Source organism: Oncorhynchus masou, chromosome 15 (genome assembly GCF_036934945.1).
Source record: "Oncorhynchus masou masou isolate Uvic2021 chromosome 15, UVic_Omas_1.1, whole genome shotgun sequence".
Lineage (NCBI taxonomy): Eukaryota > Metazoa > Chordata > Actinopteri > Salmoniformes > Salmonidae > Oncorhynchus > Oncorhynchus masou.
This window is the reverse complement of record NC_088226.1, coordinates 45,343,565-45,415,653: the sequence shown is the minus strand read 5'-3', so window position 1 is coordinate 45,415,653 and position 72,089 is coordinate 45,343,565. Positions and strand designations below refer to the sequence as shown.

Sequence of the window (72,089 nt, the reverse complement as noted above, 5' to 3'; positions counted from 1 at the left end):
AGATAGGCCCAATGGATTCTATTGTTTATATATAAGCTGTCTTTCTCAGTGGGGATGGTGCATATTTGATTGATATGTATCACATCTGTTGAAATCCATTAGGAGAAAAATCTGTTTGAATAGCTACAGTAAATCGATGGTTGGTGACATGAGCGCTCATCTGAGGGGATCTAAAGGGGGGTTAATTGTAAGAGATGGTCAGACTGAGTTGTAACAGGGGTCAGGTTTCATAGTTTGTTAGCCAACAGGGGTCTGCGCTCAAGTCATCTAAACTGAGCTGGCTTGGCTCGGGTGGCTGTGGCCCCTGATGATCTTCTTGGCCTTCCTGGTTGCTGTATGTAGGTGTCCTAGAGGGCAGGGTGTGTTCACCCAGTGGTGTAAAGTAATTAAGAAAAAATACTTGAAAGTACTACTTAAGTAGTTTTTTTGAGTATCTGTATTTTACTTTACTATTTATCTTTTTGACAACTTTTACTTCTACATTCCTAAAGAAAATAATGTTCTTTCTACTCCATACATTTTCCTTGACACCCAAAAGTATGTTACATTTCGAATGCTTAGCAGGACAGGAAAAGTGTCTAATTCACAGACTGGTCATCCCTACTGCCAATGATCTACGGACTCACTAAACACATGCTTAGTTAATAAATTATGTCTGAGTGTTGGAGCGTGCCCCTAGCTATCCGTAAAGGTAAAAAATCAAAAAATGGTGCGGTCTGGTTTGCTTCATGTAGGGAATTTGAAAATATTTATACTTTTACTTTTAGTTTTGATACAGAAGTATATTTAAAACCTAATACTTTTCGACTTTAGGATTTTACTGGGTGACTTTTACTTGAGTCATTTTCTATTAAGTTATCTTTACTTTTACTCGAGTAGTACAATTGTGTACTTTTTTAACCACTGCGCACACAAAGGGGCGTCCGGCTGCTCATATAACCCTCTGAAGCGCCATGTGGAGTTGGAGATGGAGTTGCCGTACCAGGCTTTGATGAAGCCCAACAGTATGCTCTCAAAGGTGCTCCTGTAGAACACTGTGAGGGCCAGGACAAATTTCTTCAGCAGCCTGAGGTTGAAGAGTCTCTGCCATGTCGTCTTCACCATGGTGTCCATGTGGTTTGACCATTTCAGCTTCTCTGAGATGTGTACACTGAGGAATTTGATGTTATTGACCATCTCCACAACGACCCTGTTGATGAGGATGGGGGCGTGTCCAGCCTTGTTCTTCCTGAATTCCACAATCGACTCCTTTGTTTTGTTGACGTTGAGAGAGAGTTTTTTTCCCTGGCACCATGCCGCCAGAGTGCCTACCTTCTCCCTGTAGGCCGTCTTGCCATTGTTGGTAATTAGGCCTACAACTTGTGTCATCAGTGAACTTGATGATGGAGTTGGACTTGTATGAGGCGTGGGTATACAGGGAATACAGGAAGGGACTGAGGATGCAACCTTGTGGGGCACCAGTGTTGAGAATCAGTGTCAAGGAGGTAATTTTGCCTTCCTTCACCACCTGGAGGTGGTCCGTCCCCGAAGTCCAGGACCCAGTTGCATGAGGAGGAGTTCAGACCCAAGGCCGTGAGCTGTGTAATGAGCTGATAGGGCACTATGGTATTGAAGGCCGAGCTGTAGTCGATGATCAGCATCCTCACATTTTCATTCCTTTTGTCCAGGTGGGTAAAGGCAGTGTGCAGTGCAATGGTGATTGCATCGTCCGTGGATCTGCCAGGGAGGTAGGCGAATTGGAGAGGGTTGAGTATGTTGCTGAGGGAGGAGGTGATATGGTCTCTCGAACCACTTCATGATGAAGGAAGCGAGTGCTACGGGTCGGTAGTCATTCAGTTCAGTTACTTTCCCTTTCTTGGGCGTGGGGATGATAGTGGACATCTTGAAGCAGGTGGGTATAGCGACCTAAGCTAGAGAGATTTAAAATATCAGAGAACACAACAGCCAGTTGGTCTGCACATGCTCTGGGGGCACAACTAGGGATGCTGTCTGGGCTGTCAGCCTTGAAAGGGTTTACATGTTTGAATGACTTACATATGTCCTGACTTACAAGACTGTGAGTACGTAGCCCACATTGTCATCAGGGGCTCTCCTCTGCAGTTCTTGGTCATTGTGCTCCAATCGTGAGAAAAAGGTGTTTAACTCGTCCGGTATGGTGGCGTTGGTGACCGTGATGTGGCTGGCTTTCTTTTTATAAGTTGTGATTATTAGGAGCCCCTGCCACATACACCTTGGGTCAGACCCACTGAATTGCTCCCTATACTTGTGTTTCACCATCTTGTATTTCACCATCTTGTGTTTCGCCACATACGTCGTATTTGTATTGTTTAACCAAACTGTTGTCCCTGGTCAACTTGCCTTGTTTATGAGCAGCATCTCTCTTTTTCAGTTTCCCTACAATGCTGCTATCAATCCACGGTTTTTGATTCAGGAAAGTCTTGAAAGACACTATAGGTATCACCTCATCTATGCATTTTTTGATGAATCCAGTATTTATTGATGTAATCTCCAGAGGCGACCTAGAACATATTCCAGTCCACGTGATCAGTAGGAATTCTGATCGGTTGGACCGACACTGTACCGATCTGACCACCAGAACGTCCCTCTTGAATCTTTGTTTGTAGGCGGGGTGCACTTGCAGTCGATCATCAAACATTTCTGTGGAAAAGCCAACGATAAAAGCCTGCGCCTTCATTTTATTTGTGTTGAGCTGTTGGCAGTAGGTGCACTTGATTCAGAAGCCCTGCACACCACGATGGCAAAGTGTTCCCATTTTGAACAATTTCATTTGTCTGAAAGACAAACTCAGCTCATCCTTTAGACTGAATATCTGTGGTTAAATTCAGTGTGCCTACTGTGCTTGTAACTAGGAATCTGGTGCTGGTGTGCTGATGGTGGAGGGGAGGAGCACAATAGTGCGTGCTGACCAATTCGATAGCTCAAAAGCCTGCAACTTCCACTACCCCGGCCACAGCAAAGTTTGATACTACTAGCCTATGTGAGATTTCAGAACTTTTAAAACCATGACCAGAGACTTTAAATAAGGGTTACCTGGAGAAACCTCTCTCTAAAATTAAAATGGATGGCCCTCCCGTCGGCAAAATATATTTCAACTAAACCATCCCTCGCTTGACCCTCCTCTGTAACCAAATAATTCAAATTTAAAGTGGATTGCAGAGAACATGCTTACTGTTTAACCCTCACTTCTAAGACAGACCAGAGACTTACATATACTGTTATTCGTCCTGTAAGCATTACATGGCAACGCAGGAATTTTGGTAGTGCACAGGGCTGCGGGCCAGAAGGTTGTGGGTTCGCAGACCACCTTGGACAAGACCAAGGGTGGAAAGATGTTCTTTATGATAAAAGCATTGCATGAATCTTTCAATGTAGCCTTTTATGAATATTGAATTCAATTCCACATCACTGGAGACCTTACACCGAACCCAAACCGGACGCGCTATCGTGAGCAAATTGATTTTGTCCCCCCACAATGATTGAATAACATGGATGTGTACATTTATTTTGCAACACTTGTGCACATGACGTGAGCGGTCGGGTCAGCATGTTAGCAGAATCTTTTTTAATACCACACAAATTATTGAAATTACAGGCTAAGATGGACAGAGAGATAGGCCGATGTGTTCATCTTATCATATTTCTCCAATGCCAAATCAGTGTGTATTTTTTGCAATGAAATTCAATCTGAGACATCACTATGAATCTAAGCATGGTAGGCTACTTTCAAAAGTTAGGCCTACATTTCCACTTCAGACAGAGTAAGCCTACTGACATAAAAATGTATTTTTTAAATGTAAGCTTTAGCTGCTGGCTACTCTTCTTCTGTGGCTTATCCCAACAAACGAAGCTCACAAGTTTTATTTTATTTTTTATTTCACCTTTATTTAACCAGGTAGGCTAGTTGAGAACTAGTTCTCATTTGCAACTGCGACCTGGCCAAGATAAAGCGTAGCAATTCGACACATACAACAACACAGAGTTACACATGGAATAAACAAAACATACAGTAGATAATACAGTAGAACAAAAGAAAACAAAAAGTCTGTATACAGTGAGTGCAAATGAGGTAAGTTAAGGAAATAAATAGGCCATGGTGGCGAAGTAACTACAATATAGCAATTAAACACTGGAATGGTAGATCAGCAGAAGATGAATGTGCAGGTAGAGATACTGGGGTGCAAAGGAGCTAAATAAATAAATACCAGTGTGGGGATGAGGTAGGTAGATAGATGTACTGTTTACAGATGGGCTATGTACAGGTGCAGTGATCTGTAAGCTGCTCTGACAGCTGGTGCTTAAAGCCGGGTGAGGGAGATGTGAGTCTCCAGCTTCAGAGATTTTTGCAATTCGTTCCAGTCATGGGCAGCAGAGAACTGGAAGGAAAGACGACCAAAGGAGGAATTGGCTTTGGGGGTGACCAGTGAGATATACCTACTGGAGCACGTGCTACGAGTGGGTGCTGCTATAGTGACCAGTGAGCTGAGATAAGGCGTGGCTTTACCTAGCAGAGACTTGTAGATAACCTGTAGCCAGTGGGTTTGGCGACGAGTATGAAGCGAGGGCTAACCAATGAGAGCCTACAGGTCGCAATGGTGGGTAGTGTATGGGGCTTTGGTGACAAAACGGATGGCACTGTGATAGACTGCATCCAGTTTGTTGAGTAGAGTGTTGGAGGCTATTTCATAGATGACATCACAGAAGTCGAGGATCGGTAGGATGGTTAGTTTTACGAGGGTATGTTTGGCAGCATGAGTGAAGGATGCTTTGTTGCGATATAGGAAGCCGATTCTAGATTTAATTTTGGATTGGAGATGCTTAATGTGAGTCTGGAAGGAGAGTTTACAGTCTAACCAGACACCCAGGTATTTGTAGTTGTCCACGTATTCTAAGTCAGAGCCGTCCAGAGTAGTGATGCTGGACGGGCGAGCAGGTGCGGGCAGTGATCGATTGAATAGCATGCATTTAGTTTTACTTGCGTTTAAGAGCAGTTGGAGGCCACGGAAGGAGAGTTGTATGGCATCGAAGCTTATCTGGAGGTTAGTTAACACAGTGTCCAAGGAGGGGCCAGAAGTATACAGAATGGTGTCGTCTGCGTGGAGGTGGATCAGAGAATCACCATCAGCAAGAGCAACATCATTAATGTATACAGAAAAGAGAGTCGTCCCGAGAATTGAACCCTGTGGAACCCCCATAGAGACTGTTAGAGGTCCGGACAAGAGGCCCCCCGAATTGACACACTGAACTCTATCAGAGAAGTAGTTGGTAAACCAGGTGAGGCAATCATTTGAGAAACCAAGGCTGTCGAGTCTGCCAATAAGAATGTTGTGATTGACAGAGGTCGATGAATACGGCTTCACAGTAATGTCTCTCATCGATGGCGGTTATGATGTCATTTAGAACCTTGAGCGTGGCTGAGGTGCACCCATGATCAGCTCTGAAACCAGATTTTATAGCGGAGAAAGTATGGTGGGATTCGAAATGGTCAGTAATCTGTTTGTTAACTTGGCTTTCGTAGACCTTAGAAAGACAGGGTAGGATAGATATTGATCTGTAGCAGTTTGGGTCTATAGTGTCACCCGCTTTGAAGAGGGGGATGACCGCGGCAGCTTTTCAATCTTTGGGAATCTCAGACGATATGAAAGAGAGGTTCAACAGGCTAGTAATAGGGGTTGCAACAATTTTAGAAAGAGAGGGTCCAGATTGTCTAGCCCGGCTGATTTGTAGGGGTCTAGATTTTGCAGCTCTTTCAGAACATCAGCTATTTGGATTTGGGTAAAGGAGAAATGGTGGGGGCTTTGGCGGGTTGCTGTGGAGGGTGCCGGGCAGTTGACCGGGGTAGCGGTAGCCATGTGGAAAGCATTGCCAGCCGTAGAGAAATTCTCAATTACAGTGGATTTATCGGTGGTGACAGTGTTTCCTAGCCTCAGAGCAGTGGGCAGCTGCAAGGAGGTACTCTTATTCTCCATGGACTTTACAGTGTCCCAGAACCTTTTTGAGTTATTACTACAGGATGCAAATTTCTGTTTGAAAAAGCTAGCCTTAGCTTTTCTAACTGCCTGTGTATATTTGTTCCTAACTTCCCTGAAAAGTTGCATATAACGGGGGCTATTCGATGCTAATGCAGAACGCAACAGGATGTTTTTGTGCTGGTCAAGGGCAGACAGGTCTGGAGTGAACCAAGGACTATATCTATTCCTATTTCTATTTTTTTTGAGAGGGGCACGCTTATTTAAGATGGTGAGGAAGGCACTTTTAAAGAATAGCCATGCATCATCCATCTACTGACGGGATGAGGTCAATGTCATTCCAGGATACCCCGGCCAGGTCGATTAGAAAGGCCTGCTCGCAGAAGTGTTTCAGGGAGCGTTTGACAGTGATGAGGGGTGGTCGTTTGGTCGCCCATTACGGATGCAGGCAATGAGACAGTGATCGCTGACATCTTGATTGAAAACAGCAGAGGTGTATTTGGAGGGCGAATTAGTTAGGATGACATCTATGAGGGTGCCCGTGTTTATTGATTTGTGGTTGTACATGGTAGGTTCATTGATAATTTGTGTGAGATTGAGGGCATCAAGCTTAATTTGTAGGATGGCCGGGGTGTTAAGCATGTCCCAATTTAGGTCACCTAGTAGCACGAGCTCAGAAGATAGATGGGGGGCAATCAATTCACATATGGTATCGAGGGCACAGCTGGGGGCAGAGGGAGGTCTATAGCAAGCAGCAACAGTGAGAGACTTGTTTCTGGAAAGGTGAATTTTTAGAAGTAGAAGCTCAAATTGTTTGGGTACAGACTTAGATAGCCTGCAGAGTTCTGTATTACTATCTTTGCAGTAGATTGCAACACCGCCCCCTTTGGCAGTTCTATCTTGGCGGAAAACGTTATTGTTAGCAATGGAGATTTCAGGGTTTTTGATGGTTTTCCTAAGCCAGGATTCAGACACGGCTAAGACATCTGGGTTTTCAGAGTGTGCTAAAGCAGTGAGTAAAACAAACTTAGAGAGTAGGCTTCTAATGTTAACATGCATGAAACCAAGGCTTTTACGTTTACAGAAGTCAACAAATGAGAGCACCTGGAGGGTGGGAGTAGAGCTAGGCACTGCAGGACCTGGATTAACCTCCACATCACCAGAGGAACAGAGGAGAAGTAGGATAAGGGTAAAGACTATACGAACTGGCCGTCTAGCACGTTCAGAACAGAGAGCAGGTTTCTGGGCACGATAGCATAGATTCAAGGCATAGTGTACAGACAAAGGTAAGGTAGGATGTGAGTACATTGGCGGTAAACCTAGGCATTGAGTAATGTAGAGAGGTATTGTCTCGAGAGATGTTTAAACTAGGTGATGTCATTGCATATGTAGAAGGTGGAACAACATGGTTGGTTAAGGCATATTGAGCAGGGCTAGAGGGTCTATAGTGCAATAAGACAGTAATCACTAACCAGGACAGTAATGGACAAGGCATATTGACATTAGAGAGAGGCATGCGTAGCCAAGTGAACATATGGGTCCAGTGAGTGGTTGGGCTGGCTGGGGACACGGCAATTCAGACAGTTAGCAGGCCGATGCTAACAAGCTAACAGTTAGTAGGCCGGGGGTAAACAAGCTAGGAGCTAGAAGACCGGGGCAAGCTAGCAGTTAGCAGGCCGGGTTAGCAAGCAAGCAGTTAGCATGGGCTAGCAGTTACAGACCGGGCAGGTAACCTAGCAGTTAGCAGGCCGGCAGCTTGCAGTTAGTAGACCGGGGCAAGCTAGCAGTTAGCAGGCCGGGTTAGCAAGCAGTAAGCAGGGGCTAGCAGTTAGCGAGACCGGGTTAGCAAGCAAGCAGTTAGCAAGGGCTAGCAGTTAGCTGACCAGGCAGGCAAGCAAGCAGATAGCAGGGGCTAGAAAGTTAGCCTTTGGGGGACGTCGCGATGGGGGTAAGTCTGTTTTTGCCTCTTCGTGCGGTGACGTCGATAGACCAGTCGTGGAATTAGTAGGGTTCCAAGTAGCTCTAGGTAGCTAGCAGTTGGTAGCTTCAGTTGAGGGATTAGGTAGCTTCAGTTGAGGGATTCCAGATCCGAAGTAAATATAAATACTTTAGGAAAAAAAGCAGATCCACGCCACATTGGGTGAGGCGGGTTGCAGGAGAGTATTTAGATGTTGAGGTTTAGCAAAATATTTTAAAGGATATGCGACGAAAAAGATGTAAAACTATATATACAAGGGACACGACAGGACAAAGACGTCTGACTGCTACACCATCTTGGATTCAGATTCATTCAAGTGCTTCCCTAAAAGCTGTCTGGGTTTAAACATAAAAGTGAATAGTTCAATAAATTGATAGCGACAGAATTAGATTACCTCCAAAGCAAAATACATTTTGTGTCTCCTCAGCTATAGAAAGTTGTAGCTCAGCAAATGAATGTCATAGAAACTAAACAAAGATATCCCCATATGCATTCGGAATCTTTCCTGGGTATTTTACAGCTGTTATATATCACTTTATAGAATTGGATCCGTTTTATTTTCTTCAAAATCTTAAGCTAATAAAGTGTAGGCCTATGCTTTTTGCCATTTTCTTTAACAAAGGGTAGGCCTATGGCATACCCTCTCATACCCCCACAATTAGAGTCCTGGTTTTAACTTCACTGACACGGAGGAAGGCATATACAATCCAAGATGGCGTAGCAGTCGGACGTGTGTTTTGTCTTGTCCCGTGTAAATAATTGTTTTCCTCGTTTTTTCAGATATATTTTAATCTCACTTTCCATTTACAGACTGAATATACTCTCCTGCAACCCGCAATACCCAATGTGGTACGGATCTGATATTTTTATACTTTAGAAACGGAACCCCCATCAGAAGCTAGCCAGCTAACTAACTACTAGCTAGTTGTCAGTTAGTCACTGCTAGCGGTCTTCACCGTTAACTCAGACACCAGCCAGCCTCAGCTTGGTCAATACCTGCCAGTCTGCACAGCGAAATATCAACCCAGAGAATAGCGGACTGCTTTTTCTGTACCACATCTCCAGATTACTACCGAAAGCTCTGGACCTTTCCAGAAATAAGTCTCTCATCGTTGCCGCTTGTTATAGACCCCCCTCAGCCCCCAGCTGTGCCCTGGACACCGTATGTGAATTGATTGCCCACCATCTATTTTCAGAGTTCATACTGTTAGGTGACCTAAACGGGGATATGCTTAACACCCCGGCCATTCTACAATCAAAGATAGATGCCCTCAATCTCACACAAATTATCTATGAACCTACCAGGTACAATCCTAAATCCGTAACCATGGGCACCCCATAGATATCATCCTGACCAACTTGCCCTCTGAAAACACCTCTGCTGTCTTCAACCAGGATCTCAGTGATCACTGTCTCACTGCCTGCGTCCGCGGTCAAACGACCACCCCTCATCACGGTCAAATGCTCCCTTAAACACTTCAGCGAACAGGCCTTTCTAATTGACCTGGCCCGGGTGTCCTGGAAGGATATTGACCTCATCCCATCAGTAGAGGATGCCTGGTTGCTCTTTAAAAGTGCTTTCCTCACCATCTTAAATAAGCAAGCCTCATTCAAAACATGTAGAACTAAGAACAGATATAGCCCTTGGATCACTCCAGACTTGATTGCCATTGACCAGCACAAAAACATTCTGTGGCATCCTGAATTAGCATCGAATAGTCCCCACGATATGCAACTTTTCAGGGGAGTCAGGAACCAATATACAGAGTCAGTTAGGAAAGCTGCGGTTATCTTTTTCAAACACAAATGTGAAGTCCATGGAGACTAAGAGCACCTCCTCCCAGTTGCCCACTGTGCTGAGAATAGGAAACACTGTCACCACCGATAAATCTACGATAATTGATCATTTCAATAAGCATTTTTCTATGGCTGGCCATGCTTTTCACCTTGCTACCACTACCCTGGCCAACAGCTCTGCACCTCCCGCAGAGACTTGCTCAAGCCCACCCGCGGTTCTCCTTCACCCAAATCCAGACAGCTGATGTTCTGAAAGAGCTGCAAAATCTGGATCCCTACAAATCAGCTGGGCTAGACAATCTGGACCCTCTCTTTCTAAAATGATCAGCCAAAATTGTTGCAGCCCTTATTACTAGACTGTTCAATCTCTCTTTCTTATCGTCTGAGATCCCCAAAGATTGGACAGCTGTCACAGCCATCCCCCTCTTCAAAGGGGGAGACACTCTAGAACCAAACTGTTATAGACCTATATCCATCCTGCCCTGCCTTTCTAAAATCTTCGAAACCCAAGTTAACAAACAGATTACCGACCATTTTGAATCCCACCGTACCGTCTCCACTATACAATCTGGTTTCCGAGCTGGTCATGGGTGCACCTTAGCCACACTCATTTTCCTAAACGATATCATAACCGGCTTTGATAAAAAAAACAGTACTGTGTAGCCATCTTCATCGACCTGGCCAAGGCTTTCGACTCTGTCAATCACCTCATTCTTATCGGCAGACTCAATAGCCTTGGTTTCTCAACTGACTGCCTCGTCTGGTTCACCAACTACTACTCAGATAGAGCTCAGTGTGTCAAAATGGAGGGCCTGTTGTCCGGACCTCTGGCAGTCTCTATGTGGGTGCCACAGAGTTCAATTGTCGGGCCGACTCTTTTCTCTGTATATATCAATGATGTCGCTCTTGCTGCCTGTGATTCTCTGATCCACCTCTACGCAGACTACACCATTCTGTATACATCTGGTCCTTCTTTGGACACTGTGTTAACAAATCTCCAAACGTCCTCCAATGCCATACAACACTCCTTCTGTGGCCTCCAACTGATTTTAAATGCTAATGAAACTAAATGCATGCTCTTCAACCAATTGCTGCCCGCACCTGTCCGTCCGACTAGCATTACTACTCTGGACGGGTCTGACTTAGAATATGTGGACAACTACAAATACCTAGGTGTCTGGTTAGACTGTAAACCCTCCTTGCAGACTCATATTAAGCATCTCCAATCCAAAATTAAATCTAGAATCGGCTTCCTATTTTGCAACAAAGCCTCCTTCACTCATGCTGCCAAACAAAGCCTCGTAAACTGACTATCCTACCGATCATTGACTTCGGCGATGTCATTTACAAAGTAGCCTCCAACACCCTACTTAGCAAATTTGATGTAGTCTATCACAGTGCCATCCGTTTTGTCTCCAATGCGCCATATACTACCCACCAGTGCGACCTGTTTGCTCTCATTGGCTGGCCCTCGCGACATATTCGTTGCCAAACCCACTGGCTCCAGGTCATCTATAAGTCTTTGCTAGGTAAAGTCCCACCTTATCTCAGCTCACTGGTCACCATAGCAACACCAACCCGTAGCACTATTTTTTCTTACTAATCCTAAATTATTTTCGGAACAAGTGTTTGACTCTTCGCCTGTACTGCCACCGTAGCCCTACACACCACAAGATTTTGTTCAGCAAGAGCAGAGTCGGCCGGTGCTCAGGGTTGGAATATCCATTGCAGAGTGTAATGCAGCATAGTTTTATTTACACCATCCCAGCAGCGAAAAATACTTGGTAAGAAAGTTAGTTTTCTTAGAAATATAACTTTGCTCTGTACTTCTTCGAGTATGCACTTCGTATTGTCTAGGCTATGGAATATTTGACAGAGACTACACTAAATAGCCTATAGGCGCACGTGATATTGCGTGCCCAGCGGAAAATCAGAGATGAGGTGCGGCATCGGGTACACATCGATATATAGCTTAGCCTAATAAGAAACGTATTCTTAAACACTGAGAAGTATTGAAATTACATAAATTACAAATTATATGACCCTCCCCTGGATTAAATAACAAAAATACTAAACCCTCCCCTTGACTGAAATTGAAAAAGCATGACCCTCCTCCATTTCCCTCCAGGTCCCCATTCTGTACATTTTGAGCCATCCATAATGCATTGTTGCAAACAACTGGATTCTCAGAATTCAGAAATCTCCGATTTCCGACCTCAGTGCGTTCAAGACATTCGGGAACTCGGAAAAACGAGATCCGACTGTGAAAAGTAATTTGAATGGTCATCCAACTCGGATTTCGAAGTCTGAAACTCATTCCGACCTAAAGATCGCTGATGTTTTTTTTTTCAAAGTTCCCAGTTGTCTTGAAGGCACCATGACCATCAGATGCAGGTACCATCAGTCAGCTGTGCCTCAAGTGCTACAACAACTGATCTATTTTCTAATCAAAGCTCAAGTTTTGGAAAATGATCTGGTCTCAGAAGAACAATATTGGCAGAACAGACATATTGCCAATGTGCTGTGATAATGTGTTAGGTCTAAAGCATAAACTTTATTCCTACAGAACTGTTTTTATTAGGTTCATGTTACATTTTTAAAGTCATGTTTTAAAAAAATGCTGAGCGGTTAGATCTCGGCTTGCTTTTTGACTGCGAAAGTGATCTTGACTCAGAAACGGTTGGTGACCAACCGTCACCACAAATTCTGGATTCTCACACATGCTCACTCTAATACACATGCTCACTCTAATACACATGCTCACTCACTCGAATCTACTTTGAATTGTTATTTCTTTCTTTTTATTATTTGTGTATTTGTATTGTATTTGCGAGACATTCTACTGCGCTGTTTATTAGTAACATAAGCATTTAGCTGACAAATCTGTGTATATGACCAATAAACGTATATATTTGATTTGATCACTCCTCTCATAACCAAAAGTGAAACTTGAAATGCTTTTCCTTGAAAGCGTAAGCAGAGAAAACACGTGACCTGTAACTAAAACTCTGCGGCAACAACATCAAAGCCACAAAATTGGTCTACAGTCACTAATCTTTTCTAGACTAGCTTTGTTTAAGATGTTAAATCCCTTACTGAAAAAATCACATTGTGCAAAAGGTTAGTGCATCTGGGCCATGTGTGTAACTGAACCTATAACAAAAATAATAAAATACATGATTAAAGATGCAGTCCGGGAGCTTAGGCACTTATAAATTCATAACATAGAGTAAGATTTGGAATTAGGAACATACCATACGAATTGCGAAAACAAAAATCTCTATATATTTTGTTTCTTTGCAAGACGTAACATACTGTTTCAAACTAAATGGATGACGTGAGGTACTAAATTGTGCATGATATTCGGGGATCCGTTTTGGCTCATGAGCACTACGTCAAAAATACTGGCTAAAATTATACAAACACTCTGGAAAATCACTTTAATATGACTGTGTCACGCCCTGACCTTAGAGAGACGTTTTATTTCTCTATTTGGTTAGGTCAGGGTGTGATTTTGGGGTGGGCATTCTATGTTGTGTATTTCTATGTTGGCCTGATATGGTCCCCAATCAGAGACAGCTGTTTATCGTTGTCTCTGATTGGGGATCATATTTAGGCAGCCCCTTTTCCCACTTTCTGGTGTGGGATCTTGTCTACATTTAGTTGCCTGAGTGCACAACAGTAGCTTCACGTTTCGTTTGGTTGGTTGTTTGTTGCTTTTGTTCAGTGAGTTTCGGTTTATTAAAATTATGTGGAACTCTACTCACGCTGCGCCTTGGTCTCATCATTATGACGAACGTGACAGAAGATCCCACCAAAAATGGACCAAGCAGCGTGTACAGGAGGAGTGGACTTGGGAGGAGATCCTGGATGGAAAAGGACCCTGGACGCAGGCCGGGGAGTTTCGCCGTCCTAAGGAGGAGATAGAGGCAGCGAAAGCAGAAAGGCGACATTACGAGGAGTTATACCAATGAGGCAAGCACGAGATGCAGCCCCAAAAAAGGGGGAGGCACACGGGGAGATTGGCAGAGTCAGGGTTTAGACCTGAGCCAACTCCCCGTGCTTACCATGGGGAGCGTGTGACAAGTCAGGCACTGTGTTATGTAGTGATGTGCACGGTGTCTCCAGTGCGCATTCATAGCCCGGTGCGCTCTGTTCCAGCTCCCCGCATTTGCCACGCTAGAGTGGGCATCCAGCCAGGACGTGCTCTGCCGGCTCAGTGCTCCTGGTCTCCAGTACACCTCTTCGGACCAGGATATCTTGTGCCGACTTTACGCGCTGTATCCCCGGTGAGTCTTCAGAGCCCAGGGCGTCCTGTGCCAGCGCCCCGCACTTATCGAGCTAAATTGAGCATCCAGCCAGGACGCATTGTGCCAGCTCTACGCTGCAGACGTCCAGTGCGCTTCCACAGTCTAGTACGTCCTGTGCCTCCTCTCTGCACTCACCCTGAGGTGCATGTCATCAGCCCAGAGCCACCTGTACGGGTCGCATGCATCAGGCCTCCAGTGCGCCTCCACAGTCCAGTACGCCCTGTGCCTCCTCTCCACACTCGCCCTGAGGTGCGTGTCATCAGTCCGGTACTGCCAGTGCCGGCACCACGCATCAGGCCTCCAGTACGCCTCCCCAGTCCAGAGCTTCCGGCGACAGTTCCCAGTCCAGAGCTTCCGGCGACAGTTCCCAGTCCAGAGCTTCCGGCGACGTTTCACAGTCCTGAGCTTCCGGCGACATTTAACAGTCCGGAGCCTCCGAAGGCGGTCCACAGTCCGGAACCTATGAAGACGGTCCACAGTCCTGAACCTACGAAGACGGTCCACAGTCCTGAACCTACAAAGACGGTCCCCAGTCCGGGGCCTCCGGCGACGGTCCCCAATCCGGGGCCTCTGGCGATGAGCTGCAGTCCAGAGTCTTCGGCGACGAGCTGCAGTCCAGAGCCTCCAGCGGGGGTTCCCAGTTCTGAGCCTCCGATGATGATCCACGGTCCGGTTCCTCTGGCAACGATCCATGGTCCGGTTCCACAGAAGCGGAGGGATCAGCGTAGGGAGCGGGGACTACGCCCCGAAACTACGCCCCAAATAGGTTCAGTTTTGCGGCCGGGAGTCCGCACCTTTGGGGGGGTACTGTCACGCCATGACCTTAGAGAGCCGTTTTATTTCTCTATTTGGTTAGGTCAGGGTGTGATTTTGGGGTGGGCATTCTATGTTGTGTATTTCTATGTTAGCCTGATATGGTTCCCAATCAGAGACAGCTGTTTATCGTTGTCTCTGATTGGGGATCATATTTAGGCAGCCCTTTTTCCCACTTTCTGGTGTGGGATCTTGTCTACATTTAGTTGCCTGAGTGCACAACAGTAGCTTCACGTTTCGTTTGGTTGTTTGTTGTTTTTGTTCAGTGAGTTTCGGTTTATTAAAATTATGTGGAACTCTACTCACGCTGCGCCTTGGTCTTATCATTACGACGAACGTGACAGACTGTCTCGAGAGTATACCATGGCCTAGGATAAAACAGCATTTTGGACATCCTCCAGGTTTGCATAAGGTGTTTCTAGATTTCAAAATTAGAACATGCCTAGTAAGCTATACCAAACCCTCATACTCTATGATTTTCGTTGTTTGCTCTATAACCTGTTAGTTCATATGCCTTGACACCATGTTATATCGGCCTAAGGCCAAGACAATAAGAAGACAGAGTGGCAGAATAAATTCAACCACACCTTTGTTTCAACACAAAACCGCAGAGCAACTTTCAGGTGAAGTCCACAAAGCGTGGTCAAGCTAGTTAATGTTTCCAACATTTTTGGACTACTGAACAACTATGGGTTTAGAACCACAGAGAATTATAGCAAGTCGCAAAGAAAACAGGAGCTGCCTCTACTATTCCAGTACCATTTCATCTTCAACATTTCAGCATCATCAAATCATCAATGCTTAGTCTAATACATTGACAACTAAAAGATACCAAAAACAATTTTATCCAATCAACGTAAGCTACATATGATGTGGTTCTGATTTATCTCTCTCTCTGTGTGTGTGCACGTGTGCTTTCCTGCAAGTAGTAAAAACATGTTGACTCACCCTACTAGTAGAAACGCCATTGCCATCCTCCTTTTATCTTGAGGAAACCGCACATGCTTTTAGTTGTTGTCCTAGGCTACCTGGCTAAAATGCTTACTCCCTAGCCTAACATCCTATCATGGGCAACGATGAGTCATCTAGTTAACATTAGCCTACTACATCTGTAACGGCTTTTGTCTGGTGAAGGAGAAGCGGACCAAAATGCAGCGTGGTGGTTATTCATGTTCTTTAATTAAGAGGAACTCGACATGAAATAACTAACAATACAATAACTGAACGAAAACCTAAACAGTCCTATCTGGTGTAGAGACAGGAACAATCACCCACAAACACACAGTACAAACCTAGGCTACCTAAATATGGTTCCCAATCAGAGACAATGACTAACACCTGCCTCTAATTGAGAACCATATAGGGCCAGACATAGAAATAGACAAACAAGACATCCAACATAGAATGCCCACTCAGATCACACCCTGACCAACCAAAACATAGAAACATACAAAGTAAACTATGGTCAGGATGTGACAGTACCCCCCCTCCCCCCAAGGTGCGGACTCCGGCCGCAAAACCTGAACCTATCGGGGAGGGTCTGGGTGGGCATCTGTCCGCGGTGGCGGCTCTGGTGCTGGACGTGGCCCCCACTTCACCGTAGTCTTAGTCCCCCACCTTGCCCGCTTCCGTGGCCTCCTAGCCACGGCAACCCTACTTAATAACACTGGACTGAGGGGCAGCTCGGGACAGAGGGGCAGCTCGGGACAGAGGGGCAGCTCTGGACAGGGGGGCAGCTCGGGACAGGGGGGCAGCTCGGGACAGAGGGGCAGCTCGGGACAGAGGGGCAGCTCTGGACAGAGGGGCAGCTCGGGAAAGAGGGGCTCTTCAGACTCCGGCAGCACAGGAGAGTAGGAAGGCTCTGGCAGATCCTGGCTGGCTGGCGGTTCTGGCAGATCCTGGCTGACTGTCGGATCTGGAAGTGTCTGGCTGACTGGCGGATCCTGGCAGACTGATGGCTCTGGCTGCTCCATGCTGACTGACAGCTCTGGCTGCTCCATGCTGACTGGCGGCTCTGGCTGCTCCATGCTGACTGGCGGATCTGGCTGCTCCATGCTGACTGGCGGATCTGGCTGCTCCATGCAGACTGGCAGCTCTGGCGGCTTCTTGCAGACTGGCAGCTCTGGCGGCTTCTTGCAGACTGGCAGCTCTGGCGGCTTCTTGCAGACTGGCAGCTCTGGCTGCTCCATGCAGACTGGCATCTCTGGCAGCTCCTTGCAGACTGGCAGCTCTGGCAGCTCCTTGCAGACTGGCAGCTCCTTGCAGACTGGCAGCTCCATGCAGACTGGCAGCTCTGGCTGCTCCATGCAGACTGGCAGCTCTGGCTGCTCCATGCAGACGGGCAGCTCTGGCTGCGCTGAACAGGCAGGAGACTCCAGCAACGCTGTAGAGGAGGAAGGCTCTGGCAGCGCTAAACAGGCGGGAGACTCCGACAGCGCAGGAGAAGAGGAAGGCTCTGGCAGCGCTGGAGAGGCGAGGCGCACTGTAGGCCTGATGCGTGGTGCTGGCACTGGTGGTACAGGGCCGAGGACACGCACAGGAAGCCTGGTGCGGGGAGCTGCCACCGGAGGGCTGGTGCGTGGAGGTGGTACTGGGTAGACCGGACCGTGCAGGCGCACTGGAGCTCTTGACCACCGAGCCTGCCCAACCTTACCTGGTTGAATACTCCCGGTCGCTCTGCCAGTGCGGCCGGGAATAGCCTGCACTGGGCTATGCAGGCGAACCGGGGACACCGTGCGCAAGGCTGGTGCCATGTAAGCCGGCCCAAGGAGACGCACTGGGGACCAGATGCGTAGAGCTGGCTTCATGGCATTTGGCTCGACGCTCAATCTAGCCCAGGCGATACGCTGAGCTGGAATATACCACACCAGGCTATGCACCCGCACTGGGGACACCGTGCGCACCACTGCATAACATGGTGCCTGCCTGGACTCTCTAGCCCCCGGTAACCACAGGAAGTTGACACAGGTCTCCTACCTGGCCTCGCCATACTTCCTGTGAGCCCCCCCCCCAAGAAATTTTTGGGGCTGACTCTCGGGCTTCCATCCGCGGCTCCGTGCTGCCTCCTCATACCAGCGCCTCTCAGCTTTCACCACCTCCAGTTCTTCTTTGGGGCGGCGATATTCTCCAGGCTGAGCCCAGGGTCCTTCTCCGTCCAATTCGTCCTCCCATGTCCATTCCTTCTCTTGCTGCACCTTGGGGAGGCTACACTCCCCTGGTTTAGCCCAGGGTCCTCTCCCGTCGAGGATTTCCTCCCAAGTCCAGAAATTCTTATCACGCTGCTCCTGCTGCTGCCTTTGCTGTTGCCCGTTACCACGCTGCTTGGTCCTGTTGTGGTGGGTGATTCTGTAACGGCTTTCATTTGGTGAAGGAGAAGCGGACCAAAATGCAGCGTGGTGGTTATTCATGTTCTTTAATTAAGAGGAACTCGACATGAAATAACTAACAATACAATAACTGAACGAAAACCTAAACAGTCCTATCTGGTGTAGACACAGAGACAGGAACAATCACCCACAAACACACAGTGAAACCCAGGCTACCTAATTATGGTTCCCAATGAGAGACAATGACTAACACCTGCCTCTGATTGAGAACCATATCAGGCCAGACATAGAAATAGACAAACAAGACATCCAACATAGAATGCCCACTCAGATCACACCCTGACCAACCAAAACATAGAAACATACAAAGTAAAATATGGTCAGGGTGTGACAACATCTAGCAACATATTAAACTTCCATCCTCTCAGGCCAGGGGCACAATGTATTAATATAAGGTTGGATCATAATCACCATTATCATCATTGGCCAGTACAGAGATTTAAGTAAAACCACAAGTCCAAATCCCTATCGCCATCCATGGCTAATTTAGGAATGGGACGATTTCAACTAGCTAGCTAGGCACAAGAGGACAACAACACAACTAGATGCAACAATTCAGGTTTTTTCTGTCAATGACGTTTAGCTTTTGATGTGACGTGATTGGTGTGAAGCCAAATCCCCTGGACATTTTTTTTTTGGTATGCCAGGACCTTTCACAGTTGAGCTCACTCAATTTAGCTCAACACTGACAGGCTATTAATACTTTTTTATCAAGGGAGGACAAATGCTCGCTGGCTTCCCTTGCACTCAATGCTATGGGCGGCAACAATGTCATACTCTTTTTGACCAGACAGCATCAGATAGATGGGCTACACATAGAGAGACAGGTGGGCGCTGTTTCGCTTGGTCGAACGCTTTATCTTGTGAGATACATTCAGCCTCTTGCGAATTGAAGGAACATTCTGAAACACAGAGAGACAAAATATAAATGATATATATATATATAAATGAGATATATATATATATATATATATATATATATATATATATATATATATATATATATATATATATATATATATATTTGTTGTCCATTTTTGGGGGAAGCCTGGATTCCCTTGGCAATCAGGAATACATGCCAATGTCTACTGAACCAGTCTATTGCATACACATTACAACTATCTGTCAGATCAACTATTGGTGGACTTTATCCCCACACTGCCAATGCAAATTATGGCTGTTCAGGGCATGCAAGGCATCTAATTGAAATGCTTGTTGTTGTTATAGCTGTCTGCTACCGACCTCTGGATTCAGTCCAACACAACGTCAACACCAGTTGATCCTAGTACTTCAACGCAATACCCCGCTGCTGCACTGTGTCTTTAAGACATTCAACTGCATGTATAGCAAGCCTTCACTCAGCCATTTACAAGCGCGAGCACTTCAGAGAGTAGACACTGATAAAGCACCGCAATATAGATGGAATTGTAATAATGGAATACCACTGGGTACTGTTTTCTGTCTTGTTGCAGTTAACCTTCCAAACAGGTAAGGCATAATATTGGTCAACATTGTCTCTCTGCCAACTGTTGTGGTTCTAGTTGTTGTTTTACAGAAGTTTATTGATCACACTTCACGAACATGATCACCTTGGTCACTACACTAAATTGCATTTTTGCCACTGTTTGGTTCATCGTAATTTTGTTAGTTTTTCATGTGGACTATGAATATGTCATTTCTATTTAGTTAAAGATTGTATTGTAGCCTAAACTACACACATTTTCAGCAGGTTATAACTTTGTATGGTCTATAATTTTGTCAACACAGGTCGTTCAGGATGTAGGGGTAGCCTTCCTACCTGTTGGTTACCTTGTAACATTACCTTGACATTTTCAGTTAGTCACTGAAACCTAATAAGGAAATGTGATATTTGTGCGCTGAGCATCAGTTTGTGTTCCTCTCAATTATTAATCTAGCAGGCCGTGCACAGTACGGAGACATTGGCAAAAAGTAAATAAACAGCGATTTATTTATGGAGAGATTTGTAATTGACCTCGTTGTAGGGTAAAGTAAAGATTTAGACATTACAGTTAGGAATCGTTCTTCTTGATAGAATGAAACTTGTTGTTTTGATCAACTATATTATTTGGGAATATGACAGGTAACCTAGTTATAATGCACAACATTAGTTCAACAGCCAAGTATTAGGCGTATATGTATTTGCTCGCTAAATTGCTATTTTCCAAGAGCTTTTAGTCATTGGCGTAGAAAGCGCTGCGCTGATCAGTTGCTGTTGTCAAGTCTTGTCATCTCAGGGATGACTGTAATTATGGAAATGTATACGAATTCCTTGGAAGTATGAAAATTAACACTGGCAGTGGAATTGTCGACAAATTGGTTTAGCATAGACCTACTGTTGGCCTGTGAATGTTTATAGATTTTGTATAACCATTATACAGAGGCTTTTGTCATAATTTTTTTTACATCAACAATGTTTATGTCAACATTCCCACTCAGTTTTGTAAGCCTTGGAATGATGTTTTGATGTTGGGACTTTAGGTGCCATGAAAACAATATATATATATATATATATTTGACATGATTTACAACATGCTTCACCTGCGAATGAGCAATATTGAGCTCTGAGTGGTAGGCCTATCTCCTATGCTTGTAATTGCTTACATCGTTAAAGAATCAATCCAAACACCCACTTGAAAACACAACAGGCAAAAACAGAATAAAAAATGTCAGTGATTCTGTGAAGGGATGGGGGAGTTTGTCTACAGGGTGGGTGGGGGTTGGTTTGTGGTCTGTTACAAAGAGTGGCGCGAAGTGCGTTGTGCCTGGTACGTCTTTGTCCTGGATGTACAGCTCAGGCATGCTCTGCTTCTCGCCTGTGCAGGGGTTATTTTCACCAGTTGTATTCTGCAAGTGGCGTTTATTTTGTTCTGAGCGCAGGTGGTTTTCCTTTTCTACATACATTCTGCTAAATCCAATTTAGGCTTCATTCCAGTGGTGGTCAGGGAGGATTTATTTGAATGTTTATGAGTGTGCCCTTATTTCCATTACAGCATATTGGATGACCGTCATTCATATTCCATTCACCAAGCTCAATGCAACATCAATAGGTTTAGACTACTACATGATACTATAATTCAATTAGCCCTATACCCATCATGAGGTTGCTACAACCTATCCTACAAATTAAAGTTTATAACGGTTGAGAGACAAATTGGAGTACTCAAGGTAACAGAGACACATTCAATACCACCTTGCATGATCTTGCCTGCATCTATCTTGCCCAGGGCCGGGCAACTCCAGTCCTCGGGGGCCTGATTGGTGTCACACTTTTGCCGCAGTTCCAGCTAACACACATGAGTCCAATAATCAACTAATCGTGTTCTTCAGTTTAGAATACAATTAGTTTAATCATGTGTGTTTGCTAGGGATGGGGAAAATCTGTGACACCACTCCGGCCCCGGAGAACTGGAGTTTCCCATCGAGCTTATCTAGAGTGTAATCATTAGTCCAAACAATGTGCCAAATTCAGTTAGGTCCCTCCCCATTTCGTTCCGTTTAAGAATTAGTTTTTGCAACAGAATCAGGGGAATGAATACACCCCTGATCACCCGCACATAGCAGTCACATACGGCATCACCACTTTGCTCGATGTCTAATTCCTTCTCAAATCTACGTGCTCTCTTCCTCTCACCTTTTCCCTTCGCTTGTGGACTTCAGTGCACAACACAACAGCTGTCTGTGACAAGGCGCAAAAGCCTATCCAAGACAAACCTTCATACCCTAACTGCTAACAGCTACACAGTTCACACTGTTGTCACCATATTAACGTTGTAGTCAACAAACTAGCGATAACGCGTCAGTAAACCCACAATCCAATCCATGTGTAAAATCATGCAGTACAGTGTACGGTAAGGAGTTTAGCAGTTACACCAGCTGGTCGCGGTGGCAATAAATTAATAAAATCGAAAGCTTATCTTGGCTTGGAAGAGTTGCTGTGTTGGATAGCCTTAGCCAGCTAGCTATCATAAATAACATTCCTCTCTGTTTGAGTCAGGTTGAGTAAATCAAATCAAATGTTATTTGTCACATGCACCGAATACAACAGGTGTAGGTCGACCTTAACGTGAAAAGCTTACTTACAAGCCCTTAACCAACAATGCAGTTTTAAGAAAAATAAGAGTTAAGAAAATATTTACTAAATAACCTAAAGTAAAAAAATTAATGAGTAACAACAAAATAGCAATAACGAGGCTATATACAGGTACTGATAACGAGTCAATGTGCAGGTGTACAGGTTGGTCGAAGTAATTTAGGTTATATGTACATGTAGGTAGGGGAAAAGTGACTATGCATAGATGAAAAACAACGAGTAGCAGCAGCATTAAAAAGGGGGTGGGGGGTCAATGCAAATAGTCCGGGTAGCCATTTGATTGGCTATTCAGCAGTTTTATGGTTTGGGGGTAGAAGCTGTTAAGAAGCCTTTCGGACCTAGTCTTGGCGCTCTGCTAAATTAGCGGCATTATCTAAGTATGTGAAAGGTAAAAAGAAGAAAATAAATCCAACTAAATCTCTCTCCTGCTGCTTCTCCTTCATTTTTGAAGCAATTAATTTGTTCAAAACTGTTCAACTATTGTCTTTCTCTCCCTTTGAGTCAACTACTCACCACACTTTATTCACTACAGTGCTAGCTAGCTGTAGCTCAGTGAAGTCATCATAATTGCCGTGTAAATCTATGGAAGGGGGTGAGAACTACAGATTAACATGGTTAACCGGGATACCAGGACTGTCCCAAGAAAACTACACACATTTCCCCAAAATTAAATGACACGACCTAGGAAACGAAAACATTTTTTCCCCATTGTCACACTAATGCAATTCCACAAAATACACAACCTGCGCAGCAGCAGATTAGCAAAAAAGAAAATAGCACATTATCCAAACAGGTTGTCAAATGGAAGCCTTTAGCCTAGTGTATCTACTTCACACAGTCACAATCAATTCAAAGAAAACGCATAATTGACACTACAGGACTGCACACGCAACACGCATGCAGTCAATAAACCCTACAGGAAATGTATACAGTATGGCCTAAAAAATAGTGTGTGCCTCTTTGAGCTGTCATTGTAACTCTTCAGACAGACACACATTTGATAAGGCTTTGATAAGGCCATGCTAGGGCTGGGCTAAATGGTCTAAAAATCATATCTCTATTTTTACTAACTTATACAGTTGAAGTCAGAAGTTTACATACACCTTAGCCAAATACATTTAAATTCAGTTTTTCACAATTCCTGACATTTAATCCTAGTAAAACATACCCTGTTTTAGGTCAGTCAGGATCACCACTTTATTTTAAGAATGTGAAATAATTTATTTCAGCTTTTATTTCTATCATCACATTTCCAGTGGGTCAGAAGTTTACATAGACTCAATTAGTATGTGGTAGCATTGTCTTTAAATGGTTTAACTTGGGACAAACGTTTGAGGTAGCCTTCCACAAGCTCCCCACAATAAGTTGGGGGAATTTTGTCCCATTCCTCCTGACATAGCTGGTGTAACTGAGTCCGGTTTGTAGGCCTCCTTGCTCGCACACGCCTTTTCAGTTCTGCCCACAAATTTTCAATGGGATTGAGGTCAGGGCTTTGTGATGGCCACTCCAATACCTTGACTTTGTCCTTCTTAAGCCATTTTGCCACAACTTTGGAAATATGCTTGGGGTCATTGTCCATTTGGAAGACCCATGTGTGACCAAGCTTTAACTTGTTGACTGATGTCTTGAGATGTTGCTTCAATATATCCACATAATTTGAAGCCATCTATTTTATGAAGTGCACCAGTCCCTCCTGCAGCAAAGCACACAACATGATGCTGCCACCCCCGTGCTTCACGGATGGGATGGTGATCTTTGGCTTGCAAGCCTCCCCCTTTTCCTCCAAACATAATGATGGTAATTATGCCCAAACAGTTGTATTTTTGTTTCATCAGACCAGAGGACATTTCTCCAAAAAGTATGAGCTTGTCCCCATGTGCAGTTGTGAACCGTAGTCTGGCTTTTTAATGGTGGTTTTGGAGCAGTGGCTTCTTCCTTGCTGAGCGGTCTTTCAGGTTATGTCGTTATAGGACTCATTTTACTGTGGATATAGATACTTTTGTGTCCGTTTCCTACAGCATCGTCAGTAGGTCCTTTGCTGTTGTTCTGGGATTAATTTGCTCTTTTCGCACAAAAGTACGTTCATGTCTAGGAGACAGAACTCTTCTCCTTCCTGTGTAGTATGATGGCTGCGTGGTCCCATGGTGTTTATACTTGCATACTATTGTTTGTTCAGATGGACGTGGTACCTTCAGGTGTTTGCACCCAAGGATGAACCAGACTTGTGGAGGCCTACCATTTTTTTCTGAGGTCTCGGCTGATTTCTTTTGATTTTCCATGATGTCAAGCGAAGAGGCACTGAGTTTGAAGGTAGGCCTTGAAATACATCCACAGGTACACCTCCAATTGACTCACATGATTTCAATTAGCCTATCAGAAGCTTCTAAAGCCATGACATAATTTTCTGGAATTTTCCAAGCTGTTTAAAGGCACAGTCAATTTAGAGTATGTTAACTTCTGACCCACTGGAATTGTGATGCAGTGAAATAATCTGTCTTTAAACAATTGTTGGAAAAATTACTTGTCATGCACACAGTAGATGTCCTAACCGACTTGCCAAAACTATAGTTTGTAACAAGAAATTTGTGGAGTGGTTTTTATGACTCCAACCTAAATGTATGTAAACTTCTGACTTCAACTATATACAGTATATTTAAAAAAAAAAAAAAAACGTTTTCCCTACACAAGCTTTGTTGTACAGTTAACGGTCAAATACACTGCATTCCAAACAGTGAGCAATAATCTAATGAAATGTGAAATTATACCTAGGCTAAGTATGAGCCTTCCACAACCTTAAGACCCAGAATTTTTTAAATGTAACTAGGCAAGTCAGTTAAGAACAAATTCTTATTTACAATGACAGCCTAGGAACAGTGGGTCTTGTTCAGAGGCAGAACGACAGATTTTTACCTTGTCAGCTCGGGGATTCAATCTAGCAACCTTTCGGTTAATTGCCCAACGCTCTAACCACGAGGCTACCTGCTGCCCTAATAACTAAATTATTTGATCAAAATAGTTTAACCTGCTGTTTTGCAATAATCACTGATCGGGCATTGAAGTCTATTAAAATGCCTTGTTTGTAAACATTTTTATCAGAACCATGCATAATGTACATTCACTAATAATGACTATCTTCTTGTATCTGTCTTTATAGAAACTTAACACCGGTCTCATAAACAATATCTTAAGCACAAGCCCACGAGCTAGTGAGGAAGTAGGCAGGTAATCTTTATTTTTCAATTTTAGCCAACTTGGATCTACTTGCTAGCTAACAAGGAAGAACAGTTGAATTGTTATAAACACACCCTTCTGTCCGTCTCCAACTGTTTGAACAGCGTTCTAGCCTGTCCACTTTGTTCAGATGATGAAATCAAGTGGCCTAGCTTATTTCTCAGAATGATAACGAGTTGCCAATTCTTTGTATACCTATGCTTTATGCTTATTGCACATTTATAAAACACAGACTAGACAGCTAGCATAACGGTCTTTGTCTGAAATGATGCTGTGTTACATGGTACCACAATGCCATGCGTGACAAACTGAGCAATAATTATCCAGAATATTTGTTAATTGATACTCCTGTTTTAGTAGTGTCTGCTCTGTATGCAATTTGAGATGCTGCGACATAAAAAGGGTATCGTTAGAAAGGTTAACTTCTCAATGTGTTTGTGTCAATATGAGTGATTCTGTTGGACCAAAACTCAAATGCAAATAGCCAGTTGAAACCTCTTGTCAGAGAGGAAGAGGTGACCTCTCATCTCTGTTGTTGTGAGTGGCAGGGGGAGGATATTGGTGTGTGTGTGTGTGTGTTTGTTTGTGTGTGTCTGTAAACAGGAAGGAAGATGCAAAGCGAGAGGTTTCACTCTCACCAAAACTGTCCAAAATAAGCCCACTGTCGCCTGCCTTCCCTCCTTTGGGACAATGACTCCCATTGTTGGGGCGGAGACATGAGCATCTCAACATTATATACAGATCTCTGGTGTAGGGAAGGCACAGAAAGGAGCAAAGGAGACGAGACCAAAAATACATGAGAAGAAATGGACATAAACGCTCATAAAGAAATTTTACCCACAAAAAAAAATGATGCTTGTGATACAGGCATTTGAAATATATTGTGCAAAAATATACATTCAAATTACTCAAATGTATTTTATATATCGCCCTAGCCTATGCACAATTCACTACATAGGATCTATGTAACAGACATGAAGCCTGTTAACAATTCAGAGGCATGAGGGAAAATTCTGTCTCCTGTCCTAGAGCCTATTTCCCTATCCAGTCCCAATCCAACTGAAACCCAAAATCCTGACTCCTGTATTGCATGAACATTCCTAACTTTATTCTGTAATCCATTGGTTATATTTTCAAAGCACGTCTCTCACCTATGCATGTTAAAATACCGCTATAACATGTCTCGTACTTTCTGCCCATGATAGAGCTTCGGTAGAGAATGTGTGATCAACAAACAGTATAATAGTAGATATGGATATTTTTTTTAAACACAGTTGGTCCCCGTTAAGATACTTTTGGCCATGTTGTCTATCAAGGTATGTGGACATCTCGAACATCTCATTCCAAAATCATGGGCATTAATATAGAGTTGGCCTCCCCTTTGCTGCTGTAACAGCCTCCATTCTTCTGGGAAGGCTTTCCACTAGATGTTGAATCATTGCTGCGGAGACTTGGTTCCATTCAGCCACAAGATCATTAGTGAGGTCGGGCAGTGGTGTTGGGTGATTAGGCCTGGCTCACAGTTGGTGTTCCAATTCATCCCAAAGGTGTTTGATGTGGTTGAGGTCAGGGCTCTGTGCAGGCCAGTCAAGTTCTTCCACACCAATCTCGACAAACCATTTCTGTATGGACCTCGCTTTGTGCATGGGGGCATTGTCACGCTGAAGCAGAAAAGGGCCTTCCCCAAACTGTCACCACAGAATTGTCTAGAATGTCATTGTAGGCTGTAGCATTAACATTTCCCTTCACTGGAACTAAGGGGCCTAGACCGAACCATGAAAAACGGCCCCAGACCATTATTCCTCCTCCACCAAACTTTACAGTTGGCACTATGCATTTGGGCAGGTAGTGCTCCACTGGCATACGCCAAACCCAGATTATTCAGTCGGACTGCCAGATGGTGAAGCGTGATTCATTACTCATGAGAACGCGCTCTCACTTCTCCAGAATCCAATGGCGGCGAGCTTTACACCGCTCCAGGCGACACTTGGCATTGCGCATGGTGATCTTAGACTTGTGTGCAGCTGCTCGTCCATGAAAACCCATTTCATTAAGCTCCAGACTAACAGTTCTTGTGCTGACGTTGCTTCCAGAGGCAGTTTGGAACTCGGCAGTGAGTGTTGCAACTGAGGCACTCGGTGGTCCTGTTCTGTGAACTTGTGTGGCCTTCTACTTCGCAGCTGAGCCGTTGTTGCTCCTAGACGTTTCCACTTCACAATAACAGCACTTACAGTTGACCAGGGCAGCTCTAGCAGGGCAGAAATTTGACAAACTGACTTGTTGGAAATGTGGCATCCTATGACTCTTCAGTACTCTATCATTCGTAAATATCAGTTTCATTTGCTCTGTAATTTTTACATAGTGGTGCAGCCTAGCCGACACAAAGGCACAAGCGCTGCCATAGTAACCATATCTTGGTTTAAACGGTATAAATGGGCACTTGTGTTTTTTGCTGTACTTCTCTGGATAAATATGAATTATTCCCAGCATTGAAACTTGGTAGATTTTCAGGGAAATATGAATCCCTAGTGAGAACAATGAGGAGGAGGATGGAAAATAGCTGTCCTCCGGCTACACCGGGGTGCTACCCTAGAGGGTGCTGTTGAGCTACTGCAGACCATTGCAAAACTGTTTTAAATGAATCAGTTATTTTGTGACGTGAATATATTTATATAGTTTTATCTAAAAAGGATAACTTTTTTAATGTTTCACTATTTTTATGAAATTCATTGAGTAATATGGTCCTCATCCTTCCTCCCCCGAGGAGCCTCCATTGCTATATTAAGTGATCTGGTTTTTACTATTTTATTAAAAAAGAAAAACATTTCAGTCGGCTTGAGAGCCAAAGGGTGCCTAGGGAATGGAACGGAAGAGAACTTGGTTGGCCTTCAAAGCAAAATCAATATGATTCTCTGCCAGTGCTGATATTGCTGCAGGTGGATTTCAAGTTGTGCTAAGAATTGTACATGGTGCATAGTTTTACATCTTTGCCAAAGCGATAACTCACCTGTCATTTTTCAGTCATGAAGTGGTGTCAATATATTGATGGGAGGGCTATGATAATGATTTGTATTACTATCAAAATGCATGCAAAACAAGCTATGAGGCTCTCATCTACCCATCCTCTGTATTGACATACATTTCTAACTGACTATTACTGCTGTGCACTCTTTGCTGTTAAAGATACAGGTAACTGCTACAATAAAGGAAATACTTGAGAAAAAGGGATACAAAATATATTGAAAGCAGTTGCTTCTACACAGCTGTGGTTCCTGAGTTAATTAAGCAAATAACATTCCATCATGCTTCGGGTCATGTATACAATTTTGGCTACAATGGCTAGAAGAAGAGGTCTCAAAGGAGCATAGGGGGTTTAAAGGGTGTTTGTGTGTGTGTGTGTGTTAGAGTATGTGTGTCTCAGTCACTAGATCTCAACCTAATTGAACACTTTTGGGAGATTCTGGAGCGGCCCCCCGAGACAGCGTTTTTCTACCACCATCAACAAAACACCAAATGATGGAATATCTCGTGGAAGAATGGTGTCATGAGTTCCAGGCCCTTGTAGAATCTATGCCAAGGTGCTTTAAAGCTGTGCTAGCGACTCATGGTGGCCCAAAACCCTATGAACACACTTTATGTTGGTGTTTCCTTTATTTTGGCAGTTACTTATCTACTCCGTTCTGTGAAACATACCTGTACTCTTAACATTTACCCATCTAACACAAATGAGAGTGAAAGCCTCGCATGTACAGTAAAACTGAATTACCATTAGCCTATAGATACTGATTAAGGTCCTTTGGAAACTAACTGCTGTCAGTTGTGAGGACTGTGTGTGTTATAATAAAATGTTTAGCAGTGGTGTAGTGGTGCCTGGAGAAGTGGGTATACTCTAATTTTGCCCAAAAATTTCCAGCGAAGGAAAGGCGCCCTGTGTGAAAACGTCTATGAGAAAGGGTGACAAACTGAATTACCTAAAATTATAAATCCCATGTTGGTCTTTCACAGTCAGGCCAATCCAAGCTGTACTGTACAAGTAGACTTATAGTAGGCCTACTATTGAAACAGATACATGAGGTTGTCAACTCAGTCAGAAATTCACAGCTTTAAGACTTTACAGGTTTTCAGGTTTTTCTTCTCAGTTACACTTTTTTTAACAGAAAAACAACAAAATGGAAAGTCCATAACAATGCTTACACCACATCAGGAGACCACTTTTAAGGTCTGGGATGTTTTTTAAATGTAGTTACCCTTTAATTCAAGTGTGCAGGCACCTAGAACTGTTGTTTGGTTTTTGATGTGTTTTGGTAGCACATGAAAAGGTTTGAAAAATAAATGCACACTGGATTGATGCGAATAATGATATCATTCTACTTTGTAGCTAGTTTAACTGAGAAGGTTTTTGGGGAAGCCCTTCCATCTACCGGAAGACTGTTGCCCTTACATACTATCAAATAGCATTTTGGAACCATCACGCGTAGGGCTACTGTCGTGTGTACATTTCTGCGCCTACAATGTGAAGAAATAATAGTTTATCAACATGTTAAGCTAAATATTCTGATCGGTTCCATCAGCCCTATTCATTGATAAGGTGGATACCTCCACTATCACTACTTTGATACTTATCCATGGGGATTAAGAAGTGAGTGTACGCACTGGGATATACCCTCCACTACACCACTGATTTTCAGTGATTCTGTGTATGATATCCAGAGCACAGGAGGTTGGTGGCACCGTAATTGGGGAGGGTGGGCTCGTGGTAATGGCTGGAGCAGAATAAGTAGAATGGTATCAGATACATCAAACACATGGTTTCTATGTGTTTGATGCCATTCCATCTGCTCCGTTCCAGCCATTATTATGAGCAGCCCTCCCCTCAGCAGCCTCCACTGATCCAGAGCCTGTTTTATCTATACTGTACTGTAATGAAGATCCCGACCATGTTACTACAGGCAGCTCAAGGCCCACCATCACCCCCAGCAACCCCTACCTGGTCATTCCACTCAATGCCCCCTTCAGTCTGCGTTGCCAGGGTGACCAGGTGATGCGGTGGCAGAGGGAGGACCGTCCAAAGCTGAGGGGCGAGGTGCGGAGTAATGGGGCGTCCGACCTGGAAATCCCCAAAGCTCAGCCTGTCCACATGGGCCGATACATCTGCCTGGAGGAGAGCAGCGGAGAGCAGAGCTCTGTCTACGTCTTTGTCAAAGGTGTGTGTTTCTGACTCAACATTCATGACCCTGTGTGCCTGTGTGGGCATGTGAGATGTGTATGTGATATGATTGAGTTCTTATGTGTATCTGGGTATGAGGGAGTTTGTGAGCCAGCAAGCTAGAGAGAGAAAGAGAGGGGTGGGAGAAAGAATGCACATGAGAAAGGAACCTGTTTTTCTCTGATCTTGTAAAACATTTTTTGAGGCAGAACAAGTGATAAAACCTTTTCTGAGAAGGGCATTGTTTGAGGTTGAGTTTGTGCATGAAGGTTTTTACAAGTGTCTCCTGGATCGATCGGTATTTGGATCAGTCTTCAACACCACTTAGACAAGTGACATGACTATAGGGCAGTACATCTAGATAGAACTGCGTATTTATTGGAAAGTGTGTGTGTGTGTGTGTGTGTGTGTGTGTGTGTCAGTGATTGATTGATTATTGCCTAAAGAGCAAACTGGATCTGTATCAATGTTTGGCTAACACAATTGGCACCATCTCCTAATCTGTTACCTCAGTATTATACATACTATCTCCTAATATCTTCTCTCAGTATTATACATACTATCTCCTAATTTCTTCTCTCAGTATTATACATACTATCTCCTCTCCTAATCTCCTCTCTCAGTATTATACATACTATCTCCTAATTTCTGATAGCTTCTGAATTGCTTTCAACACTTGTGGGGGGGGGGGGGGATGTAACTGCGGCAGCCTAGCAGAAGATTTGGAGGCGTGGTTTATTGGGGGCATGGCTTTCAGGTTGTTCATTTTGGCTACCCATGAGAGTGAATGTCATTCCATGTGCTCTATTGTAATCGACATTCAAACATAAACTTCTACACTGCCAGGTTTTGTAATGATACTGGCATAACTGCACGTGATACTGAAGACAATACAATATTGTGGCTACTAAATATAAAAGTATTTAGTAAAAAAATATGTTTGTTAACATTATTGAAGAAACTTTCTAAATTTACAGGGAGTTTAGTTAATTGCTTGTAACACAATTGAATAAATGCGTAATTCCAAATCAAAAATGTAATGAGATTTTGGACAGAATTTGATGTATTTACATGAAATCTTAATTTGTATGTGTTATTTTGTAGGTTGAACCAAAGGGGAAGTGTTGAAAAAAAGAAATAAGTTGCAACTTGAAATATAGGTTTGATAATAATCAAATAAAACAGTTGCCATTAAATAATATATTTGTTTTCAGCAAATGTAGTTTTTATCAATTGAGAACCTAAGTGATTTAAAAAAAAGTTTGTACAAAAATCTTTGGATTGTCTACCTGTGGTTGTTTTCATACCACAATGTTGATTTTAAGTTGTTGTTTTGGCAGATCCTGATAATGCCTTTAGAAAGACTATGGTGTTCAGTATCCTAACTCGTGCGGGAGACAGCGCCTCCATCCCCTGCCTAGCAACTGACCCGGGCGTGGTCAACCTGAGCCTGGAGCCGTGTCATGGCGGTGCCCTCCCTACTGGCCTCCACTATGTTGCCAGCCTGGAGCGGGGCATGGTTATCTTCGACACTCAGAAGGCCTTCGAGGGCTGTTATATCTGCACTGGCAGACTTGGCAGCGCCCACGTTAAATCACATCACTATGATCTGAATGTGCGCCCAGGTAAAATAACATTATTTGTGTTCTAGGATGTGAAGTACAGTATTCAGATCTTTTATTTGATATTCAACCTTTTTTATCTCAGTCCCAGACGCGGCCCCTGTGATTGAGATACGGGAACCCAAGAGGGTGATCCTGACACGGGGCCAGACTCTTACCCTGACCTGTAGCACCACCAACGTCAACGGAGACATCAAGCTGAAGTGGGCCGCACCGCCCGGCACGGTGAGAACCCTTTGCCCTCTCTCTGCGGGGTTGGCCAGGGAAGCTGGAGGGATACCATGGACAGATCTCCAACAAATTGACTGAAAGAGAGATTGAGATTGGAATTTTATTGGAAAAGCTGAAAAGATATATGTCAAATTAGGGGATATGAAGTCATAACAAAAGCTCTCAGAACAGTGTTTGTAAGATTTAGAAGGGACTATAGGAGTTATGAAGGGTTTACAAGAGAGTCCAAAACGCTCCAAGACTGAAACTTCAGTATCTTGAGAAACCAGTGTGATGGGAGGTTGCAGGACTAAGTTTGTGTGTATATTTACTGAGTCTCAGGCTCGTCACAGTGAGGTGTGTGTTTACGTCTGTGTGTGTGTGTGCGCGTGTGTGTGAGAAGTTAGCCCTCCTGTCCCCCTGGCCGGAGAGGGAAGGAATGCAGCCCAGGCCAGGATTAACATGGTTCATCTCTAGACATCTCTGGGTGTTGATTGACAGGATGCCGTGTGGGCTTCGTATCCACAGCAACCGGCGGTGGAGAATGCCTCACGCATTCTGACTGAGCCCATCAAACACGTCCGTAGCGCTAGGCTCTACATCAACTCCGTCAGGGCACGGGATTCTGGGAGATATCGATGTGAGGGTCAGAATGAGAAGGGGATCAACTCTGAGTCAATCTGGCTGGACGTCTATGGTGAGTAGGGCATTACAGTGTATGGCCCATTATGTAAAACCACTGCTGATCAATATTAAAATTCTCAATTTGAATGGGTTGTATTATGTATTTCCATGACGTGAAGCTATCGCGACACTAATTTGAAAACCTAAGTGGAAATTAAGTGGTTTTGTTTAGAATACATCAAGGGCATTGTGATGTCATTGTGTCTGACGGGTGGGTTGTTTGTCTTCCAGATAGAGGATTCATTCATCTGACTCCGTCAGACAACGGCACAGTGCGTGTTCGTGCTGGTGAGAGTCTGTCCCTGCATGTGGACATGGAAGCCTACCCCAAACCACACACCTTCACCTGGAGCTTCTCAGGCCAGCAGCTCAGGAACACCTCCGACCATGTCATCACCACACAGAACCACCAACATAGGTACACACACACACACACACACACACACACACACACACACACACACACACACACACACACACACACACACACACACACACACACACACACACACACACACACACACACACACACACACACACAGTCTTGTGCAGCTAACCTTGTGGGGACATACAATTCAAAATCCAATTTTCCTTAACCCCTATCCCTTACCCTAACCTTAACCCTAACCCATAAGACCAAAATGTAACCTTAACCCTAAACCTAACACTAGCTGCTAACCCTACCTCCTAACCCTAACCCTAAACCTAATTCTAATCCCTAGAAATAGCATTTGACCAAAATGTCCCCAGTTGGTAAAATGTTTGTTTGTGTACTATTCTTGTAGGGACTTCTGTTCCCCACAAGTATAGTTACACACACGCACACGCACACACACACACACGCACACACACACACACACACACACACACACACACACACACACACACACACACACACACACACACACACACACACCACACACTAGAAACAAATTAGTGCCTCAGGGCTTTTAGTGAGTGGAAGTTTTGTGCAGTTAAACTGTGAGCAAATAACTGTCTTTCTGGTGGTAAATAACCATGAGGCAGTTTCTGACCTCGGCAGAGCACTGGTGGCTTATTTAAAAAAATCAGCTTCTATAATGTGAGTTGTTTTTTAAATGTTGTTGTTGATTCAATCACCAGGTACAACATTGTGCTGAGGCTGGTGCGTTTGAAAATGTCAGAGAGTGGAGTCTACACCTTTTATGCCTCCAATGGTGACGCATCAGTCAATCAGTCATTTTCGGTCTACGTAATCAGTAAGTCGTAACATGATATTCTCTCAATGGTTTCTGTGCCCTGGAGCCACACATACATTATGTAAGGGAATGGGTAGTTAGAGACTTAATTTCTACATGCTATCAATATGATGTAAGTAATCATTAACAGGGTGTGACATTTATGACTAGATTTTCACAGATTATTCATCATGTTAAAGCCCAACCACTTATTCCCCTCCTCCCCCCAACCATCAAAACAGTAAATCAGAGCATTACAGTTAATTCATGTACAGGCCCATAACTAGGGAAAATAGTTGAAGATATTAGTTTGCCAATTTACTTCTAATCCATTTGTTTATAATCACATGCTTTGTAAACAACAGGTGTACACTAACAGTGAAATGCTTACTTACGGGCCCTTCCCAACAATGCAGAATACAATAATTTAAATAAATTATAATAATAATAGAAAAAATATTAACACAAGGAATAATTACACAATGAGCAGTGATAGCTTGGTTTTATACATGGGGTACCAGTACCAAGTCGATGTGCAGGGGTATGAGGAAATAGGTAGGGGTAAAGTGACTTGGCAACAGGATAGATAATAGACAGCAGCAGCAGCGTGTGTGATGAGTGTGTAAGTGTGTGTGCCTGTGTTATGTGTGTGTGTGTGTACGTGTTGGCGTGTAAGTATGTGTGAATGTGAATCCCCACCTGGCATCGTCACTAACATCTCTGTGCCTCTGTCAGGTAAACCAGAGATTGTATCTCACGAGGGCCCGGTGGACGGACAGGTGCGATGTGTAGCTAAGGGATACCCCGCCCCACAGATCACCTGGTACTACTGTGAACAGCCCTATATGAGGTGACAACACACACACACACACACACACACACATACTCACAATGGCATGCTATGATTGGACTTCGTTGATAGATCAAGGGAATTTTGAAATGTAACTGTATTTACTTAATGTTATTCTAAGAAGATATTTGTTTCAACCCTCAGTAAGAGGGGTTCAACATGGTCTAATTATCTTGACCTTCCAACAGTAGAAGCAGATGTGGGATTGGACAAGCATGACTTGATGGTGGACTGAAGGGAGATTACCCTTATGTGATTAAGGATTGGGCAGAGATGATTTGTGATTGGTTTGTTGGCTTGGCACGAGAGGACTGTGTTATGATTAGGGGATTGGACAGTATGTTCTAGGAAGTTCCCTTTCAGTCAGCCAGTATAACATACTATGGGGAGTCAACGACCAATCCTATTCAGCTAAAGCAAACTGGCTATAATCCTGGGGCTTGCATTTCCAAAGTGTTTAGATTTTTGGATTTCCTGAAAGCTAACTACTTTCTGCTCTGCTTGTGTAGCTAATACTTCCTTGTCTGTGTAGGATTTGTGAGCTGAAAACCCACTACTTTCTACTCTGACAGTTCTTCCTTGCTTGAGTAAAATGGCCAGTAGTAAGAATAAATTCAAAAAGGCTAAGCAGCTGAGTTTGAAAATCTGACCGGGGCATGTGGTTTCACAATGAAAATTTAAGATACTCACGAGTGCTGTCCTTTTGCCTGCGGTGGAAACACACTCAGCAGGCTTTAGTTCAGATCAGTTCGTGTGACTATTGTCTCCAGCTGGGTTCAACGTCCTTTGGGAGTCACGCTGACTTTGTGAGGAAGGTTGGTGGTCGGCATTGATAGAGGTGATCAATGCCGAGTTAGGCTCATTCCGGTTTCTCTGGCAGTGTTCAGAGTCCGGATTCCGGACTATCCCTGATTGACTCTGGAGGGTTTTCAGAGTATGAATTGGATGACCTCAGTCCGGGGCAGTCAGAAGCCCCGGCTGTGGATTCGGCGGGGAGAGTGAACCATTGGTGGTGAAAGCACCTTTGGTGTTTTTCTCACCCTCAGTGGAGTTCCTCCAGGTTTGGGGTAAGGTGTTTACCTCCTGTCCCTGCAGCAGTGAGTCGTTGCTTACCCCTGTGTAAAGATTCTACCGATGAGTGGCGAGTTACTTAGCTTCAGAGGCTAACAATGGGTCTATTCCTAGCTCAGAGGTCCCTGAACCCGGTGTGGGCCGGGTATCAGAACACCCAGTTCCTTCCCCACATTCGGACACTCGGTTGTCAAGAGTGGTGGATATTTAAAACAACTTTTTTATCCCAGTACCTCAGGGTGGCATTCTGCCCCTTCAGGATATAATGTATGCGAGACTGGCAGCGTGTTCTATCAAGTGGTGGGCAGGCGCAGTTTCACCATGGTTGATAGGACAGTGGTGAGGGGCTACGGTCTGCAGTTTGCTGTGCATCCTCCTCCTTTTCGTGGAGTCATTACGTCATTGGTCTTCAAGGTCCTAGCGCCTGTCTTGAGAGAGGAGATTTCCTCTCTCCTTCAAAAGCACGTTTTTCGGGTGGTTCCCATGTCAGAAGTACAGAGCGGTTAGTGCAGCCGGTACTTCGTAGTTGCCTAGAAAATTGGAATATTGCATCCTAATCCTGGACTTACGTGTTTTAAACAAGCACATCAAAGTTCAAAATGCTCACACTATGCTGGCTATTGCAGTCGGTACATTCCAGCGATTGATTTACATCATAGATCTGAAGGATGCATATTTTCATGCGCTATACATCCTCCCCACCTATCACCCCACACCTTTTCTATGGCTGTGGAGGTGGCTTTGGCACCGCTTCGGTGCCAGGGGTCAGAGTATTATCTGGGTGATTGGCTGGTCAAGTGAACAGGTGGAGCTCCATACTGCCACCCTGGTTTTGCATATTCAGTCTTTGGGGTTCATAGTGAATCCCCAGAAAAGTTGCTCGGCGCATTCAGTTTCTGGATCTCATAATGGCATCAATTCTGAATTGTGTTTTTGTCCCAACAAAGAAGGGTCGCATTCAGGCTCTGTCTGGCACAGTTTCAGCTGGGGCACTTGGTGGTTTTCTTGCTTGTGCCTGTGATTATTGGGTCTGATGGCCTCTATGACAGCTGTGGGGCCTCTGGGATTTCTGTTGATGCATCTGTTTCAGCACTGGGCGCATCTCGCCACTGCCATCGGTTGCTCAAGGTATTCTGTCATGCCTAAGGGTGTTGACTCCTTGGAGTGGTCCGCAATTGCTGTGTCAGGTGATTCAAATGGGCCGGGTAGTGTCCCGCAGGGGTGGTCACGACGGACGTATCCTTACTGGAGCGCTGTGTGTTACTCGGCTACTCGGATTTGGTCAACAGCGCAAAGGCCGCTGCATATCAACTACCTAGAGCTACTGACTGATTTGCTAGCGCTGAGGCATTTCCTTTTGATGTTGGAGGGCCAGCATGTGTTGGTAAGGTCCGACAACAGGACGGTGGTGGCATACATCAACAGGCAGGGACGGATGATGTCTCTCAGTCTCCTCACCTGGCCCATTATCTGCTCGTATAGAGCAGTGCGCATGCCCTGTTGCAGAGGCCAACATATATTACAAGTTTTCTCAATTTGAGTGCAGATCTACTTTTAAGGGAACGTCCGGAGTGGGGACTACACTCCTCGGTGGTGGCACAGATTTGGGACCGGTTCTGCATGGCCGATGTAGATCTTACGCATCGCGAGTAAACGCGCATTGTCGTCTGTTCTTTTCAATGAGGTATCTGAGTGCTCCATTGGGAACGGATGCGTTGGCGTATCAGTGGCCTCGGCCTCTGCTCTATGCGTTCCTCTAGGGGACCTGATTCAGGCCACCGTGCAGAGGGTCTGTCAGGAGGGTCTGTTGTTGATTCGGCCCAGACAACCCAGATACCATGGAGATCATTTGAATACAAATACAAAAAAACCAACAGAAAAACAAGAGACTCAAAATTGAGTTCAGATGCTTCCTGTTTCCAATGATCATCCTTTTTCCACATTGAACATTTATATGGCAGCCATTTCGGCGTGCCATGTAGGGATGAACAGCTCTGCCCCAGGGTCTCATCCTCTGGTGTGTGCACTCGGAGCAGGGTCAAAGCCTAAGGCACTGACCTGGTGTTGGTCCTGGACGCTCTGTGTGAGCCTCTGTTTGAATCATTAGAGTCTATGGACCTGAAAGTACTTTCCTTCAAGACTGCCCTGCTATTTATGGCCTTGGTGTCAGCCAAGCCTGTTGGGGGGACCTCCAAATGCTATCAGTACACCTTTCCTATTTGGAGTTTGCGCCTGTTGACTCCAAAGTGAGTTTACATCCTGTGGTGGCATATTTCTGCTTTACCAAATGAGGAGTTACAAACTTCACACACCAGTCAGAGTTATACTTAAACTACATATTTTTTTAATAGGAGCTTTGCAATAGCCTTTTTGACTTTCAATGATGCGCTATCTCTAATGAACCATTGAAAAGTACCACCAGAAAAGTACAAAGATCTTTTATAGCCAAGATACACCCCTTTCAACTTACATGACGAACCACAGATCTTAGTGACTGTTCACAAATAAAGACTTTTCCTTTAGAAAGGAGTATCCCTTAGCCAGATAACATTCACTATAAATTATCGTTCAGTTTGGTCCCTCAGACGAGGTTCTAATCTCGTTCCTGGTACTTCATAGTACAAAAACACCAACTCATCCAATGGCATATATCAATTATCAACTTTAGATACCCCCATCTCAAGTAATCCCATTAATCACGCCATCCCTTCACATGGTTTAAGAATAGGTAAAGACACATTCACATATGAAGACAATGTCCCATCCTGTCCTCTTCGCTTTCTGATATTCTGCATAGCACCAGAGACATGTGGAAGACAAGCCTGACCTTTCCCCTCTCTGGGCCCCAAGTGACTGAGCCCCAGCTGAGGGAAAAGTGCAACTGCCAACACTATAGTCCAAAAGGATACATTCTAATGACAACTATCTCACATAAGCATATTATGCAAATAAAACATCTTAATTATCTATGTTACCCAACTAATTCTGATTCATCCACCACAATCCTAATGCAGTTTCTCCCTAGGTTATGCCTATGTCTTACAGTTCTTCCCTTTCTCACCTTCTCTGTTTGCTTTGTAGCATGGCCTGTGTCCGGTGCACAGTTTACACGCGTATATAGATTTGAACAAGGATGTCCGTGTTGTGAACAGCTTTTGCAACAGTTCTGGTCAATGTTATGCAGCTCGCGTGCGAGCGCTTTACCAAGTCACAACAGGTGTTCTCGTTTTAGACCTGCGATTACAGGTACGAGTCCTGACATTGCAGGCTCGTAATGTAAGTATTGTTCTTGGAACCATGGTGTCTATGGATTTGGGTTGCAGTGACAGCGTGTCAGTACACATAGCCATGTTGCAGCAAGTTCTCATGTCCCCTCATGTATGTTATACCCAGTGACCAACTGAAAGGGAACGGACAGTTATGAATGTAACTACTGTTCCCTGAAGGCGGGAACGAGGTATAACATATTTTGGCCTGTGCCTTCAGGGGGTTTGGGTTCGCTGAAGAGCGGTATTGAATTGAGGAAATGGATGTGAGCCCCGGTATTATAGCCAGGAAGGAGGAGCTTCCGAGTCTGGCTCGGCATCTATTGGCCCATTGGGCGTGCTTTCAGTAGGCTGCAGGTGAATAGGATGGGTCGTTGACTCCCCATAGTATGTTATACCTCATTCAGGAAACAGTAGTAATATTCATAACTTCACTCTATTTATAATAAGCATGGCAACACCAATCCAAGCAAACTCTGGCAATGAGTCAGAGGTGATTGGCTAGTCATTATCCTATCGCTTTCAATTATGATCAAAACGACTTAGAGAGTTGTCCAACTCAAACAAACATGCGTACAGTTACCTTTGAAATGTTTGTTTACATAAGGCACAAGGTGATGGTATGGAATGTGCCCCCCCCCCATATTTTTGTTTTATTGAGATTGTTTTCACTTCTTGTACCTCTAAAGTATTGTAGTAGATGCTGACAGGAAGGAACATACAGTATATTCTTTAGTTTGGTGTGGAAGACTGGCATTGTATGGGGATGGACTGATTTAGCCTGGCACAGTGAGGTTTTATTTAGACATTTAAGACCAATGTATGCTTGTATGCGTCATGCCCCAGCTTTGTCCAAAGACTCTCTGTACCTGGCTGTTGTTTTGAGGGCACACATGGTGAACACATGGGCAACAATTCCTTAGTCTCCTGTTTGTTTACTCATAACAGCTCATTCAACCATTTTACATTTACAACTGCTGTGTTCATAGAGCCACGTGAAACAAGCAACATTGCATTAAATCTACTAAAAACGACATCCAAATGCAGTCACATTAGTTTGGTTGACAGTTTGTCCCATCCCTCAGGTGCTCCCACCAGATGAATGCCACTCAGGAGGAGCAGGACATTGTCACAGTGACATTGTTGAGTCCCTCCTTTGGGAAGACGGAGGTGGAGAGCAGGCTGAACATCACCACGGGAAGATTCCACACGTTGGAGTGTGTGGCCACTGTGGAGGGAGAGCAGGCCTACACACTGTTCTCTATCAGTGGTGAGTTGTGGTGACATGCGCACACACACACACACATAGCAATATACAAATGAGTGGGGAGTTGTTGTAGATTAATTTTTTAATTTTTTAATAGATAATACTCAATACGAAAAAACGGAATTAATGTCAGTAATGCAGTACTAAGTCTCAGCTGTGTTACATTCAGGTCACTGTCACGTGTGCCTCCTCGCAGACCTCTAGGTCACCAGGCTGCTCGTTATGGCGCACACCTGTCACCAGCGTTACTCGCATAATGACACTCACCTGGACTCCATCACCTCCTTGATTACCTGCACTTTATCTGTCACTCCCTTTGGTTTCTTCCCCAGTCGTCATTGACTCTGTTTCATGTCGCTGCGTGGTTTGTGTTTCGTGTTTATTGTTTTGTTTATTTATTAATACACTCACTCCCTGTACTTGCTTCGCGACTCTCAGCGCACTCATTACAGTCAAGGTCCATTCAGGTCAGACTGCTCCCATTATGTCTGAGCTGAGGTGCAGCGTTACAGCTGTTTCTCTTTATGTGGCTCAAGGTCATGTAAGTGATCCGCACCATCAACCCTCTTCAGCTCAACTCGAAGGATTTCGCAATTATAATCCACTGATTGTTTACGAAAGACTTGGGTTTTTGACATAGATCTTACCCATAAACAGAGGTGCAATATTAAGCATTGATTATAGGGCCGGAGTCTGTTTATATAAACATAGGTGGGGAGCGATAACACAAACCTGTGTGATGTGTGATAATGTCTCATCACTTACTAGCAGAAATGATCATCAGTGGTAGGGGCATAGTGTAATTTTGGAACGCGAATCCAACTTTCTAGAACATCCTGTTTATATACTGTCTGATGCGCAACTCTAATATGACGGCAATTGAAACCAGAGTGAGAAGAGAGTTGTCTTAGCGTGGCTATGGAGAATGAGATTGCGATGGTGTAGAGGAGGAGGAGAAGTTGCCTGGACACATCGGGCATGTGGGTGGCATTATGGACGAGGAGTGTGTAGCCAGGCAGGACAGGCTTGTGGGAGCTTGTGCCCAGGCCTTAGTGCTTATTGGAGCAGGGCAGACCCGCAGAGACTTGCAGGGAAGTCTGGACAACAGTTGGAGCCCTTGCCACCCTGAATGTTTAAACACTGTGGGAATTTTGGACGTGGCCAGCCAAGGAGGCAGGAAGCTGTAGGGAAAGAATAAAGGGATGGAGGGAGAGCTTTAAAAGCCACTGACAGGTTTACAGAAGATTAGTTCCTGCAGACTCTGCATTCTGAGATGATTTGAAATGGAGAGAAATCCTCTTATGGCTAAAGAGCTTATTACACCTCGTGTACAGAGCGAGGAAAACAATAACACCACAAACCGCTACAGTACACAGAGGAACAGACTTATTATACAGCAGTTTACACAACAACAGCAGCAGTACTGCGTCATGCTGTACAACACCACAGCATGCTACATACTGTGCAGTGTCTTCGGAAAGTATTCAGACCCCTTGACTTTTTCCACATTTTGTTTGGTTACAGCCTTATTCTAAAATTGATTAAATATTTTTTTTTACATCCTCAATCTACATACAGTACCCAATAATGACAAAGCAAAAACTTTTAAAAACATTTTTGCTAATTTATTAAAAATAAAAAACTGATATCACATTTAAATAAGTATTCAGACCCTTTACTCAGTACTTTGTTGTAGCACCTTTGTCAGCGATTACAGGCTCAAGTCTTCTTTGGTTTGATGCTACTGTCAGCGTTGTGTGTATAGGTGGCAGGGAAGTCAGGCGCAGGAGAGTCAAAATGAAGTGTAAATGGAGTCTTTTAATAAATGTCAACAGAACATGCTCCATAACACTAAAAGGTACAGACATGAAAAAACATGGGTACGAGAACCCGTCGCGCACCAACACAACGAAATAACAACACTGACAATAAAACAATCTCTGACAAAGACATGATGGGAAACAGAGGGTTAAATACACAACAGGTAATGAATGGGATTGAAAACAGGTGTGTGGGAAGACAAGACAAAACCAATGGAAAATGAAAAATGGATCAATGATGGCTAGAAGACCGGTGACGTCGAACGCCGAGCACCACCCGAACAAGGAGAGGCAACGACTTCGGTAGAAGTCGTGACAGCAACAAGCTTGGCACACTTGTATTTGGGGAGTTTCTCGCATTCTTCACTGCAGATCCTCTCAAGCTCTGTCTGGTTGGATGGGGAGCATTGCTGCACAGCTATTTTCAGGTCTCTCCAGAGTTGTTCGATCGGGTTCAAGTCTGGGCTCTGGCTGAGACACTCAAGGACATTCAGAGACTTGTCCCGAAGCCACTCCTACTACGTTGTCTTGGCTATGTGCTTCGGGTCGTTGTCCTGTTGGAAGGTGAACCTTCACCCCAGTCTGAGGTCCTGAGCGCTCTAGATCTCGCTTTACTTTGCTCCATTCATATTTCCCTCAATCCTGGCTAGTCTCCCAGTCCCTGCCGCTGAAAAACATCCCCACAACATGATGCTATCTCCACCATGCTTTACTGTAGGGATGATGCCAGGTTTCCTCCAGGCGTGACACTTGGCATTCAGGCCAAAAAGTTTAATCTTGGTTTCATCAGACCAGAGAATATTCTTTCTCATGGTCTGAGACTCTTTAGGTGCCTTTTGGCAAACTCCAAGTGGGCTTTCATGTGCCTTCTGATCCCCAATCAAAGACAAAGATAGACAGCTGCCTCTGATTGGGAACCATACTCAGCCAAAAACACAAAGGAATAGAAAACATAGATTTTCCCACCCAAAAACACAAAGGAATAGAAAACATAGATTTTCCCACCCGAGTCACACCCTGACCTAACCAAACATAGAGAATAATAAGGATCTCTAAGGTCAGGGCGGGACAATCTGGCCACTCTACCATGAAGGCCTGATTGGTGGAGTGCTGCTGAGATGGTTTGTCCTTCTGAAAGGTTCTCCCATCTCCACAGAGGAACTCTAGAGCTCTGTCAGAGTGACCATCTGGTTCTTGGTCACCTCCCTTCTCCCCCGATTGCTCTTCCTAGATACAAACATTAGCTCCTGGAAGAGTTTTGGTGGTTCCAGACTTCCTACATTTTAGAATGACGGAGGCCATTGTGTTCTTGGTGACCTTCAATGCTGCAGACATTTTTTGTACCCTTCCCCAGATCTGTGCCTCGACACAGTCCTGTCTCTGAGCTCTACAGATAATTCATTCGACCTCATGGCTTGGTTTTGCTGTGACATGCACTGTCAACTGTGGACCTTAAATAGACAGAAGTGTCCAATCAATTTAATTTACCGCAGGTGGACTCCACAATCAAGTTGTAGAAACAGAGCTCAATTTTAAGTTTCATAGTAAAGGGTCTGAATACTTATGTAAATAAGGTATTTCTGTTTTTAATTTTTAATAAATGAGCTAACATTTCTAAAGACCTGTTTTCGCTTTGTCGTTATGAAGATTTGTATTTATTTAATCCATTTTAGAATAAGGCTGTAACCATAACAAAATGTGGAAAAAGTTCATGGGTCTGAATACTTTCCAAAGGTACTGTGACTATAACAGGAATTATGTAGGTAATAATATACAAAGATATTAACAAAATACAGAAAATAAAGTTTGACTCAAATAATAGGATTACTTTAGCGTGATTACCACATAGCACTCTCCACATAAGAAGCCTAATATAAAGCCAAACATAAGATCTGATCTCTTCCTGTGTTTCTGTCATTCTCTCATAGTGCTTCTCTCCTCTCTCTAACGTCCTTCACTGATATCTCTATATCTCTCTGTGTTGTGTGTTTGTCCCTACAGAGAGAACAGTGCCCCATGAGCTCTTCACCCCTCTGCTGATTGGCTTTGTGTCAGCAGCGGCCCTCCTCTGTGTCATCCTCATAGTGCTCTTCTACAAGTACCTGCAGGTAACTCACCTCTTCTCATGCATGTCACACCCACTTCTACTGCAGGTTACACACCTGAGTATAAAAATGACACACAGTAACTCACAGCCAACGATAAGGTACAGTATCTCAGCATAAACTGTGCTGAAGTACCATGACTGATGTGAGTTTTATGGCATCCTCTGTGCTTCTCCTAATATAAACTCCCTGCTTGCCTCACAGAAACCGAAATACCAGATCCAGTGGAAAGTCATTGAAGGTATCCACGGAAACAACTATGTGTATATTGACCCTACCCAGCTCCCATACGACCACCAGTGGGAGTTCCCCCGGGACAAACTGCGTTTCGGTGAGTTCCTTGGCTTAGGAATAGCACATTTAATCATCACCAAGCGGGGAGGTTGCCCCAGACATCTTTTACAGTATATCCGTCATCTCTAATACAGGAATATATGATGTTTAGTTTGTTTTTAGTATTACCCAGGTCTATTTAAGATGTGTAGTATCAAGTCATAGCAGCAGTTGTTGAAAGTCTGTTTTGTTTTGGTATTTGGAGCCAGCCAATGTATCTTTGCGGGCTCATAATGATGGATGCACACCCTATTTACAGACCAATTGGTTACAGTTTTACACTTTTGCAATGGCTGTGAGCACACACTAACTGCATGATGTATTTAATGTAGCTGTTTTCTTTCATAAACAACCTCAACCCCTCCCTTTAAGCAAATGTTCTGTTGTTTTTGGAAATTTTGAAACCACCCCAAACAGGATTCTGCGTGTCCTGGTGTCTGCTTTCCCCGCCCTTGCAGGGTAAACCTGGTGATCGTTGGTGCAGGAAGCAGAGCTAGGATGTGGGAGGGGAACACGATGGAATAACATTAGTCTGTCTGTGTTCCATGTCTGTCTGCAGGGAAAACTCTGGGCTCCGGAGCCTTCGGGAAGGTGGTGGAGGCTACTGCTTATGGAATGTCCAAAGCTGATACAGTGATGACAGTGGCGGTCAAAATGCTCAAACGTAAGACCGAAGTGATGACACAAGTGATAATAAAACATTTCAGAGTAGCTGCGTTGACGAATCCTCTGGAATCTTCTTCCGGATAGTTAAACAACCGAAGCTTCTGCGTATGAGCGGTATTCTCTCCCCCTCCGCTGCAGCAACATATCAAAGACACGCAGGACACCGACAGGCAGTCTAAATAGTGATTTAACGTTGTTTTTCATCATCATTGCAAACCTTGATTGGTTAAACAGGAGGCAGAGGCAGTCAGCTTTTAACGGTTCTATGTTAGTTGTGATTAAAACGCTGATTGTTTTTGCCCCAATGCAATGTGTAGACTGCGTCCTGCTTGTGCTACTGAAATATACTTAGTAACAACACACAGAGAAAGTTGTAACCTACATCCTAAATTAGCCTACAAAATACACTGAGTGTACAAAACATTAAGGACACCTTCCTAATATTGAGTAGAGTTGTCTTAAGGCTTAAAAATCCTTCTTTGGCCCCCCGAGTGGCGCAGTGATCTAAGGCACTGCATCGCAGTGCTAGCTGTGCCACTAGAGATTCTGGGTTCAAGTCCAGGCTCTGTTGCAGCCGTCCGTGACCGGTAGACTCCATGGGGTGGCGCACAATTGGCCCAGTGTTGTCCGGATTAGGGGAGGATTTGGCCAGCAGGGATGACCCTGTCCCATCGTGCACTAGCGCCTCCTGTGGCGGGCCAGGTGCAGTGCACACTGACACGGTCGCCAGGTGTACAGTGTTTCTTTCGACACCTTGGTGCAGCTGGCTCCGGGTTAAGTGGGCATTGTGTTAAGAAGCAGTGTGACTTGGTTGGGTTGTGTTTCGGAGGACGCATGGCTCTTGACCTTCGCCTCTCCTGAGTCCGTATGGGAGTTGCAGCGATGAGACAAGACTGTAACTACCAATTGGATACCTTGAAAAATGGGGTAAAATAAAAAAATAAAATAAAAAATGCTACTTTAATTAACCGTTTTCCTCCCCTTCATCTACGTTGATTGAAGTGGATTTAACAAGTGACATCAATAAAGGGTCAAAGCTTTCACCTGGTCAGTTTATGTTATAGAAAGAGCAGGTCGCCAGGTTGCTGTTTTGTTCACTCAGTGTATATATATTTGTGGAATGTCCGTTCAACCGCAGCTAGTTTTTATACCAGCTGTTCAGAAATAGAGACATAGGCTACATCATCATGTCGATCAAATGGCTTGATGACAAGGGTTCAGAAGAGGGTGAGTAAAGTGAACACACGCACACAGCGTGATTCAGTTCTTTAGCTCTGGGGAAGAGGCTTCCAGGGTGGCGGTACCGGGTGGGTTACCTTCGGTCGCGCAACCTCAGACAAGTTTAATGGCAATAAAAAGAGACACATGTTGGTGATAAATCAGTTTATTTTATGGTGTCTGACTAATCAGACCTGGTCAAGTCACAGTCAGAAGACCCCTGGCCCGAATGATGATTGGTGAACACCCTCAACAGATATTTGACTAAATATATTTCAGTAGCTATTGAGTATGTGTGTGTGTGTGCGTGTTTGCATTGATATATGTATGCTTGTGACACCGACAGTGGCCAGAGGTGTTTGTGCTAGCACGAGGTGAAACTAGCACAAGCAGATTTCCTTTGATGTTTTCTTTGATGATGACTTTGAAGCACTTTAAAATGATCACGTTCCGATGGTTTTTCCACAGCCAGTGCCCATGCCACTGAGAAGGAGGCGCTGATGTCAGAGCTGAAAGTTCTCAGTTACCTCGGAAACCACATGAACATCGTCAACCTGCTTGGAGCCTGTACTGTTGGAGGTAAGGGGCAGAATGTTTGGAGGACTGTACCAACCATAGAATAAGAAGAGTTTATCCAAGACTAGAATTAGGGTTAAGTCTATGGTATCATCAATCTGAATGGTGATGGTAACTGGTTTGTCAGAGGTTTTTGAGAAACAGTGATAACCTGAACACTCCCTCCTTTTATCACCAATTATTTTATGGCTTGTTGAGCATTGGATCATGCTTTATGATGTAGGAGTGGTGATCCTGAAACTTACTGTGATTGTATTGGTGTGTCTATACGTCAGAGTATTTTGTTTATCTTTGTTTGTCTTTTGTGTGTTGCTTCTTTGTGTTCTATTTCTACAGTCATGTGACATGGCAATTGTGCTCCTTGTCTTCAGGCCCAACCCTGGTGATCACAGAGTACTGCTGCTTTGGTGACCTCCTGAACTTTCTGAGAAGGAAGAGAGAGACGTTCTTTTGCTCCAAGCTAGGGGACGACTGCTACTACAGGAATGTCATGCTGCAGAGGGGAACAGCTACAGCTGGGTCAGTGTGGCCCTTTTACAATTACAAGGAGAGGGTGGTAGTTGAGTGGTGTATAATTATCACAGCACAGTATGTAAGGTATGTATGTGCTGTTGCTTATGTCATCTCACCTGCTCATGGAAGTAAATACCACTGCCGCTGTTGAAAATTCCCCAATTGAACTAAGCATGAAGCACTCTTTGTTGTTATTGAGAAAACATACTTACAGTTAATGTATCTGGAGATTCACAATTTATGTAAGGGAGGATTTCCTACCCAGTGTGTAGGAGTAATATGTAGTATTGGCGTGGCAGCTGAACTGAGATCAGACTGCTCCTTTCCTCCTCACAGAGACAGCAGGAATGGCTACGTGGATATGAGGCCTTCTGTCACTGGCGTCCTGACAAATGGCTTCTCCTCAGAGAAGAGGCGCTCGATGCGCAAAGCAGGCAAGACATCCACTCTGATATTCATTGATAATTGTCACATTTATAATTTCAGAGTGAATTCATACAACCTTCAATGTATCTCCCTCTATAAACAATGAAGCCACCTTTCTACACAATGCTGTTCTCTCTATATACCTCTCTAACTATTTTTGCTCCATCCTCTCTCTTTCTCTCAGGTGGTTCCAGTAGTGAGCCAGATGTTGTGAGTGAGATGCTCCATGAGGACGGTCTCTCTCTGGACACAGAGGATCTGCTCAGCTTCTCCTATCAAGTGGCCAAAGGCATGGACTTCCTGGCTTCCAAAAATGTAAGCCCTTCATGTCCTCACCGAAGATATCCTGTCCTAATAAGCTCCTGAAACCCCTCACCACCAGCTATCTAGAATTACAGGTCTATATTGTACTCTGCAATTCAGTCCAGCTAGTTAAATCCAGGATGGTGGACCATGTTAATGTCCAACCATTCTCTGGAAAGCACCCTTTCCACTGGTATTATTGGTTCATTGTATGAGATTACATTTAGACACACACTAAGATACACACACACACACACACACATTAGTTCCATCCTCTTTCTTTCCAAACAATACCAGGATCACATTTCCATGACTGGTCAACAGGTCCAGGATGCATGTTTGAGCATGCTACTGAAAAATGTATAAGGCATTAAGGCAAGCGGACACCAGACTACACCCAGGCCCTGTATTAGTATCTGGGTGTGTATGGAACAACTTTTGTGAAAGAAAATTCTCTGTCACAATGTATTAGTAGTATTGAGTGTTCTACAGTATGTTATGTTACCTTGTGCTGTCTTATTGCATTATGTTTCATTATTTGTGTGTGTGTGTGTGTGTGTGTGTGTGTGTGTGTGTGTGTGTGTGTGTGTGTGTGTGTGTGTGTGTGTGTGTGTGTGTGTGTGTGTGTGTGTGTGTGTGTGTGTGTGTGTGTGTGTGTGTGTAGTGTATCCACAGAGACCTGGCAGCCAGGAACATTCTCCTGACCCAGGGACGAGTGGCAAAGATCTGTGACTTCGGCCTTGCTCGTGACATCACCACTGACTCCAATTATGTAGTCAAAGGCAATGTAAGTCTGCCCCATCACTCGCTGTAGATCTCAATATGAGTTATAGATACTGCTTTGGACATTTTGCAGTGAATGCCGTCAAGCACAGGCACTGTATTGATATAAAGCGTGTTTGTCAGCTACAGTGCCTTCAGAAAATATTCCACATTTTGTTGTGTTACATAAAAATACAAATGTCACCCATCTACACAATACCCCATAATGACAAAGTAAAAACGTGTTTTTAGAAATGTTAGCAAATTAAATACATAAATATCTAATTTACATAAGTATTCACACCCCTGTCAATACATCATGGTTTCCCAAATCCGGTCCTGGGGCCCTGGCTGTACATTTTGGTTTTTGCCCTAGCACTACGCAGCTGATTCAAATGATCAACATTTGACGATGATTGGTTATTTGAATCAGCTGTGTAGTGCTAGGGCAAAAAAACTAAATGTGCACCCAGGGGGTGGGGTTCCCAGCACCGTGTTTGGAAAACCCTGCAATACACGTTAGAATCACCTTTGTCTTTCTGGGTATGTCTCTAAGAGCTTTGCGCACCTGGATTGTACAATATTTGCCCATTATTATCTTCTACATTCTTTAAGTTCTGTCATATTGGTGGTTAATCATTGCTCGACAACCATTTTCAAGTCTTGCCATTGATTTTCAAGAAGTGCACCTATTGGTAAATGGGTAAAGCAAACAGATATTCAATATCCCTTTGAGCATGGGATATTATTACACTTTGGATGGTATATCAATACACCCAGTCACTATAAAGATACAGGTGTCCGCATCCTTCCTAACTCAGTTGGCGGACAGTGAATCTTCATAACTGTAAATCTGCCACTCGGGAACATTCACTGTCTTCTTGGTAAGCAACTATAGTGTAGATTTGGCCTTGTGTCTTAGGTTATTGTCCTGCTGAAAGGTGTATTCATCTGTTTCTGGTGGAAAGCAGACTGAACCAGGTTTTCCTTTAGAATTTTGCCTGAAAATAGTCTAATCTTCATGACTAATGTTCAAATTTTGACGTCAAACAGTATCAAGGTTTTGGTCTAATGCCTCTAAGAATGTTAGCATAACCGTGTTCATGGAGCTCTCAACTAGCCATTCCATTTCTTTTTTATCCTAAAAACTCCCTTCCTCTCCGGCAACTGAGTTAGGAAGGATGCGGACACCTGTATCTTTATAGTGACTGGGTGTATTGATATACCATCCAAAGTGTAATAATATCCCATGCTCAAAGGGAATATCTTTTTGTTTTACCCATCTACCAATAGGTGCACTTCTTTGCGAGGCATTGGGAAAACCTCTCTGGTCTTTATGGTTGAATCTGTGTTTCAAATTCACTGCTCGACTGAGGGACCTTACAATTATCTGTATGTGTGGGGTACCGAGAATTACTGTATAAAATAAATAATTCAAATACTGAGCTATATTGTATGCCAAAAAATGTGGAAAATATATTATGATATAGTAATACATTTAACAAGTAATATTTGTATTTCTCAAAAGGTAAGAGTAAAAATGATTGACACCCTTTCAATACCTCACCTTCACTGAGCCTAACATCACTGAGCCTTTAAAAAAAGGCTTAGCTTAAGGTCAATGGCATCATGAACATTTTAGCCAAAACCTCGTTACCTCTGCCAGGAGGCTGAAACTTGGCTGCAAGTGGATCTTCCAGGAAGACAATAACCCCAAGCATACTGCACAATCCACAAAGAAATTGTTAATTGGCCACAAAATCAATATTTTTGCAATGGTCATCTCAGTTTCTGGATTTGAAACACGATAAAAACCCGTGTTTTGAATTGAAGAGGGCAGTCCATACGAGCAGACGAAGGATATCAAGGATCTGGAAAGATTCTGTATTGAGGAATGGTCTAAGATCCCTCCCAATGTGTTCTCCAATCTCATGAAACATTTTAGAAAAAGGCTCGGTGACGTTACCCTCGCAAGGTGAGGTATTAAAAAATTAAAATATGACTTGTTAATTGTATAACATAATATAATTTCCCCCCAAAATGGTGCATACAATTTAGCTCAGTATTTGCATGTATTTTATACAGGCATTCTTACTCATCTTATCAAGGATGTCAATGTTGGTCCCATCTGTATATTTGGTGAATGTGACATTTTAATGCGCACTCTGAGACAGCTGTGTGTTTATGAATTACTTGAAATGTCACTGGTATGGGGTCACCAGATACAAATGTCTCAAACATTCAGCACCTTATGGGAGTTTTAACCTAGGAAATACATCTCCTCTCATACTAACGCAAAAACAAGCAATGCTGAACATTGGTTTGAAATTCCAGATCAGCAGAATCTGCATGAACCATTTCCCCTCACCGGTTCTCAAGCCTCCACAGCGATGGATGGAGATGATGGACTACTTCAATAGATTTGCTTTGATGAATTTTCTGAATAGATGGAGTACGTCTGACATATTTGACTGGTTGTGATGGTTTGTGTTCCACGCAGGCTCGTCTCCCAGTCAAGTGGATGTCTCCGGAGAGCATCTTTGAGTGTGTGTACACATTTGAGAGTGACGTGTGGTCCTATGGCATCTTGCTCTGTGAAATCTTCTCACTCGGTACTTGCATACACATTATTCTCTGTGTGTGTGTGTGTGTGTGTGTGTGTGTGTGTGTGTGTGTGTGTGTGTGTGTGTGTGTGTTTTTCATTGATTTTTATTATCTTATTTCCTATTTGGCCTATAGGAAGCAGTCCATATCCTGGGATACCTGTGGACTCAAAGTTCTACAAAATGATTAAGGAAGGATACAGAATGGATGCACCAGAGTTTGCACCGAGTGAAATGTGAGTGTGTGGTGTGCGTGTCTAAGTATCTTGAGAAAGAATCAGGGAGTAGGAGAAGTGTATGCGTGGGTGTACTATGCATGGGTGTGAATATGTGGGATTTGAGCAGATGGCAGATTTTATGAATTTGTCTTCACCAAAAGTTCATATTAAAACTAAAAACATTAACACTTAGAGAAAGAACAACTGTGTGAAAATATTTGTATTATTTTATTTAACTAGGCAAGTCATTTAAGAACAAATTCTTATTTTCAATGACGGCCTAGGAACAGTGGGTTCCTTGTTCAGGAGCAGAAAGACAGGTTTTCACCTTGTCAGATCGGGGATTCGATCTAGCAACCTTTCGGTTACCGGCCCAACGCTCTAACCACTAGGCTACCTGCCGCCCCTGAACATGTGACTGCTGTGGTTTCAGGTATGAGATAATGAGGTCGTGCTGGGAAGCGGACCCCTTTAAGAGACCCTCCTTCAGCAAGGTGGTGGAGAGGATCGAAAAACAGCTGTCAGACACCACCAAACACGTAGGTCACTCTCATCTAACCTGCTTGTGTACACATGTTGACAGACTATGGATTTAAGTTATTCACCAGCAGTCATTTCTATATTCTGAGATTTTTTTTTAAGTACCAAAAGGTCACCATACTAGACGTAGAAGCACCTTGAGATTTTGCTGTATTTAATAGTAGCGAACTACTATACAAATTCAATAAAATATTACCTGCCCTCTTGTTTTAGTAACATGACTGTGTGCTCCTCCACTGCAACCACCAAGGGCCACATGTTAAGGATACCACCAGACTAGTCAGCCCTCCATCTGTATAGCAGTTGACACACAGAAATGTTCAACCCTCCATTAATGCACGCACACACTCACACTCACACTCAGTACCCATTGAACGTGACACGAAGGCTAGAGGAGGAGATTAATATGATTGATCGATCACTCGTGCCCAATCACCTCTTTCACTGTGTCATGTCCTCTCTGGTGCGAGTGACAGGGGTGTGAGGTCAAACTAACAGTCTCCTCATGAACTCGGCTCATCTCTCACTTCTGAAACATGCCAGTGAGCTCTGAACACAGAGCAGGTCTTCTCTTTTCACGCCTTCCCCTTCACACCTTCAGACCAGAGGGCTACACTGTCATCTCCTTTCCTCACCATGCTGCATGTTGCTTACGCAGTACGTAGAACTGCAATGAAAACACATCTCCAACACTATGAAAACACCTCTCCAACACTCTTTTGCTCTGTTTCTCTTCTCTGTGTAGATCTATCTGAATTTCAGCTCCAAGTTTCCAGTTACAATAGGGCCCCAGGGTACCAGTGTGGACCAGGGGACACAGAATGCCAACGTCCTGCGTCTCAACTCGGTGGGCAGCAGCAACGCCTCCACTCAGCCTCTATTGGCCAGCGCCAGCGACGACGTCTTCCTGGAGGAGATGGGCACCAGGCTCAGGGTCCACCGGGTGTAAGGCCACGCCCGCACAATGGCTGCCCCATAAAGTGCCTGTTTTGTGCAGCCCAAACACCCCACCACACCTATCCCAAACATATACTATGTCTAGCTATTAGCTTCCCCCTTCAGACAGAGGCTTGAAGAAGGACGAGGTCCTCTCAAAACCTCTGCTCCTGGCGCCTTTAGTGCATGGACGAGACCTGTCACCCACTGTCTCCATAGTATCTGGTCCTGTCTCTCACAAGCTTGGATATAGTCACACTGTCTTTACTCTCAAGGCCATTGAGCTACTGTGTATCACGTTTGTGCTGTTAGAAATGGACAGTGTATTTTATAGCTCCGGAGCAGTGCTATTTTCTGTGGACTTTTCTCAATGTTGCTTTCACCGTTTTTAAATATGTTTCATACAGTGTTTATGTTTGCTTCACATTTCTGTTGTCAATGTTAAACTGAATGACTATGTTTTTGTTGTTGTTTTGAATTACGTTTTTATCTCAAACTAAATCTTATAGCGTTGTCAATGGTTGGAGCGCAATTATTATTTGAGGTGGAGGCACTTCAATTTGAACATCAGTCCAGATGTAGACATCATGTAATGAAGCTTTCACCTTTTGTCTGCTCCACCTTCCACCCTTTAAGAATTAATGTCAGTATTATTCCACATGTTCAGTTTTGGTGACTATGTGATGGAGAGACATTTTGTCAGACATTTCTAGGGCCAATGGTTTAAATGACATTCAGTGGGCTAAGTCTTATCACTTGATTAGATTGAGATGTTTTAAGTATGGTACTATGACTTCCTATTTTAGTTGATGTCCCTGTGTATATATGTACATATTGACCTTGGGTATGACTAGTAATAAGTGTATGATGTGAGAGGTAGCATTCGCTTAGATTCCGCCTGGGAGGTTGCCTGCTGGAGATTCCTTGTAAATATGTAAATATGCTTCTGGTGTCGGCACCTCTTCTGTCCTGTAGCGTATGTGTGACCCTTGTTTACATTTGTCATCAGACAGGTACTGCTGTATCACTTAGTACTGTCTCCAAAGACGGGGGGGGGAGGCTGAAACAGTGCATGGTTATAATGAGCATACTGTACAAGGAAACAGGCGATCACTCTTCAAGGTATTAGCCATTTGATCTTTTCTACTCATACAGATTGTCAAAGAAGGCTTTCTGTTTTGAGGTAAAGCCAGTGATGCTTGTTTCAAATGCCAATGTGGAGCTTGCCGTACAGACCGACAACCGTTAAGCTAACTGTTCTGAGAAAAAGCCAATTTGAAAGTTAGATGTTAGAGGTGTTTAGTCTGACCAGGTGGTGACATGTCTTATAGCTCCCAACAGTCCTGTGGATAGTAGCGTCAGTGCTCCCGTCCCAGCAGTCAGTAGCTGATTTCTCAGCCATCCCTCTACTCTTTGTGTCCAGCTGCTTCCTCTGACGGAAGTGCTACTTCCAACATCTCTCAACCAGGGCTCTGTATCACTCCAGACTCCCATCACTTGGACTTCCCTCTTCCCACACTGAGATATTGTTGTGAAGAGCACCTGGAAAATGCTGTCTGAATGACTGAAAGGGTGTGTGTGTGTGTGTGTGTGTGTGTGTGTGTGTGCGTCTGTATGTGTGCTATTTGTAGGTGCCACTGAATTAAATGTATGAAATCTACCCAACAAACTGTTCAACCCGGTCCTTCCCAAAGCTGGATATTTGTAAATATGTGTGAATACAATGTCAGTAATGTGGATGCTGTCTTCATGTTTTATTTTATTTTCTATTGATATGGTACATTTAATGCACAACACTGATATGCTGTAATCTGAAAAATGTCTTACCAGAAATAGATACACAGATACGTACACCCACATAATATTTACTGTACATCTTCTTCTTTGGAGATAAGCTGCTTGTTTTTCTGTAGATGTGGTAACTACTGTAAACGTACTGTTCCTGTACTGTACATAGTCTTTGTTTGGGCTTTGCTGTAGAATGTATTATTCCTTGTGTAGTGTCATTTTCCCCTTGGCTTGGCACTAACCATTGCATTCTGTCTTCAACAAGCAAGCCAACACATTTATTTCTTTTGAAACGCTTATGGACAGCTTTGCCTTACAAATCAAGTTGGTTTTCAACCCGAAAACAGGAATGCCTTGTCCTTTCATGGAAATGGCAAATATTGTCTAATTTGGCTAATTACAAGAAAGAACAAGTAGAACTGTAGGGCAATAACTTACATCAATACTCTGCTCTTTCCCTTATGCCACATAGAATAGGAAACATAAAACAGGTAATTACACAGTAATAACACTGAGGTTACATGGTTATATCTGTGCCTTTCATCACACTGTTAAAAAGCACAATCAAAATATTGTCTGATTATCCCTAACAATTTTACTCTATAATGGCTGATACAATATGACGGCCGATACAATATGACGGCCGATACAATATGACGGCCGATACAATATGACGGCCGATACAATATGACGGCCGATACAATATGACGGCCGATACAATATGAAGGTTGTTTTAGAAAGGTTAGAACATTTGTATATTTCCCTATACAAAGTTATTTTGTGCATTTAGTTGTATATTTATTTTACTAGAGGCAATGTTTGTTGTGCACATTTGCAATGGGTTGCTGTCTCTTGTTACTGTAATATAAATAAAATAAACGCATAAAATTGTTTTGTTAATTGTGATTTGTATTAGATTTGTATTTGTCTTTTTTCATGACATTATTTTATATGTGTGCAGGTTAGTTGTTTTGGGTGGCATTGCTGTCTTCTTTTTTGATCCAGTTTGATATTCTGGTGGAGTCATTTTATTTAACATGTCACATATTGATTTGTCCCTCGTAGATCTGAGGGACATATTGTCAGCCATCTGTGTCGAGCCTATGAGCAGGTGACGCCTCGGGGCACCTCACTGACGAGCTCCTTCCCATGCTAGTGTACAGTCATTCTAGTGTATAGCCATGGACTGTATCTGTTTTTAAAATCATGTTTCCTGCTCCAGAATGGTCAGGGTCTTTGGCTTGGGTCCAGCAGGGGACATCTGGCTTTAGGGGAACACCGCGAGGACAGTGGTTTGTCCAGTAGGCCAGGCCGGTGTACGGACAGACGGAGGGGCTTTGTGCGTGTCACTGCGTGGGCTGAGTCCATTGTTCTAGCATATATCTGATAAGAGGGACAGGAAATCCCACCATTGATACTGAGTGGTTGAATGAACACGTTTGTGAGACTGAGTGGTCGCTTAAAGTTTTTAAAAAACAGCTGAGAGAGAGGGAAGAATCTTCTCTGTAATATTTCCTCACATGTTTTGTAGATCATTGAGAGACTGACCTTTGACAGGAAACGCTGCTCACCCTTGAGCTACTGTACTGTGGGTCTGGTATGGATTTCTATATGGCCCAGTTGGGATTTTGATATGTATTGCTGTCACAATACAGTCTAATTAGGCTCAGTGTGCTGCACCACTCTTTTTTCTCTGTTCATCGTCTATCCTTCTCTCTCAGTGAGGGTAGAATTCTGATCAGGCCCTCATTCCAGCACAATAGTCTCATGTGTTTTCTAACAGCCTCTGGTAAATGATACTTCTGACCAAGATGGAAAAACAAACATCCAATTGTGCCATGGCAGTTCCATTGCTTTTTCTCTAGCATGATTGGATTACAAGGGCAGAGTGCCAATATGTGACACACTACACTGAGTGTACCAAACATTAGGACAAGCTTCCAAATATTGAGTTGCACCCCTCCCCCCCCCCTTTTGCCCTCAGAACATCCTCAATTCGTTGGGTCATGGACTCTACAAGGTGTTGAATGCATTCCACAGGCATGCTGGCCCATGTTGAATCCAATGTTTCTCACAGTTGTATCAAGTTGGCTGGATGTCCTTTGGGCGGTGGACCATTATTGAAACACATGGGAAACTGTTGAGTGTGAAAAATCCAGCAGCGTTGCAGTTCTTGACACAAACCGACGCACCTGGCACCTACTACCATACCCCGTTCAAAGGCACTTAAATCTGCACATATACACAATCCATGACTCAATTGTCTCAAGGCTTAAAAGTATTTATTTAACCTGTCACCTCCCCTTCATCTACACTGATTAATGTGGATTTAACATAGTGGCATCAACAAAGGATCATAGCTTTCACCTGGTGAGTCTATGTCATGGAAAGAGCAGGTGTTTTAATGTTTTGGATACTCAGTGTATAGTATGTCAATAGTACACAATGTGTGTGTGCGTGCGTGTGAGTGATTATTTATTTGACATTTTGCAGTATGAAAGCTCTTGAGGTGCAGCCTCTTAATTTCAAGTGTGCCCCCCCCAACAAATGTATACTTAGGCCTAGATTCAATAAGATCAAGGCTTAACCGGCGAAAGACGACACCGCATAGCTGATGTTTTGGCAGTGTCAGAGGTGGAACTGCTCTCGTGATCATTGTCAAGAAACCACGCCCATCCCACTCACCTTAGAACTTCAGAACGAGAAAGTGTAGGCTATATAGAAATAATGAGGATCTCTATCAGCCTAATCGAGGTGTAGATTACACCGCACATTTGTGACAATGTTGCGTTAGGAGGTAGGTGAAGGAGTCAGGCACAGGAGAGCAGAGATGTCTGAGATGCGTACTTTTAATAGGCAAGTCCACCAAACACAGGTATGGCACAAACCAAAAGTCAAACGCCCTCGACAACAGAGACACCCGTTACTCACGCAAGGAGGAACAAACAAAGCTCCTAAATAACACACTCTTATGAATGGGTGAAACCCAAAAAATTTGGCACAACCTCACCGAGCTACATCACACAGAAATTAAGGCAAAACCAGGTGTGAAAGAACCAAAGACAAAGCAAGCAGAAAAGGAGAAAAGGATCGGTGATGGCTCGCAGGCCGGCACCGCCCGATCGGGAGAGGTACTACCTTTGGTGGAAGCCGTGACAGTACCACCCCCCCCCCCCCGAGGACGACACAGGGAGGACGAGGTGCAGGGCGATCTGGATGGAGGCGGTGAAACTCCCTCAGCATAGATGGGTCCAACATGTCCTCCACCGGCACCCAGCATCTCTCCGCCTGTACCCCTCCCAAGTACTGAAGGCCCCTCACTCGATGCCTCAAGTCCAGTATGGACCGAACTGCATACGCTGGCGCCCCCTCAATGTCCAGAGGGGGCGGAGGGACCTCCCGCACCTCAGCTTCTTGAAGCGGACCGGCCACCACCGGCCTGAGGAGAGACACATGAAACGAGGGGTTAATACGGTAATAAGGGGGAAGCTGTAACCTATAACACACCTCGTTTACTCTCCTCGGGACTTTAAACGGCTACACGAACCGCGGACCCAGCTTCCGGTAGGGCAGGTGGAGGGGCAGGTTTCGGATCGAGAGCCATACCGGTCCCCCGGTTCCGAACACCGGGGCCTCGCTGCGGTGGCGGTCAGTGCTTGCCTTCTGCCGCCCTTCTGCCCGTTGAAGGTACCCATGGGCGGCCTCCCAGGTCTCCCTCGAGCGCCTCACCCAATCGTCCACAACAGGAGCCTCGGTCTGGCTCTGATGCCATGGTACCAGGCCCGGCTGATAACCCAACACGCACTGGAAGGGCAACAGGTTTGGGCCATTTCTGCCCATGGGATATACTTCGCCCACTCCCCTGGCCGGACCTGGAATTTAGACCTCTATAGTCAATGCACGGACGTAGACCTCGCTCCTTCTTCTTCACAAAAAAGAAACTCGAGGAGTTAGGTGATGTGGAGGGCCGAATGTACCCCTGCCCCAGAGATTCAGAGACATATGTCTCCATAGCCACCGTCTCCTCCTGTGACTCCTGGGAAGTGCAGTGTCGACCAGGAGATTTATCGCACAATCCCCTGGTCGATGAGGTGGTAATTGGGTCGCCTTCTTTTTACAGAAGGCAATAGCCAAATCGGCATATTCTGAGGGAATGCGCACAGTGGAGATTTGGTCTAGACTTTCCACCGTCGTTGCACCATGGAAAGCACTACACACCTGCCTGAGCACTCCTCTGACCACCCCTTTAGAGCCCTCTGTTGCCACGAAATCTTGGGGTTGTGACGGACCAACCAGGAGATCCCCAGCACCACCGGAAACGCAGGAGAATAAATGAGGAAGAGATTCATTCTTTCCTCATGACCCTCCTGCGTAACCATTCCCAGTGGAGCCATGGCCTCCCTGACTAGCCCTGACCCTAATGGTCGGCTATCTAAGACGTGTACTGGGAAGGATTTATCATCTGAACAAGGGCGAACCCTAAACAATGCACAAAACCGCGGTCAATAAAATTCCCTGTTGCGCCTGAATCTACTAGCGCCTTATGCCGGGAATGAGGGGAAAGTTCAGGAAAATAAATTACACATACATGTGACCAACAGGGGGCTCTGAGTGAGCCTGGTGCCGACTCACCTGGGGTGTCCGAGCAGTGCTCGGCCTGGCGTCTCGACTCCCCGAAGGACCCCTCCAGCACCGGTCAGCAGTGTGCCTCTACGACCACAGCTGGTACAGGAAAGCGCTCCTCCTCCGGTCGCCCTCGCTGCAGCACCTCCTAGCTCCATGGGCATTGGAGTGGAGGGGCTGAGGGATAAAACCGGCAGGACCGGATCCGGACGTCCACGGGTCGCCAGCAAGTTGTCCAACCGAATGGACATGTCTATCAGCTGGTCCAAGGAGAGTGTGGTGTCTCTACAGGATAGCTCCCTACGGATGTACTCATGCAAACTGCACCTATAGTGATCGATCAGGGCCCTGTCGTTCCATCCCGCGCCAGCGGCAAAGGTCCGGAACTCTAGGGCGAAGTCCTGTGCACTCCTCTTCTCCTGCCTTAGATGGAACAGCCGTTCACCTGCCGCTCGGCCCTCAGGTGGGTGGTCGAACATGGCCCAAAAGCGGCGGGTGAACTCTGGGTAGTGGTCCCTCGCCGAGTCTGGATCGTTCCATACCGCGTTGGCGCACTCCAGGGCTTTGCCTGAGAAGCAGGAAAGAAGGGTGTTCACGCTCCAACTTCCCAAAGGAGCCGGGTGAACGGTTGCCAGGTATAACTCCATCTGGAGTAAGAACCCCTGGCACCCGGCCCGCCGTCCCATCGTACTCCCTCGGGAGTGCGAGTCGAATACCACTGGGACCAGGCAATGAAGGAGAGGGTTGTGGTACTGGTTGGAGTTTGGCAGGCTCACCAATCGCTGCAGCTGTACACAGCCCATCTGTAAATAGCCCACCCAACTACCTACCTCATCCCCATATTGTTTTTATTTACTTTTTTTGCTCTTTTGCACACCAGTATTTCTACTTGCACATCATCATCTGCACATCTATCACTCCAGTGTTAATTTGCTAAATTGTAATTACTTCGCTACTATGGCCTATTTATTGCCAATACCGCCTATTCCTTTTGCTCACACTGTATATAGATTTTATTGACTATACTTTTGTTTATCCCATGTGTAACTTTGTTGTTGTTGTTTGTCGCACTGCTTTGCTTTTTCTTGGCCAGGTCGCAGTTGTAAATGAGAACTTGTCTCAACTGGCCTACCTGGTTAATTAAAGGTGAAATAAAAAAAACAAATAATAATAATATGGCAACTATTGTCTAATAATAATAACAATGACATAATAATTTGTATTATATTATAGAAAATTACATTAAAATCCCTAAAAATAATTTTCTCCTAATAGGCCTAAAACTAATAAAAACAACTGCTACAACTACTTATGCAACTAATAAAAGTACCTATAATATATACATACACTACCGGTCGAAATTTTAGAACACCTACTCATTCAAGGGTTTTTCTTTATTTTTACTATTTTTGACATTGTAGAATGATAGTGAAGACATCAAAACTAATATATGGAGACATGTAGTAACCAAAAAAGTGTTAAACAAATCTAAATATATTTTATCTTTGCGATTCTTCAAATAGCCACCCTTTGCCTTGATGACAGCTTTGCACACTCTTGGCATTCTCTCAACCAGCTTCATAAGGTAGTCACCTGGAATGCATTTCAACTAACTTCTTGGTGACAGGGGGCAGTATTTTCACGTCCGGATGAAATGCATGCCCATATCCAACTGCCTGCTACTCATCCCCAGAAGATAAGATATGCATATTATATTAGTAGATTTGGATAGAAAACACTCTGAATTTCTAAAACTGTTTGAATCATGTCTGTGAGTATAAAATAACTTATTTTGCAGGCGAAACCCCGATGACAAACCATTCAGATTTTCTTTTTTAGGTCACTCTCTTTTCAATGGTTTTCATTGGGAATCCAGATTTCTAAGGGACCTTCTTGCAGTTTCTATCGCTTCCACTGGATGTCAACAGTCTTTAGAAATTGGTTGAGGTTATTCCTTTGTGTAATGAAGAAGTACGGCCATCTTGAACGAGGGTCACTTGACTTGTACTGTTAGATAGAGGGGTGTGACCAGAAAGCACGCTTCAGTTTGTTTTCTTCCTGTATTGAACACAGATCATCCCGTCTTCAATTTTATTGATTATTTACAACAACAAAAAACTAAAGTTGTATTACAAAAGTAGTTTGAAATGTTTTGGCAAAGTTTACAGGTAACTTTTGAGATATTTTGTAGTTACGTTGCTCAAGTTGGAACCGGTGTTTTTCTGGGTCAAACGAGCCAAAAAAAATGGACATTTTCGATATATATCGATGGAATTAATCGAACAAAAGGACCATTTGTGATGTTTATGGGACATAATGGAGTGCCAACAAAAGAAGCTCGTCAAAGGTAAGACATGTTTTATATTTTATTTCTGCATTTTGTGTCGCGCCTGCAGGGTTGAAATATGCTTTCTCTCTTTTGTTTATGGAGGTGCTATCCTCAGATAATAGCATCTTTTGCTTTCGCCGAAAAGCCTTTTTGAAATCTGACATGTTGGCTGGATTCACAACACATGTAGCTTTAATTTGGTATCTTACATGTGTGATTTAATGAAATTTAGATTTTTACAGTAATTTATTTGAATTTGGCGCACAAACAGTTTGTTCTTAACATTTGAAAAACAACTTTCTTAAATTCCCTGTGTGAATTAATGCCCTGATTTCTATAGGTAAATTGAGATACTTAGTCATTTGCACAAATTAACGCATTCAACCAAAATGCATCTTTCACATTTAACGCAAGTGCGGTGATCTGCCTTAATTGACATCCAGATCATTGGAGCCTGTGGAGCAATTGTTGGGTTTAACAGCCTTATTTAAGGGTAGAACGGCAAATTATTCCACCTTGCCGGCTCAGAGATTCAAACCAGCAACCTTGTGGTTATTGGCCCAACACTCTTAACCGCTAGACTGTTATTCAGGTCAGTTGGGCCTTTGCATATGAAAGATCTTACTTCAACCTCATGATGTACCCTTGGAATTGTGTCATTTCTGCTGCTGTTGTCGAAAGGAGTAGTGTGAGTCTTGTAAAGTTAGGTGTTCCATAATATATAGGGAAATTGGTACCATTGCAGTTGTCTTCTGTTGTGGAGTGACAACCAATTTAGTCATTCATACATTGTGCAATGATGTGTCTTTTAATTGCATCCAATAATTAATCTGCAAAGATTGATTTAAATGACATCTGATTCGCAAAGTAAGGTCTTACTTGTGTTTGGATAGATGACATCACCATAGTCTAGGATAGGAAGCAGCAGTTGGGTTACTAAGGTCTTTCTAATGGATACAGTAAAACCCAAGCTTATAGTTAATTATTTTATAATATAATCAATATGCTTTCCAAAAGGTCATTCAGAATCTATCCTCAAACTCAGATATTTCAAACCATCAACACCTTCAAGCAGGGCTTCCGAGTGGCGCAGCAGTCTAAGGTACTGTATCACAGTGCTAGAGGCATCACTACAGACCCTGGTTTGATCTCAGGCTGTATGACAACCGGCCGTGATCGGGAATCCTAAAGGGCCGCGCACTATTGGCCCAGCATCTTTAGGGTTTGGCCAGTGTAGGCTGTCATTGTAAATAATAATTTGTTCTTAACTGACTTACCTAGTGAAATAAAGGTTCAAATAAAAGCATTTTGAAATTGCCAGCAGTGGGTGCCATGTGGGTGCCATGTGGGTGCCATGTGTTAATACTTGCATGTTTGTATTTGGGGTGGGTGTTTGTACGTACTTTTCTTAAAACGTATCTGCATATAGTGACTGATGTGCAGATTTGAAGTTCTGATGTGAAACTGTGGGGCTTTATATTTATTCATATTGTACAGTACATGTTTTTGTATTATGCTCCTTTAGTGAAAACTCCAGTGCTAGTCTGACAGAGTTTGATAGCTGATATTGCTAAACCCCGTTGTGTAACATATTGTGGTTATATTTTAATGAGTGTTTCACCGTCCTGTAGCATTGTGGTGACTGTGGCAGTTTGGCCTCAAAAGACGGGGAGGAGGATGGGGACAGGGAGATGTTGTTGAGCTAAAGGATAGGATACAGAGGGGGGAGAGAGAGAGAGAGAGAGAGAGGGGAGAGAGAGAGAGAGCGAGAGAGAGAGAGAGAGAGAGAGAGAGAGAGAGAGAGAGAGAGAGAACACAAGATGCACCTGCCATTCCCACTCACACACTCTCTCTCTCTAAAAAAAAATAGATTCAAAGCTGATCAATCGCTTTCCATTTGTGGATCAATATTTATTTAGCATAAATTGTCTTCAAAATACTTGAGTTTGAGATTAATTTCTGAAAGGGTCGAAAGGGACATCAAGAACAGAAAACGTCAAAAAAAGTGTATTGTGGTTGATATGTACTTTTAAAACAGTATTACCTTTTTTTAAATCCAGAAATATTGTTCTTTCGTGATCCGTATGAAGTTTTACAGAGTTTAAAATGGCAAAGCTCACAAATTGCACTCAGTGCTTTGAGCAGCGCTCTCCAAAAACAGACTGGGGAGAGCAGAGTGCCGACCACCCTACTAAAGCCAAGGTTAGACTGGGGAGAGCAGAGTGCCGACCACCCTACTAAAGCCAAGGTTAGACTGGGGAGAGCAGAGTGCCGACCACCCTACTAAAGCCAATGTGAGACTGGGGAGAGCAGAGTGCCGACCACCCTACTAAAGCCAATGTGAGACTGGGGAGAGCAGAGTGCCGACCACCCTACTAAAGCCAAGGTTAGACTGGGGAGAGCAGAGTGCCGACCACCCTACTAAAGCCAAGGTTAGACTGGGGAGAGCAGAGTGCCGACCACCCAACTAAAGCCAAGGTGAGACTGGGGAGAGCAGAGTGCCGACCACCCTACTAAAGCCAAGGTTAGACTGCCGACCACCCTACTAAAGGGGAGAGCAGAGTGCCGACCACCCTACTAAAGCCAAGGTTAGACTGGGGAGAGCAGAGTGCCGACCACCCTACTAAAGCCAAGGTTAGACTGGGGAGAGCAGAGTGCCGACCACCCAACTAAAGCCAAGGTGAGACTGGGGAGAGCAGAGTGCCGACCACCCTACTAAAGCCAAGGTTTGGGGAGTAAAAGTTTGAGTAAAACACCACTCACCATGATTCTTTCATCACTTGACCCAATCTTCCCTGCTACCACTTCAGTCATGGTGATCTGCCACTGCTGTGGGAACTGTTCTGACATTCTCATATGCATTGCTGATTCAAAGTTATGGTTTATTGTCGACTCTCTCTTGTTTCCAAAAACATTTGGAAATTGTTTCACACGGTCTTTAGCTGTTATTTTTGTTAGCAAATGAGATTAATTTCCATTCATTTTACTGCCTGTCAGCCATCAATAATCACCCATCATCTTCGAACGTGAATACGCTGACAGGCCAGGGGGAAAAAACTTTGTTGATGTGAGGTTGGATTGGGCCATTTTCCATGGTAACAGTGCAGTAATTGGTCAAAATTACAAACTCGCTTTCGATTGGACCCTTTTATGTGCTAAAAGTGCGGGGATTGGTCAACATTGCGAGCTCTCACATAATATGCGCTGATTGGTTTATTTCGCATTGAATTATGCCATCGCAGAATCGTGGAATCCTGGAGGGACTGATGAACTGTTTCTGTTTGGTTGTATGACAGCACAAGAGTCGATAGTTAGACTCCCAGGGTTCTGCGCTCGTGTCCAGGAATGTGCTAGGAGAGCACAATCAAATTTCAATCCATCAATTACATTTATTTTATAAAGCCCTTTTTACATCAGCAGTTGCAGCTTAATATCAGCATGAAAAATCATCCTGTGATGATTTTGCAAAAAGTTATGCTTTACAACATATGATGCTTATGTCAATACATTGCACTCGATGGGAAAAGATGATCGTCACAGAATCGATGCTTATGTCAATACATTGCATTCAATGAGAAAAGATTTGTATCACAGTGGTTGATGCTTATGTCAATACACTGCATTCAATGTGATAAAATGAGCATCACAGGGTTGGCGCTTATGTCAATGCATTGCAGTCAATGGGAAAAGATGACAGTCACCAAATGTATGCTTATGTCAATACATTGCATTCAATGGGAAAAGATAAGCATCACAATGCTTGACGCTTATGTCAGTAAACTGCATTCACCGTGAAAAGATGAGCGTCATAGTGGTTGACGCTTTTGTCAATACATTGCATTCAATTGGAAAAGATGAGCTTTAAAGTGGTTGACGCTTATGTCAATACATTGCATTCAAATGTGAAAAAATGTGCAGCATAGGTTTTTTTAAATTTTATTCCACCTTTATTTAACCAGGTAGGCGAGTTGAGAACAAGTTCTCATTTGCAACTGCGACCTGGCCAAGATAAAGCATGGGTTGGCGCTCATGTCACACAATGGAAGCCTAGAGAAGGCATCACGGACATGACACCCTCCTCTCTCTCTCTCTCTCTCTTTCTCCCTCCCCTCTCTGTCTTTCTCCCTCATCTCTCTCTCTCTCCCCCAGATATGGGATCATTCAACAGATGCTCCCGATGAACGCAAGCCTACACCTGACCATGTGAAATTAGCTCTTCACAGTGAACACTTGGTCCCACAGAGAACAAGGTATTTTTTCTTTAGAAAAGCATTACCTACAGCCCTCACATAACACCCCCGTAGGCTGCGATTGAGCTAGCTAACTGTCCTTCACACAACCCATCGTGACCTTATAGGGAAGCCCTTTTTTGAGGTTCAGCTTCCGGTGACAATTCATCCTCAACATGGTCCTTCATTCTCTCCCTGCAGTTATACAAAAGGACTGTCTTCCATCCTCTGTAGAATGGTAATTTCTTAACAAAAAAAAATAGAAACAGGGCAACTGTTAAAGAATGTCACCGGGAGGCCGTACATTGAATTTCAGCATCCTTCCATTGCAGAAAGTGACGTACTTCGGTTTCAAAGGGTTAAAAATGTTGAATCTTCCTAAATTTGACATACATGCATTGTGACCAGGGACAATCATGACCCAACAATTTGAAGTGAATCGACCCAAAAGCATTTATGACCTCCCTTGGACACAATGGTCTCTCTTATGCGCCAACCGCTGTGACGCTCATCTCATGTTTCCTTCCTTCTGTGCTTCTACCTCTGCAGGAAAATATTATCCTGTGCAAAAAGTGAGGCTTCACAACACATGATGTCAATACATTGCAGTAAATGTGAAAAGATGAGCATTAACAAATTGACACTTAACGTCAATACAAAGATGCTCATCAGAGCATTGAATCTTAGGACAATACACTGCATTCAATGGGAAAAGATGACCGTCACCAAATTGATGCTTATTTCAAAACATTGTATTCAATAAGAAAATATTACCATCACAGCAGTATTGCTGTCAATGGGAAAAGGTGGTGATAAAGCTGGAATGAATAAATTGGTGAAAGACTAACACACAGATGGATAAACGCACATATAAACTCACAGACAGACAGACATGTTCCACTCTCTCTCTCTCTCTCTCTCTCTCTCTCTCTCTCTCTCTCTCCTCTCTCCTATCTTGTGTTATTCTCTTGGTGTCCTGTGTGATCCAGTTTCTGCTGCTCTGCCTGTAGCTATGGAACCCTGTCCCCAGTCTACCCAGCCGTGCTGCTGATCCAGTTTGTGCTATTCTGCCTGCGGCTATGGAATCTAGACCTGTTCACCAGACGTGCTACCATGTCCCGGACCTGCAGTTTACTCTAGGTTTCTTCTTAGGTTCCTGCCTTTCTAGGGAGTTTTTCCTAGCCACTATGCTTCTACATCTGCTTTGCTTGCTCTTTGGAGTTTTAGGCTGGTATCTGTCAATGTTGCGTTTGAGACCACCTAAAGCGAGACTGATTCAAAACAAAAAACCGGAGCAAATCAAGTCAAAACCAAGCACGGATGGGGGAAAGCAAGGGGTTCAAGTCAGATTCAAAACCAAGCACGGAGGGGGGAAAGCAAGGGGTTCAAGTCAGATTCAAAACCAAGCACAGAGGGGGGAAAGCAAGGGGTTCAAGTCAGAGTCAAAACCAAGCACGGAGGGGGGAAAGCAAGGGGTCCAAGACAGAGTAAAGACCGAGTCCAGAATAATGTGAGTCCAATTCAAGGCCATGGTTGTAATTTTGTCAAATAATAAGAATTCAAAATATCCAGTATATCTGTGGTCATATTTCAGAACAACATGGATTCTTTAGACGTTTAGAATGGTGAGAAAACACATGCTGATGGAAAATAGAGCCACTCTACAAATTATTACTAACCCAAATACAGTGCTGAACACTGGGCCTTCTACGCCTTCAGAGGATTTCATTATTATTTTCAATTATGTTCTGATTTAATCTCTTCGGTTTTTGTTGGAAAGGGAGGGTTAACACTGAAGAGAAAAAAAGATCCAATCAGGATTCTTCTTTGCTGGTCTCTGTGGAGATAAATATGACTAGCTAAGTCAGTCATTGAGTAGGCCATCAGACGCTAAAGGCATCTGCCATTCAACTGTATTAGGGCAACATTTTGGAGTGACAGTGGAATCAACCAATCACATTTTGACTTAAGTGAGCAGGACCGTTTTTACAAATACTTATGGAAACTTCTGCCTTCTTGAAGGCCAACAGGTCACTGCGCAGTTCTTGTTGTCGGCTAGTTTGCAGTGGCTGCAGCAAGTGTTATCAAAGAGGATTTTGTTGCTAATTTGTTAGATTATCCCATTTCAAGAATAACTTTCAACAAGAAGTGCAGTTTCAAATGATCATGTGGTGAGTGGAACTGTGGTTGTTATTTCTGCGCGCTTGCTTTTGTTATCTATGTGAAAATACATTTTCTTGCATTTCAAGAGGAAACTGACAGCATTTTAGCAACATGAAATATTATTAAAATCTGTTTATATATATTATACCCCAAGTAGAATACTTTTTTAATGTTTTTTATTTAACCTTTATTTAACGAGGCAAGTCAGTTAAGAACAAATTCTTATTTACGATGACGGCCTACCAAAAGGCCTTCTGTGGGGACGGGGGATTTAAAATAACAGAAGACCTAAGACAACAACATAGCAAGCCAGCAACACATGACAACACAGCATGGTAGCAACACAACATGGTAGCAACACAACATGGTAGCAGCACAAAACATGGTACAAGCGTTATTGGGCACAGACAACAGCACAAAGGGCAAGAAGGTAGAGCCAACAATACATCACGCAAAGCAGCCACATCTGTCAGTAAGAGTGTCCATGATTGAGTCTTTGAATGAAGAGATTGAGATAAAACTGTTCAGTTTGAGTGTTTGATAATTCCAGTCGGGAGCTGCATCGAACTGAAAAGAGGAGAGACACAGGGATGTGACTGGCAGAATGGGTGTTGTATGTGGAGAATGAGGGCTGCAGTAGATATCTCAGATAGGGGGGAGTGAGGCGTAAGATGGTTTTATGAATAAGCATCAACCAGTGCTTCTTGCTACAGGTATACAGAGATGACCAGTTTACAGAGGAGTATAGAGTACAGTAATGTGTCCTATAAGGAACATTGGTGGCAAATCTGATGGCCAAATGATAAAGAGCATCTAGCCGCTAGAGAGCACCCTTATCTGCCGATCTATAAATGATGTCTCCGTCATCTAGCATGGGTAGGATGGTCATCTGAATCAGGGTTAGTTTGGCAGCTGCGGTGAAAGAGGAGAGATTACAATAAAGGAAACCAAGTCTAGATTTAACTTTAGCCTGCAGCTTTGATATGTACTGAGAGAAGGACAGTGTACCGTCTAGCCATACTCCCAAGTACTTCTATGAGGTGACTACCTCAAGCTCTAGAGGTAGTAATCACACCTGTGGGGAGAGGGGCATTCTTCTTACCAAACCATATGACCTTTGTTTTGGAGGTGTTCAGAACAAGGTTAACAGTTGAGAAAGCCTGTTGGACACTAAGAAAGCTTTGCTATGATACTTTGATATGATACTTACAACAACAATCTGACAAGCAACAGAATTTAGATATGGTCATTTTCATGTTTTCATCAATTCTTAGAAGGTTTGGGAATTACGTATACTAAGGCATATGTGAAAATACTATAGCAACGTAGAGTGGGAATGAGGCGGTGCGTTTGGACAATTAATAGACACCGCAGTAAATAAAACAGAAAAAAACACCTGTCTTGTTCAGGACCAGAGTCTACACAGACCGCCAGTGGTGAAAAAAGTACCCAATTGTCATACTTGAGTAAAAGTAAAGATACCTAATAAAAAATTACTCAAGTGAAAGTCAGCCAGTAAAATGCTACTTGAGTAAAACTCTAAAAGTATTTGGTTTTAAATATGCAAAAGTAAATGTAATTGCTAAAATATACTTAAGTATCAAAAGTAAAAGAAGAAATCATTTCACAGGACAATTTTCTTGTTTTTTTTTAATTTACAGATGCCAGGGGCAAACTCCAACACTCAGACATAATTTACTAAAGAAGCATTTTGTGTTTAGTGACAGATATGCGGCAGTAGGGATGACCAGGGATGTTCTCTTGATGTGGGTGAATTGGACTAGGGAAAATGTATGGAGTAAAAAGTACATTCTTTTCTTTAGGAATGTAGTGGAGTAAAAGTTGTCAAAAATATGAATTAAAAATTACTTAAGTATTTTTACTTAAGTACTTTACACCACTGCAGACCGGTGTGTTATAGCCAATCAGAGCTACAGTAGACCTTTAGACAAACAAGCCATTTGCCACACGGCCCTGCCATCATTCACTTTGAACTGGACTGTGTTTACAGGCAGTTGCAACAGCGCAACTTTAGATCATTAGAACGCATTTGCCATATGCCACAAAATACATCTGAATGGATTTCTACAAATAAGTAAACACCAGTTGGGAACATTACAGTCCTATTGATCAAGCAACCATGAAAAGGTAGGCTCTCTCCCTCACTTATGCACATCAACAACAACAAGATCAATAACTAATGCTAGCCAGAACAAAATGAGCTAAAGTCAAACCTTTTCAGCTAGTTGGCTGTCAAAATTGCACTGATAAAGTTGGGGAATTGTAGCCTCCTCGTCCTTCTGCAGCTTGGTTGCCAATGCATTCTTGTCCCAACCAAGCACCCAAGCTAACTGGCTAAAGTTGGCTAGCTTGCTAGCTAGCTACTTCCAGACACAAATGAGAGAACACCTCACTCTGACCATTTTACTTGCCGAACCAGAGCTGGTTAAGCTGTTTACATGTCATTTAGAGCGTTCTTGACTAACAATTACAATTACAATTACATCCATCTATTCTGCCAACAATGTCTTAGTGTACGTCATGAAACGTTGAATCAAATCAAACCTATTTTTTATAACCAAATAAAGTTGGTTATGTAGCATAAACTGGGAATTTTGTATATTTTTTACTGATATTATGATTGTCTGTTTGTTTCATATATGCAAATGAGTTAAAACACTGTCAGTTCCACTTTAGACTTTAGGTCGCCGGTTACTTTTTGTGCTAAAGGTGAAATGTTTTTTTGCAATGGGAAGTAATAGTTGTACATTTCAATTGGGAAATTCTTGATGGTTGTGTTTTTGTAATTGTTATGATTGGGACCTAGTTTATGGACTGCTTATCCTTCAACATCGTGCTTTGTGTGACTCGTGTCTTTCCATCGGCCCTGTGTAGTGGTGCCTGGAAAAGTGTGAATTCTCAAATTTTGCCA

General features: G+C 43.8%; 1 protein-coding gene across 3 annotated transcripts; it reads left to right on the top strand.

Annotated features, from left to right (window-relative positions):
- The first annotated feature begins 19,574 nt into the window (after window positions 1-19,574).
- On the top strand, window positions 19,575-56,699 carry kita (KIT proto-oncogene, receptor tyrosine kinase a). Of its 3 annotated transcripts, none has more exons than XM_064989401.1 (21): window positions 19,575-19,759; window positions 30,563-30,817; window positions 32,160-32,444; window positions 32,527-32,666; window positions 33,180-33,348; window positions 33,567-33,753; window positions 34,458-34,573; window positions 35,288-35,402; window positions 40,825-41,009; window positions 44,828-44,934; window positions 45,136-45,262; window positions 45,824-45,928; window positions 47,617-47,727; window positions 48,096-48,243; window positions 48,574-48,671; window positions 48,848-48,978; window positions 49,631-49,753; window positions 52,229-52,340; window positions 52,468-52,567; window positions 52,983-53,088; window positions 53,835-56,699. In XM_064989401.1, the coding sequence occupies exons 1-21, from the start codon at window positions 19,705-19,707 to the stop codon at window positions 54,036-54,038; spliced, it is 2,979 nt and encodes a 992-aa protein (XP_064845473.1). In that variant the 5' UTR covers window positions 19,575-19,704; the 3' UTR covers window positions 54,039-56,699. The 3 variants fall into 3 exon arrangements, with proteins under 3 accessions (XP_064845473.1, XP_064845472.1, XP_064845474.1); XM_064989400.1 differs by having other exon boundaries at window positions 33,153-33,348; XM_064989402.1 differs by lacking the exon at window positions 30,563-30,817 and having other exon boundaries at window positions 33,153-33,348.
- The last annotated feature ends 15,390 nt before the right edge of the window (window positions 56,700-72,089 follow it).

Coding starts and splice junctions, on each gene's coding strand:
- kita (XM_064989400.1), top strand. CDS start 19,705: ATGGAATACCACTGGGTACTGTTTTCTGTCTTGTTGCAGTTAACCTTC. Junction 19,760..30,562: donor GCAGTTAACCTTCCAAACAG/GTAAGGCATAAT, acceptor ATGTTACTACAG/GCAGCTCAAGGCCCACCATC. Junction 48,672..48,847: donor GCGCTCGATGCGCAAAGCAG/GCAAGACATCCA, acceptor TCTTTCTCTCAG/GTGGTTCCAGTAGTGAGCCA.